Source organism: Punica granatum, chromosome 8 (genome assembly GCF_007655135.1).
Source record: "Punica granatum isolate Tunisia-2019 chromosome 8, ASM765513v2, whole genome shotgun sequence".
Lineage (NCBI taxonomy): Eukaryota > Viridiplantae > Streptophyta > Magnoliopsida > Myrtales > Lythraceae > Punica > Punica granatum.
In genome coordinates, this window is record NC_045134.1 from 13,702,944 (window position 1) to 13,765,879 (window position 62,936).

The following is a 62,936-nucleotide window of genomic DNA, read 5'->3' on the forward strand; positions in this document are numbered from 1 at the left end:
GTGACTGCCGGCCTTCTTTAAAAAAAAAAAATAAAAAAAATTTCGGGCAGGCTGGGCAGGGGCCGGGCAGCGCTCGCCGGCTGCCCGCGATCCCTGCCGGCCCCAATTTCCCCAAATCGCGATATTCGCGATTTCCCCCGAAATCGGTCAAAATCTTAACGGAAAAGGGGATGAAATTGCAATTAAATAAACAGAAATGGAATTCGGCTAGGGAGGAAGGGGACCCATGGAGAGAAATCGAAAAATTTGCTCCCGTTTTAAGGAATTTTGAAATCGGTGGAATTCAGAACTGTCGCCGGAAAATTGCGAAAACTCCCTCGATTCCGACCGTTTCGACCTCGGTGAAGCCCAAATCGGACACCGCATAGCCCAAGCGGCGCCCAGAGCTATCTCCCGCGCCCTCTCGTGCCGTCGTCACAGTGTCCAGAGGCTAGAATCGCTGCCCGCGGCGTTATCGCTGCCACCCCCGGCGATCTCGACCGCCCGCCGGCTAACGGGCTTGGGCCCATTCCCCTTTTTTTTTCGCAGGTCCAGCCCATTCAGGCCCAACACGCTTCAGTCCGACCCAAGCGCTCTTCCGGGCGGTTCCTCTTTCGGGCGGGCTGTCCGATCCGATCCGACCCGATCGCCGGTTATCGGGCCTCGACCCATTTTCCTTTTTTCTCAGGTCCAGCCCATTCAGGCCCAACACGCTTCAGTCCGGCCCAGCGCTCTTCTGGGCGGTTCCTCCTTCGGGCGGGCCGTCCGATCCGACCCGATTGTCCGGCGATTTTTTTTATTTACAGAGAAGCCCCTCAACTTTCCGGATTAGGTAAATCCTCGACTTAGTGGCATGATTAGGACTCATTTCCTGAATATTATTGCTTGCTTGATGGATATAATGTGAATTGAGTGTTCTTGGGTCGCGTGGGTGATCGGATTTGTCCCGAACTCGATTTTACGAACTTTCCATTTTGTTACATTTCTGTCCATAGGACACATTTTATTTTTTTCAGATCTGCTCCGAACCCTAAAATTTATTTTCAACCAAGTCCCGGTCATTTTTCTATTTTCCAATCAGTCCTTGGATTTTTCAGAATTTCTCAAGCGTCCCAAAATACTTTCCAGGTTGTTTCAGTTTAGTCCCTGGGCCATTTTTCACCCTTTTCAGATCTGCCCCGCATTTCAAAATTTCTTTTCAATCAAGTCCCAGTCATTTTACTATTTCCCAATCTGTCCTGGAATTCCTAGAATTTTTCAAGCATCCCAAAGGACTTTCCAAGTTGTTTCAGTTTAGTCCTGGGGCCATTTTTTATTTTCAGAATCAGTCCCGATTTTCAAATCCACTTCAAATAAGTCCTAGAACATTTTCAGTAATTTTTTGCACAGTCCCCTTTTTTTAGAATTTTCAAATCAGTCCCCAATCTTTTAGAATTTTCAGATCACTCCCCAATGTTTTCAGAATTTTCAAATCAGTCCTTGCTCTTTTAAAATCGTTCAATTCAGCCCCTTGGACATTTTCTAAAATATCCGACCCTTTTTTATTTGGATCACCCACCGACAATGCATGTGCCCCATTTAAATATTTCATTTTTGTAATTATGTGAACATGTCGGAAATTAGAGTTTATCGGGCGGTCAATTAATGACTATCTCGACGGCTCGAAATCCGTAGACTAAAGCATTCGGCAAATTTCTAACTAACCTAAAATTCTACATACGGGATAATCGGGACGTTAAATTTGGATAAATTAAATCATTTGACACTTTTAAATGAATTGCACGAACCGATATAATAACCTGTAATCGCATCGACAGTTCAAGAACTGTTAATCATGCCCTTTTCAAAATTCACAATTTCAAATGCACCGAATTACGTACAACGTAATCTTGATTTTCATGCACACACATATTTACCGATTCAAGAGCATGATTACCGGTTCTTGTCCTGCCGTCACTCTAGTGTAGGTTTGTGTTTAGAACGGGTTAAAACATGGGAAAACAGATTAATTTCAAACTCGGCTTAATCAAACATGGTCAAATAGTCAAATAGAGGGTTAGGTTTGGGGTTTTTAGGTGAAAAACACACTTAATTTGTAAAAGCCATATTGTCACGATACAGAATAATTTAAAAACAACCCACACATTCGAGACTTGACTATGGACATCACGTCTGTCGAGTCCGTTAAAATAATGCCGGATGCTACATACCCTATCCATCACCCCTTTTTGCTTGTTTTAAAGTAGGATTTGTATGCCAAGATACCTCGGGTAATAATCAGTTAATTCACGTAAATTCGGCGATAACAAAACCCCATTGATTGTTTATTTGAGTTTGCTTGTTTCATCTTTTGCACTTGATTGTTATGCGGATCGAGCCTGATCCCTTAGGACTCGATTCACACTGGGTCCAACGCCCATAACCGTCAATTACGGGATCCAATACCCCCATACACCGAGTGCGCATTTAATTTAATTTTCGGTCTTTTCCAAACTATACGGTGAGCATGAGTGAAATCATGGCCGAATGCGAACCGACCGGGATTTAGTCATTGTAGTTTGCCTTTTATTTATTTGAGAGAACAATGTAAGGTTTTACATTATACATTTATTCATGTAAAATCCCGGTCGGAGAGTGGACGGTCAGAGCGTTTCTTCGAATTTAACGGTGTCAAAACGCATAAGATGAGCGGAACTTAATAAAGCGGTAATTAAATAAAAATAGCAAGCCTAAACAAGCTAGAGTACCGAAAGGGCGTGTGGGATATAGGCCCACACGTAATAGAACCCCCGAATTTGGAATTTTCGGTTCCGTACAGACCATTGCCTTAGCATCTTAGGTGTACCTCGTACCCCTAGACCAGGGTAACTTGCCGGCCCTCGACTTTCGGGTCGTAAAATGGCAAGTGGCGACTCCTTCTCACGTGCGTCCGTCGCGCGTCCCCGGGAAGGTGGACACTCCCAAGCCGCGTTGCATTTAGGCGCGCGCATGCGTGCCCCGACGAGACGAAATTCGGGTGCGCACAATAATAATATGTAAAACATCGTTGAAATAAATAATAATCAATTTATAAAATGGCTTAATAAGGGGTAGCTTCTTGCAATCAATATTTCTTTTTTCTTTTTTTTAACGATATGTGTGTTAATCTGGGTCCTGAGAAAGAGGAACTTCTTATTTTCTTTAAAAAAATTTAATTAAATTGACTATATATGTGATTTCTAAATTTTTTTTAACAATGAAGCACTTTATTGGTTATTTTATTCAATCTTTTATCATAGTGATGATAGATGTCCAAAAGTGATTTTGAGCAGGATATATTTTATTTAGAATACTAAAGTCAAGTTTATAATGACTAACATTTATTACCTTCAGATTTTATTATACCTAGCTATATATAATGAATTAAATTGGTTTTAGTATGGAGTCATCTTGAGCTACCACATCCTGTCATAATTTTTTTTTTATAATTTTTTAATTTCTTTCCTTCTACTTGTGCTTATGCTTTTGGACACCAATATACTAGACATTTTTCTATTTCATACCTATTCCATTGTTAATATTTTCACCTTCACATTTGTCAGATAATTGTAGAAAATTTTCTCATCTTCATTGTAAAGCCTTTTTTTTTTTTTATAGTTTTTAGATAATGAGTTTTAATTTTTTCTTTGTAAAACACTATTTCTTTTAGGATTAATTTCACAAAATTACACGATATTTTGAAAAATTTCACCACATAGCACATATATATTAATTTCACCAAATTGCATGATATTTTGAAATTTTTTCATGGCATAGCACGGCGTTAATTTTCCGTCAAATTCCTTAACAAAGAGCTAACGTGACCGACGTTGTGGGCCTACCTTGCATAGCTAGACTTTTTGTGAGCCCTTAAATTTTTATAGTATAGCACAAAACTTTAAAAAAATTTACAATGTAGCATATATTGTATTAATTTTTTCACAGTATAGAATGAAAGTTTAAAACTTTCACAATATAGCACATATAGTATTAAGGGTGGGCCCATAACATCGGCCACGTCAGCTCTTCATTAAGGAATTAACAGAAAATTGACGCCGTGCTATACCATGAAAAAATTTCAAAATATCGTACAATTTGGGAAAATTAATACAATATGTCATTTATTGTTCAAATTTTCAAAATATACGGTGAAATTAACCCTAAAAGAAATAGTGTTTTCATATAATTGATTTGGAGGCAGTCATATAATAAGCGTTTAAATCCGTCTTTTTTTCCGTTTTATGTTCTTTTGCAGATGTAAAGCATACCTAATAAACTAAAATTACTTAGATGGATTTTAATCCTCTAATTCTATTTTTTTTAAAAAGATAGCATTCAAAGTTTTCAGTATACTAGTGAATTTACATCGACATTGCACTTGAAAAGTTCCTTAATTAAGTTAAAATACATAATGTTGGAATGACATAATATATGCTTTATTATGTCTTGCACAAGTATACAAAATTTATTGCGCCTACAAAGTGTTGACGATTTCAAAATCAATCAATTTCTTTATTTTAGAAAAGAAATATATAAATTACAATTAAAATAAATTTTCTACTTTTGGATGAATTTGTGATTGTTTCTAACCGGAAATACATCCTTTCTTTAAACTAAAAAAAATAAAAACATTAAAATATTTATAAGGGTTAATGTTCCGAAAGTATGAAATTTGCCCATTTTATCATTTCGAGCACAAACTTTTTTAATTACTAGTGAAAGGGCACATGCGTAGCACCTGCATGGTTTGTAATGAAATGTATATATAGTACTGTGTTAGAAAAACAAAGTTGAATCGGTAAAAATAAAATTAATATAAACTATTTGTAATTGTAGAATGATAACTGCAATACAAGAAGTATATATATATTTTTGTTTTATTGAATTTCAATCAATTGTCTTCAAACACGTCATGAAATATGAGTCGTCCGACAGCTCGATTATCCTCCGTTGCTTTGTCTATCATTGTGTTGAAAATATAAGATGGACCCACAACTCTTGCAATTTGTTTCGGTACCTGGCAACAAAAGAGATGAAATTTATTACATACAACATTAAGCGATTCCAGTTGCATATAATCCTGAAAGCAGATTGTGACTTGAGAGAGGAGTGGGCAGTAGATCAAAATCATTGATTGGCCTCCCCTAAAAGAGATACTTAACCCATCCGACAAATCAGGCTCCCAATTATAACAAATATCTAAAATTTGATCTAATACATTAAAAACATCAATTTGACTAACCTCATTTCGAAATTCCCATAGCCGGATATATGCATTATAATGGACATTATAATGCAAGTTATTACACTCAGTACCCGGACGAAAGCAAGCTAAAGCATACCCCAACGAATGACCGGAGAACCAACTTTCCCGACTGATCCAAAATCACAAATTACAGTAAACAATCTCTCAGCTTGGACAAAGCAGTCCACTGATACTGAGAAAAAATAAAAACGGAGTGGCTGTTAATGCTTGTTTTAGGCTATACCAAGAAAATGATGTGTCAGAGAAATAAACGCCGATTAGATGTAAATCCGGATGCTTGAATTAACGACATACCTTAACCAAGTCTGAGCTGAAAAAACTGTGCAGATTCTTTGTCCCTTGGACAGGCAAAGTCTCCGAGTGACCCTGCCCACAAGAGCAAAGATTGTTCTATGCACTTCAGTTGAGTATGAGCTAAGAACATTAGCCACTTTTCCTAAGAAAATGTTGTAGTGATCAGAGCAGTATGATCAGACTTCAAATGGTTAACAAGAAGAAAGAGCAATTAGTTGGACTTACGGTCTTCTCTCCTTCCCGTACGACATTCAAAGCTTCGCATTCGACTAAGAGCAGAGGAACATCATGCTGAACTTTCACATCCAGGCTTTTGTAGAATCCGTTTATATCTCGGTAAAGCAGTTGGCATTTGTTTGCATCCATTATTGGTGAATCAAGACACCCTAGACACAGCTCTCGACCATCGTTTAGAGCATCCACCGGATCCGGCTTACGAATCATATACGACTGTTGCATCATTGAGGAGTTGCATCGTGCTCATGGGAATGGCAATACTTCTGAGCCCAAATGGAGGTGTGCCCTGTACTCGATTTGTCAATTAGATTTGGTGAAGATCTGTCAATGGCAAATTTTAAGAAACGAACATAAAGTTGAGGCAATTCTTGAGATATTGGGGTGATGCAATCTCACGGCATCGAATGCTCTTGTCGATCAAGAACAAGAAAGAAATACTAGTTTTTTTTATTCCCCTTCCAACGATGTGCTAATCCCCAGTATATACTCGAAGGTTTAGCATGGTAACAGAAGATAACAAAGCACCCAAATCCTTGCGAGATCAAATCTTACCTGCAAGATCAACTGTCAATCCTAAATGATAGGAAATTATTATGAAAATAGAAAATAACTAAAAATACGAATAAAACGGATAAGTGCCTAATTGGCGTATCGCGGGTTCGGACGGGCTCGGCGTTGACTCCTCCTGACCTCTGGTGCTGAGCTGGTTCCATCAACTCCTCCCCCCTCAGGTCGAATCTTGTCCTCAAGGTTCAAGGTTGGAAAGTGCTGCTTCAGGACCTCGACCGGCTCCCATGTTGCGTCCTCGTCTGGTAAGGCATTCCATCGAACCAAAGCTTCCCAGGTGTGCCCCCCGCTATGTGCAACCCATTGGTAGTCCCGAACATCAATAGGTACCAAGTCGGGAAGGCCGTCACTCGCATAAAGAGGGAGTGTGGGCTGTATGGCTTGCCTCTTGCCTACCCGTCTCCTCAGCAGCGAAACATGGAACACGGGGTGAATTTTTGCATAATTCGGTAAGTTAACCAATAGGCTGCTACCCCAACTCGTGTAATAACCTGAAATGACCCGAAGTACCGGCTAGTAAACTTTTTATTAGCTCTCTTGAACACTGAGTGTTGCCGGTATGGTTGGAGCTTCAAATACACCCAATCCCCGACTTCGAACTCCTCATCTCGGCGATATTTATTTGTGGCTGCCTTCATGCGGTTTTGAGCTGCTGCGAGGTTGGACTTTAATTCCCGCAATATCGCATCCCGAGCACGGATCTGCTCCTCTACTTCATTGATAGCCGTGGAATCGGGCTCATACCCCACCAACACCGGCGTCGGTCTTCCATACACCGCCTCAAAAGGCGTCATGGAAATTGATCTTTGATAGGTCGTGTTATACCAAGATTTTGCCCATGCCAAATAGCGCTCCCACAGCCGCAGTTAAAGATAGACAAAACAACGCAAATATTGCTCGAGATATCAATTAACTACCTCCGTCTACCAGTCGGTTTGCAGGTGATAGGCGGAGCTCATTTTCAGCTTTGTGCCATGATGCTTGAACAGCTCCCACCAAAATGAACTCATGAAGATGCGGTCACGGTCTGTGACGATCGACTCTGGAATGCCATGTAGCCACACGATCCCCCGAACGAATGCCTCGGCTACTTCCTTGGCTGAATAGGGGTGCCTGAGTGCAATAAAGTATGCGTACTTCGATAACCGATCTACCACGACTATAATCGAGTCCCTTCCCTGTGACCTCGGTAGCCCCTCAATAAAATCCATAGAAATGTCGGACCATACCTCGTCTGGGATTGGTAGTGACTCGAGTAACTCGGTCGGTCTCCGTGAATCGCTCTTATTCCTTTGGCACGTATCGCATTCTTGCACATAACGAACCACATCCGTCTTCATCCCGGGCCACGAGAAAAGTTGCATGATCTGTTTGTAAGTCCGCAAAATTCCCGAGTGCCCTCCTATGACCAAATCGTAGAACTCATGCAATATTTTTCTCCTCAGTTCGAATGTGTCGGGCACCACCACTCGACCGGCCCTTACAAGGCAGCCTCATCTCAAATTAAATTCCCCCTCTAGTAGCTCCCCCCGACGAATATTCCGTAAAATCGGTCCCAGGTGTGGATCGCCCTCGGTTGCTTGCGAGATCTCAACCCACAGGTTCGAATAGGGGACTATGACAACCATAGTAATCGCCGCCTCCGCTCTTCGGGAAAGGGCATCGGCCGCCTTATTCTCGGTTCCCGGCTTGTACTCGATTCTATAGTCGAATCCGAGTACTTTGGTGATCCACTTTTGCTGTTCGGGCGTGACGATACGCTACTCAATGAGATATCGAAGGCTCCTTTGATCAGTCTGAATAGTAAATCGGCGCCCGAGCAAGTAAGTTCGCCAACAACGTACCGCTTCTAATATTGCCAACATCTCCTTCTCGTAGGTCGACCACGACTTCTTCGATTTATTGAGGCCCTTGCTTAGAAAAGCGAGCAGTCGGCCCTTCTGTGAAAGGACTACGCCAATGCCAGTGCCGGAAGCGTCCGCCTCGATCACGAATTCATCCTCAAAGTCAGGCAGTGCAAGGACGGGTGTCGCGGTCATTGCGGTCTTCAACGCATTAAAGGCTCCTTCAGCTTTGATGCTCCACTCAAAACGACCCTTCTTCAAGAGATTCGTTAGGGGTCGTGCAATCCCGCCATAACCCTTCACGAACTTACGGTAATAGCCCGTTAATCCCAAAAACCCTCGTAATTCCGTGACTAATTTTGGTGGAGGCCATGATCTCATGGCCTCAATTTTATGATCGTCGACCCGCACGCCTCACCGTGAAATAAAGTGGCCAAGATACTCGACCTCTTCCTACCCAAAGAAACATTTCGAAGGCTTAGTTACGAATTGATTTTTACTCAGTACCTCAAGGACTTCCCGTAGGTGCCTCATGTGCTCATCCCACGCCGGACTATAGATTAGCATGTAGTCAAAGAAGACGAGCACGAACTTCCGCAAGTAGGGCCGAAAAATGTTGTTCATGGTAGCTTGAAACGTGGACGGTGCATTGCACAATCCGAATGGCATCACCAAATATTCGTAGTGGCCGTTGTGAGTTCGGAAAGCCGTTTTAATGACGTCATCGGGATGCACCCGAATTTGATGGTACCCAACCCTCAAGTCTAGTTTTGTGAACCACGACGCCCCGTGAAGCTCGTCTAGCATGTCGTCGATAGTGGGAATTGGAAATCGGTCCTTAATGGTAGCTTCATTGAGCGCCCTATAATCCGTGCAAAACCTCCAAGTGCCGTCTTTCTTCTTGACTAGGAAGACCGGAGATGAGAATGGGCTCGTACTCGGCCGGATCAACCCGGTCTTCAACATCTCTTTGACTTGCCTCTCGATCTCGTCCTTTTGAAAATGAGCATAGCGATACGAGGCGACATTCGCCGGCTTCGACTCATTCACCAGTCGAATGCGATGGTCAAATTCACGGGCAGGGGGAAGGCCCTTTGGTTTGGCCACTACCTCAGCAAACTCAATTAGCAACCGAGCCACTTCCTCGGCTATCCGCTTTTCCGCTCCGCCCTCAGCTACTATATTTACCCTTGCTTCGACAGCCATGAATAACTGCGCTCCCAACGTCACCTCTCGCACTACTGATTGGGCATCCACTACCCTCGTCCCCTCCGGAACTGCTCCCTTCAAAATGTGCCTCTTACCCTCCATCCCGAATTCCATCGTCATCGCTTTGTAATCCGTGAGTGTCGGACCCAATTGTTCTAGCCACGGCACCCCGAGAACTACCTCTACTCTGATTACCAGCAAAGCATAAAGAGTCACCTTAAACTCAACCTCCTGGACCCCGAGGATTACTCCTTCGTATCGTTGGTTACACACCGGCCGCTCGCCGTTGGCTACCCGCACCGCAAAGGGCTGCTGCCCTGTTTCGACTAACCTTAATCGCTTTGCCACCAGTGGGCCTATGAAATTCAGGCTTGCACCTCTGTCCACAAGCACCTGGACCTTATGTTGCCCGATTCGCCCACCAAACCGCATATTCTTGTGGTTTACCTGCCCCATTAATGCATGACTCAATATGTGCTTGGTTTCCTTAGTTAGTGGCTCCTCGACCGCCTTCCCCTCATCCTTTTCGACAACCTCAATTAACATCACCTTAATTCCACTGCACCTATGTCCAGGAACGAATTTCTCGTCACAATTAAAACATAAATTCTGCTCCCTATGCTGCTGCATCTCCTCCCATGTTAATCGGCGCGTTGATCCAAGATTAGCTCGTGGTAGGGGCTGGACAGCCTGTGCGCCCGCTCCTCTAGTTGCAGTTCTGAAGCCAGACCGAGCTGAACCGCCCCTTGCTCTCCGTGCACGCTGCAGTTGCTTGTCCTTCCTCTTTGTGAGCTCGATAGCAGTTTGCAAATCCTTCGGCCTCCACATCCGCAGCTCTCCCGCAATCTCCTTATTTAACCAGGCCATGAATGCACCAAGTAGCGCACTCAGGTGCCAATGAGGGAGAGTGTTCATTAAGCGCTCAAACTCCCCCAAGTACTCCCGAAAGGCCCCTTTCTGCCATAGCTTGCTCATAGCCTCATTGTTGTCTTCATATTCCGAAGATCCGAACCTTACCAGCAATCCCTTCTCAAATCGTCTCCACGACATTCTCTTTCGACGGTTCAAATGGTTGAACCATTGCCACCATTGATTTGCCTCTCCCTCCAGGTGGAATGTCGCCAGCCTCACGTGTTCCTCCTTGTCTACATCTTGCGCCGCAAAGTACTGCCTTGCGCGGTCCAACCAAACGCGCGGGTCCTCCCCCGAAAATCGTGGAAACTCCATCCTCGCGTGCCTTAACTTCTCCGTCCCGTGCCTCGACCTATAGCTCCGAATCGAGCCCTTAGCCTCAGAATTTGAGTCTCGGTCCTCAGCCTCCGATCCGTGACTCGTAGCCGTCGTTGATGACGATGAACTGCTCCCTCTACGGCGGTGGCCTCCCGACCTCCCCGACCGACGCCGAGAGCTGAACTGCTATGACGACACGACCGCGACAAGCTGGTTGAGCCGCCCCCTATCTCCTCCACAGATTGTTTGAGCCTTTCGAATCGTTCCCGATTCGTTGCCATCGTCGTTGTTGAGACCTTGATGCAATCTCCGCCTCGCTTTGAGCTAGGTCCCGATACGATCGTGACCTCGCTCTGATACCAATTGTTGCAATCTCACGGTATCGAATGCTCTTGTCGATCAAGAACAAGAAAGAAATACTAGTTTTTTTTATTCCCCTTCCAACAATGTGCTAATCCCCAGTATATACTCGAAGGTTTAGCATGGTAACAGAAGATAACAAAGCACCCAAATCCTTGCGAGATCAAATCTTACCCGCAAGATCAATTGTCAATCCTAAATGATAAGGAAATTATTACGAAAATAGAAAATAACTAAAAATACGAATAAAACGGATAAGTGCCTAATTGGCGCATCGCAGGTTCGGACGGGCTCGGTGTTGACTCCTCCTGACCTCCGGTGCTGAGTTGGTCCCATCACAGGGGGGGTTTAAAGGGGGCTGTGATTTTTGTCTTGTCTATAGATTTTTGGGGAGCATAACGAGTTCTGGCATGTACTTTTCTACTTTTTACATTACACTATGTTACTTGTCAAGAAAATCATATCTCAAATCCCATACTTACCAAATATTTACAGTGTATTGAAGTTGAAATGTCATACTTACAAAATGCTTGCAGATGTCAGATTTAGGATAGTAGTGTTCGTTATAGCAATACTTATGATACGGATAGGTATCGTATATAGAGAACTGGACAGCAATCGATTAATAAGCGCACCATGCTAGATATTTAACTCGGTCTATATATAATCAAAGAGAAATGAACTCATGACAGCGCACAGTGGTATAGAAGTCATACCTCATATTCTGAAATCACAAGATTGAAAGTATGGCACAAATCGCAAGGTTGCTAGCATGGCACATGAAACATTCAAGATGCCAAACATCATTCTTGCTGGTTAGAAACCACCAGTGATCTATCACAGTGTTGAAACCTGCACATATCCTATGGAATAGAAATAGTAATCATTATTATGTGATCTATCTAAACATTAGCTGAACTTTCCAAAGTGGTTTCACATGCTGAACCTTCTTTATTTAATATTTACCTGGAGCTTCTTCAGCTGAGAGGACTGCCTTCAGTAAGCTTTCTGTACCCAAATAAGTGTTGCTCTCTAGGTGTTCTAAAACCAAGTTACACTACGGCAAAATAACACTCCTTCATCCTTCCAATGGAATTATACTTCCACCACAACTTTAAGTTCAGTGCATTTTCATTTACTTGAAGGAGTTTTCTCAATATTTAATCATAAGAACTCAAAATTCCAGAACACCATGCAAAACCATATATAGCTTACTTTTCAAAAAAAATGCGTCGAACATTTTATTGGCAAGAGCAGCATGATAGGTGGTAGCTTAATAAGATACGGCTGGACTTGTGCAGCTGAAATGGTAATAAAATGTTATTTATGGTCGATGAAAGAGTATAAGATGCAGCAAAAGGTTTGCCACAATCTTAAAACTTACGGGATTCTATCAGGAACAATCATGTGTGCTTTAATAAATTTGTTATAGCTACCTAATGCATGAATGGCATTAAAAATATGCGGAGCAATGCAGATCAATGAGAACTAAATGAGCCAATAACAGTAATCATAAACATAAGCGATAATAACAATTAAAAAAACCTTGAGTTTCTTTGTGAAAAGAGTTTCTGCCTTACCTTAGACAATTCAAGAACGCACATCATGAACAGTAATTGATGAGTGCCTAAAAAATTGAACAGTATAGGTGGGAAGATAGTTGGGCTCCAACTTTAACTGATGAGTGCCTACGTACCTCTCCAAGCGAGGATCAGAGCCACGTAGTTCTTTTAAAAAGGGAAGCGAACCAAATTAGCTTGGGCATGAACTTAGTACCAGCTGAGGTTCATCACTTCTTGTAGAAGTACCATGCAAAACATTGACATTATATAAGTAACTATTATGTTTGGTTTTAGAATTAAGTAGAGTTGAGTTTTGATTTTAATTGAGTTGTAACGATTGTATTGTTGAATTATGAGAAAAAGTGTGAAAAAATAATGAATAGGAGAAAAAGTAATGATTGTATTGTTGAATTGTGGAAAAAGTAATAGATAGTTGATAGAATTTAGTATTAAAAATTGAATTGAATTGTTAAAAAAATTGAAAAAAAAAAGAAAAAAGCAATAATTGTATTGTTGACTTTTGTTGTATAACGAGTAGAGTTAAAGTTATAGTTAAAATTTTAAAAATGTAGTTGTAAAACCAAACGGAGCGAGGTTTGAGCAATGAAACAAGATAGGACATGTATATTTGACCCTAAATTTATGCAAAGACATCAAAGGCAATTCAACTTTTAGAATAAAAAATCAAGCTAAAATAAGAGATAAGTAAACAAAATATACTTACAAGGGGAGACTTTTTCCTTTTGTAGAACTTAAATATGTATTCCCAAGAACTCTTTTTTTTTGTGAAAATCACACGAGACTTTGACCAAGCATAGTGCTATTGGCACATTACATAAGAAAGGGCAAAATGCAAATGGTAAATGAATGGAGACCTATTTAAGATATGAAAACACTCACTTAAAGTCAGATATAACATCAGAATACGCATGTGACTTAAAAGATCCGTAAAAGAAAATTTTAGTTAAAGAAGGTTATTTAGGATTCCCAAAAACCGAATCCACCACGCAGCACCTAAATGAGTACAAAATACATAAATATCTTCAGCAGTTACTACCCGAAGTGGTACAACCGCACTTTCTGATTAAGTCTAATGAAACACTCAGGCTCAGTGAAACATAACATACAGAGAAGGAATGTGAAGAAATGGCACATATAGATCAGAAACAGACCCTCCTTAGGTCCATTAGTTACTGTAAGAATAATAGTATTGGTGAAAAAGTGCATTGATAGAAAGGCAACATTAGTATGAAATAATTCTTCTAAACTATTAGAGATCATGAGTAATGGAAACTTACCCTCGATAAATACAGATGAAAAGTTAAGCATCTAAAAATTATTTGATCAAGATGATGAGAAGCATGTACTTGTGCATACAAAAAATCTAGTATTCAAATCCTGTTATGTTAGTTAGAACTGCACGAACTGGTTCTGCATCTTTAATATCTTACATCTTACTCTAACAATCCCCAAACTTGTGGTTTTAGGTAAGTGATTGTTGTCTTGTTGCATCATGAAACTAAACAGATGATACGTGTTAAGGTGGAAAAAATGACATTCAAATCATATTATCTTGGAACTTCATAAATTGATTTATCATAAAAAATACCAGAAGACATGAGTTCACTTACTCTTCCCAAGTAGCACCATAAAATGAAACAGCTTAGAGAACCCAAAACCAGAAAGAATCTCTTCCACACATAACAGTGCTCCCAAAGGCCATGTTTTAAAACTGAAACTGAAACATTAGAAAGAAGAGTATGTTGACTTTTCTGATAAGAGCCGAATTGTTTGATCAAGGAAATGGGATAAAGAAGATTAGGTAGTTTATATTAAAGTACGCACGAGGCTTTTTGTTGTCCCAGTAAGAAGGCATAGTTCAAGAGGAATGGAATATAAATAATGGATAGGGAAATTAAAATAGTAAACACAACATACATAAACAGCAAACAAAGATTATGTAATTTAGAGTGATGATATCGAAGACAAGCTTTATAATGTAGCATCATTTACCATACCTAAAGAGGAATTTCAAAGTGATCGAGATGATCAACTGCCCCATTGGTATGAAGGAAAAAGTAATAACTCCAGAACGTGACAAAGAAAAGGGCAAGACTGGCCAGCTCCCACTATCTTAAGTGCAAGGGATTAAATTTCAAACAAGTAAAAGGGATCTACATAAAGCAGCTACAAGAAAAGAGCAAAACCAACAAACAACGATTCTGATCGAAACTTATGCAGCATGGCCAGACATTCCTTGAATAAGTAAAGATGGAGACAATAAATATTTCTCAAATCGAAAAATAAAACCAGCGCAGGAGGACGAGCAAAATAACACAGAATATATTTCTTGACGGAACCAAGAGGAATCTGGAAACCGTAGAAGCACGCATACTGCCATCTATTTTCCATAATGTAGGTACAGAAATTAGAAGGCACAGGAGGCAAGAGAGAAGCAAACCCAAAAACAAAAAAGTTCCATACAAGCCATTACTGAGCGTGCTTTCAGACTATGGTTGAATTTTTTAATTGTAGAGTGATATGAATATCATAAATTATCAGTTTCATATCACGTCTAGTATGCTATCATTTTTTTGTCAATTTTAAACTGAGTTTTCTAATGTGGCACTGTCAAAGCACATGAAAGTCTTTCAAGTGGACTCGATGAGCATTTAAATAATATCAAACTAAAAAAATAAAACGAAAAAACTGTAAAAACAAATAATAATATTTAAAAAATAATATTTAATTTAATAAAAGAAATAAATGATATTAATTTTAATGAAAATGCATCTATTGATAATAATATCTACTTATACGTAATAGAAGAAAGGTATGCGCAAAATTAGTATTCCAATGATATATGTATGAATAATAGGAAGTTGATAAATACTTTAAAATAATATAAATGATTTTTTAAAAGTAAGACTAATAATATATGAAAGTAATTACCAGGGAAGAAAAGCATGCAATTAAAAATAATTTATTTCAAAAATAATGTTCAATTGATATATTTTTATGAATTAATAATTCTTCATTTAAATAAAATATCCTAAAAAATAGTTAGAAAAATGAATACAAATTTTATTTTCATGAATACTCTTGGAATAGCACCCATACTTATAAAAAAAATTGGAAAAATTGACTCAAATAGATCCAAAATATCAAAATCAATAGCTTTAGGAAATTTTTAAAAAAAATTAAAAGGGAATTTGGAGCAGCGCCTATCACCTAGCGCACTCCAATTGGAGCTTGTCAAATGTCCTTGTCCCCCCACTATGGGGGGACAAAAGTAGGTCAACCCAGTTTGCCTAGTTAACAGCAATTAGGCTGGATGCCCCCCTTGTTGCGGATGCTCTAATGAGATGCTTGTCTGAATCGTGTCTCTATAGATCTAATCTAAGAAGACACAATCATTTCATGTCACCATAGAATATGGCCTAAGAAGCTATGAACCTTGCACTTCACTATAGACCCGAACTTGAGAAGATGCATGTTCATGGCATTTCCTTAGACCCTTGCTTTGGAGACGTCATTAAAAGGGCGTAACATGAGAAAGATCCGTTCCATTCTATTGTGTCACTTGCCTAGCACGTCTCCAAGAAAGCATCACCCTAGCCTAGTTTTGTTGTAGTGGGGGAAGAAGACCATAGGGCGGGGACCCTTGAAAAGTTAAGGGGAAAAAAAGAGAGAGGGGAAACTAGGTGGTGCGAATACAATGTACTTGAAAGGGAAATTAATTTATGGAGATGGATTGATATAATGTTCCGAGCAATTAACCGCAGCCACCACCCTCCATCGGGGTTGCCAGCCATCAAAACGGTGTTCGACGATCCCGATTTGGGGTGGTCTCCGGCAACCAGGCCCCCACCCCTGTCCCTTCTTCTCATTTCCCTTTCCCGAAGCTTTATAAATATATATATATATATATATCTTCCCATTTTCTTTTATTTCCAATGTCTTCTTTTGTTTTAATCATCCGCATGTACTCTTTGCCTAATATGGGCTAAAACTCTGAATAAATCTTCCATGTTGACCATCTATTTATGTTGATATTCTCTTATATCAGATTCTCGTTCTTCAGTACTCTATGATCCCCTAGTCGGTCCTCATATGGGGTAGAATGGTATCAGAGCCAAGTGGGGATATGATGTATATGCTGTTCTTATGATTAATTTCGGCGTCTAGTATAGGTCAATCTTTCCTAGATCCGCCTAAATGGCTGGTAGTATCTCACTCTGTATGATTCTTTAGAGTCTAGATCCATGCTTTACACAATGAACTGAAGCTTGTAAACCTCAGGCAGAACATAGAAGCTCTAGTGTGTGTATCTCTAGTGTCTAGTTCAACAGTAGTCACAATAAATTGAAGTTGGTAAACTAGTAATGTAAGGAGCTCTAATGTCCATCTTGTCGCTCTAATGGTCCCTATACATTCTAATCCTTAAGTGCCTTTTCCTGTCCACTGATCTCGGTTTAGCATAAGTCCCGCTGGTTTAGGGTTGCGTTTTGGGTATCCAAGGGGGTTTGACGGCGTAAGGATACTGTCTAAGTAAATGGTGGTTGTTGGCAAGAGTAGAGTTATCTCCATGCACTATTATTGTTAAATCCAGGTACAACAGTTGGGGTAAGAACTAGATCTGAGGTGTTATACAATTATCTCTGTGCTCTATTGTTGTTAGATCCAGGTACAACATTTGGGTAAGGTACTAGATCTAAGGAAGAAACACAGTGGTGAGGCTGCTTCGCATCCATGTATGTCTAGAACTTGATCTTGAGAGAAGCTGAGATTTGAGAGTAAGTCCATGATAGCATCTCAGAACCACTTAGTAATTGGTCTATGATCGATAGGAGTTTCGGATAGGTATAGATTAGTGTACTGAAAGATGAGGAACTGATATGTTTGAATATCTTGACAAATATTTAAGATACTGGAAGATGTATTGTTTTTAAAATATGGATTTGTTTAGAGTGAATCCTTCGAGTGCATGCTCTTCTGAAAATTCCTTTGAAAATGAATCTGTTCTCAACAAAGAAGAGGTTAATTTGGAATGTTTTGATAAATCTATCGATGATTGGGAAATCCCAAGAATCGCTTCAAAACAGATTTATAAAAACTCAAAATTCCATCAAATACTTTCAAAAACTGATTACACCATAACCACAGAGGAAAGGGACATTCCTTTAAAAAACTCATCACAAACCATAAAACTCTTAAACCAAGAGTCACTGAAAAAACATGAGGGAAAATACAACTTCATCCACATAGGGCTTGTCCAAGTCGGTGTAAAACCCCTAACCAGAGAAGTCTTAGATACATCAGTACTTTTAGTGCTTAGGGATGCTAGGCTCTTAAAATACCATGAATCCATCCTCGGAACGGTTAAGACTAGTCTGTGTGACGGACCAGTCCACTTTAACTGTTTCCCAAATTTCACCATGTCCCTCAAAGACCAAAACATTACACATGGCTTAACATTGCAGATTAAAACACACAATTACAAAATTGCTTTTGGATCAATCCCTTTAGCACTTGTGTATCGAGTCCATTACAAAACAATGGCCTCAGCGTTTGCAACAAAAGCCTTTAAACACAGTCCCAAAGAAGAAACCCTCATTTTCCAAGCGGACATTGCCAGGTCAAACACTGTAGTCCCAAGACCAATTAGGTGGAATGAAGTCACTCTTCCTGATGAATGGGCTTTAGAAGATGTAGTTGCCCCTGAGAAAATTCAAAATGAGGAACCTTGTCGAGTGAGCCAGTTCCAAGATGGTAGAGTTTCCATAAGCTTTCACCATAGGAGATCAGTCGACTTAGAATCAACCTCAAACCCTTCGATAAGATCTTCCTTTAGGTATCCTAAACCTAGTAGGAGATCTTTCAGTGTTGCCCCTTCAGGTGACACCTTCCAAACTGCTGCTGAAACCCCTTATAGGAGCACCAACCTTAGAGGAATTAGTAGCTGTCAGCACCCCATTTTGGTTCATCGGTCCAGGCAATGCCACCCAACAACGATCCAGGCTATGACTTGAGCATCGATACAGAAGAAGGCTCAACAGAGCAGCAAATTACTATTCATTCTCAAGTCAACAGAGATAGGCAGATGATTCAAGCACATGACAGAGGAATATACGGAATCATCCAGTGGCATACGGAGCAAATAGAGAGCCTTAACAGCATCCAAACCGGTATTTTCAGAATAAAACACGTAAAAGTGCTATTTTTTACTGGTTTACTCGATCATCAGAAAATAGTCAATATTAGACTCCAAAAATCCCTCGTGATCCCAAATAGATGAAAAGTGTCTTCAAACGTATTTCGGAGTTCATCTGCTCTATACAGAGCAACTTTCAGAATACAGACAACTTTTCAGTGGGAGTCCAAAAATACCGACTCACCAGAGAAAAGTTAATGCTCGATGTCAGATACAGTCACATCCAACAATTATACAGAGCATAAGCATTGCTTCAGATTGTCTTCCGAAAGTCACACAGACTCCTCAAATGACTTCCTTCTCACGCGTGTCCGTCACGCGTTCCATGGAAGGTGGACACTCCCAAGCCGAGTGATTTCAGGTCACGCGCATGCGGGCCCCAACGAGAGTCCACATTCGGGTCCGTACAGTAGCACTACAAACATTCCTAGGCCAGTATACTCTGTCCAAAACATAGATGAAACTGAGTCTTCGCCGCCATCACCAACATATTCGTCCATAACCAATAGTACCAGAATCAATCCTAATTCTGAGATCTATATGATAGAAAAACCCTTCACATTAGCATCTGCCAGCCTTAGAAAAGATTTCTGCTCAAAAGAAAATGAAAGTAGGAGGAATTGGTTACATGATGTCTTTTTAGAAAAATACGTTAAGACAATAATGCAAAAACAGTGGATAGAATTTATGAAAGAAAATATGATAAACATTCTATTTTGGGATTGGTTTGGCCAGTTCTTCATGGAAGAAAAAGCCATAAAATTCACTGAAAAAACCTTAACTTGGAAACTACCCTTCAACAAAGTCATAGTTTCCTCAAAACCTCCACCAAAACATGTAGAGCCAACCGAGCCTAAGCAAACAAAAAACCTTAGGCTACTCAACATGATGATTAGGAACACCTGTGCCTTAGAGCAAGAAAAAAAAGGGAAAGAGAAAGAAAACAAACTGAGTCGGAACTTTGTCAAAAACTCCATGAGTTACAAAAAGAAGTAAGGACTCTATAAAATGAAGAAAAGATGGTTCAGACTTTGGAAGGTATTGAACCCAAACATGAGAATAAAGGACAGGAATTCACATTCCAAAAATACCTCTTAAAACCTACAATAAGTGTTCAAGACTTCCGGTTGGAAGTAACTGCCATGTTGGATACAAGTGCAGACGCAAATTGTGTGAGGGAGGGATTAATTCCTTTAAAATACTGTGAGAAAACTCAAAAATCATTACGGTCTGCAAGTAGTGATAAACTGCAAATCAAATACAAAATTGAAGAAGCTGAAGTAAAAAATGAAGATTCAACATATAAAACTGGATTCCTAGTCATAAAAGACTTAAAACATGAAGTCATACTAGGAACACCATTTATCTAGCTCATTAAACCCTTCCTTTTTCACCAACTCAGGTATAAAAACGGTGTATTTAGGAAGCAAAACAATATTTCTGTTCATCACAAAGCCCGTAACTAGGAATCTGGACATGATTCAGGCGGTTGAAAGGCAAATTGAATGGATAAAAGATGAGATATCTTTTGAAAAGGTTGAAAATCTGCTCCAAAAACCAGATTTGAAACAAAAAATTCAAAACCTCAACAGCCTGATATAGCAATCAGTCTGTGGAGAAACACCAAATGCTTTCTGGGGTAGAAAGCAACATGTCATTGATTTACCTTACGAAAAGGATTTCAATGAAAAAAAATCCCAACAAAGGCAAGACCCATTCAAATGAATCAGGAGTTAGAAAAACACTGTAAAAAGGAAATACATGAACTCCTAGACAAAAAATTGATTAGACCTAGCAAATCTCCTTGGAGTTGTTCAGCCTTCTATGTGAACAAAAATGCTGAACTTGAAAGAGGAGTCCCTAGGTTAGTAATCAATTATAAACCCTTGAACCAAGCCTTACGGTGGATTAGGTACCCAATACCTAACAAAAAAGATTTGCTTCAAAAACTTCATGGTTCAAAAATATTTTCAAAATTTGACATGAAGTCAGGCTTTTGGCAAATCCAAATCACAGAGAAGGACAAGTACAAAACTGCATTTACAGTTTCGTTTGAATAGTTCGAATGGAACGTAATGCCATTTGGGCTCAAAAACGCCCCATCTGAATTCCAAAATATTATGAATGACATATTTGGTGCATACTCAGACTTCATAATAGTATACATCGATGATATTCTCATATTTTCAAAAAATATTGATTCTCATTTCAAACATGTAAAATATTTCATGAGAATCGCATCAAAAAATGGCCTGACTATGTCTTCGACAAAAGTCAGCATTTTTCAAACAAAAATTCGATGTTTAGGGCATCATATCAGCAAGGGCACCATAATCCCCATCAATAGGTCTATCCAGTTTGCTGATAAATTCCCCGACCAAATCCATGATAAAAAACAGCTACAGAGGTTCTTAGGAAGTTTTAATTATGTTTTAGACTTTTTTCTTGACCTAAGTAGACTCTGTAAACTTCTCCATAACAGGTTGAAAAACTCTCCTCCTCCTTGGACTGAGGAACACTCAAAAATTGTGAAGCAAATCAAGTTTCAAATCAAATCACTGCCTTGTTTACACTTGGCAGACCCAAATGCAAATAAAATTGTTGAAACAGATGCCTCTGAAGAAGGATACGGAGGGATCTTGAAACAATCAAAAGATGGAAAAGAGCAAATAGTCCAGTACACCTCTAAACACTGGAACTAAACCCAAAAGAATTACTCCACCATCAAAAAGGAAATTCTTTCTGTTTGTTTGTGCATATCAAAATTTCAATCTGATATATTAAATCAAATATTTTTACTTTGGATTGATTGCAAATTTGCAAAAGAGGTTTTCCAAAAGGATGTTCAAAACGTTGCATCAAAACAAATTTTTGCTAGATGACAAGCAATCTTAAGCATCTTTGATTTTGATATAGAATTCATAAAAGTAGAGGCTAACAATCTCTCCGATTTCCTGACAAGAGAAATCCTGCAGGTTCCACCATGAATATGAGGACTCGCTCCTCCAAAAAAGAGGCCTCAGCCTCAAAGCAGCTGGCTCCCAGCCAGTCAACCAAAAAAGAGGTTAATTCCTCAAAACAAGTGACTTCTAGCCAACCCTCCTTTGGGCAAATTACTGTTGATAGCCAAATCAAAACCTATCGTCAGACCCTCCAACAGGAAATCGATAAGCAGGGAAACATGCAAACCTCGCCAAGTAAAATCCCTAAACCTCAAAAGAAGGATAAAGCTCTTGCTATAGAGCACATAAGTCCTCAAAAAATCGATAATGCTTTGGTCCAGCAATGGATTATTGCATTAAAAGATAAACCAGAATTAGCACAAGTGCTATCTGGAATATCTTCTCCTAAGCTCGGGATCAGCAAAGGAGAGAGCTTTGAACAAATTGCTCAAAGAGCAAGAAAAGATCTCACAAAAAAGGAAACCAGCTCTTCAAAAACAGCATCATGGTTTCCAAAAACACAATTTCAAAATGTTTTGATAATGGAAGAAGGCTTTTACAATGAAAACCCCTTCTTAGCATCTTCAAAATTATTTCAAAAAAATTGCTATTTCCGGCCAATGGATATTTCAAAAACCCAGGAATATTATGAGAAAATTTTGAATGATACAGGTTCAGTTGAGTTTAAACATCACTTAGTTCTTGATTCACCAAACACCATATCTTATTCCACAGCTAAAATCCTAAGGGTCATCCACCCAAAAGAGTAGAACGAGGGAAACCCAAATCACATCCGAAAATTCCAAGCCAAATTTTCGTCAAACTTACCTTATAATCCTATGTATTCTTACTGGGATTACCAACAGGCCTGGTACAACTCCTTCTTGTACCAAGACCATGAGTTTAGACACACCTAGTTTATATTTTTCCTTTTCAAAACACCCGTAAAATTCCCTTATTGGTTTGCCCATTGGTGGTCGTCATGGGGTCCAATCACAGACATACTACCTCCTCAAATCCACGAGGCATACCTCACTTTTGCCTCTCAATACAAACCGCAGGGAAACCAAACCATTTTCCCCATGCTTCTCCAATTCTACCAAATTTTTGGATTATCATGGGTTCAAAACTAGACATTCTGCTACAAGCCTGATCCTCAAACAGGCCTGCAGACAAGCCAGAACATTCGAAAGTAAATGGTGGATTAAGTTGAAAGTAAATCATCTTGATCACCAATTTGTAATTGATTGGTTTCGAAAAAATGCTTTAGTCTCTGACAGGGCAACGGACGACCATCAAGGTTTTCTCCAGGTTAAGGCAAAGGCTTCCTCCTTCCTCTCAGCTGCAAAAAATGACGAGGATTTCATAGAATGTCTACGCCAAGTGCTCCTGGAATTAAAAGATCTGAATACCACTGCCTCAACCCAGTCAAGCTCTCTCAGGGATGAAGAGGACAGTGACATGCTATCAGATTGACAGAGTGTTGGCCCCACTCCGCGATAATTCCGAGGGAATCCAACCACAGCTCTTGTATGTGGGTAAAAATGGACAAAAACCCTTTCAATTCGCGTGGCCGACATCGTCGATAGGCTAGGCCCACTCAGCGATAATTCCGAAGGAGTCCAACCACTTTTCAGAAGTGCAAAAACGGACAAAAAACCTTTCGGTTTGCTTGGCCAACAGAAAACAGCATGCTGACCCACTATTGTGACAAAACACGCACTGTAACTATAATTCTTCCACCGAGCAAACAGTACCCCGCATGTGAGTGTACAGTATTAAGTTGCACAGTGAAAGGGCGCCTCCAGGCGTCTACAAAAGGGCTCTTCCTTCTCCATTGAAGGGGGGGCTTACCAGAGGACTTAGTCCGATTCTCTCTTCTCTCTTCTTCCTTTCTTCTCATATTATGTAAGCATCCGGCATGTAAAACCCGGATCTCCATCCTTCCTTTCTGTGTGTAAGTTCCCAGTGTAAGCATGGGTTGAGATCTCCGCATCTCTTCCCCTTTTCTTTTATTTCCAATGTCTTCTTTTGTTTTAATCATCCGCATGTACTCTTTGCCCAATATGGGCCAAAACTCTGAATAAATCTTCCATGTTGATCATGGAGGCCACCACCCATGCAATCGAGATCATTGATGACCCCAATTAGGGGTAGGGGAGGGGGTGCTAGCCTCCAGCAAGGCACTCATCGCTAACCCCATCCTCCTTCCTCTTTCACGTTTTTTAGTTTTGTGTTTCTATTTTTTAATTTTTCATGATGATTTTTAATAATAAAATTTTTATGGGACCTACTTAGCCAATATTCATGTACCACGTGTCACCGTCAATACATTTGGTTAGAATTGACAAAAAACCCAATTATATGCTAAACATGATAAAAACCGATAGTTTGTGTATTTCTCTACAAAAGAAAATTGTGCTAAAACGTTAGAAAATGAAAAGTTTGTACTTTTTTATGTAGTTTTCCCATTAGCCAAATACACAAATCTCTTACAAAAAATTAAATTTTGAGTAGTTCAAAGGTCGGTAAATAAAAAGTTTGGGGCTTTAAAAAAGCAAAGTCTTGGCACTTTCACGTATGCACGTCTTGACTTTTCTATCTTAAATACTTATAAAGTTGTCCGATTTCGAGCAATGTGAGAGTATATACGAAAACATTTCATACTCTCGCAATTTGTTTTTTAAATTCTTCATTATTATAATAATTTTATTTATTATATTATATATTTTATTTAATCTTTAATGAATAAAATAAGAAAAAGAAAGCAATTCTGTCTATATTTCTATTTTTGTTTCATTGGGCAATTTAAAATTTTCAAATAAATATATTATATAATTAATTAAAAAGAAAATGAAATAATCAATCTATTATTTTCTCTTATTGTGCTCGATTTCTTTTATTATTTTTCTCATCAAAAATGAAAAATTAATATTAGTACATCATAGAATTGAGATGAGATCAAAAGTTAATATTTTTACGTACTTATTGTTTATTATGAAATGTGAATATCGACTATATTTTATAAATTGTAATACACTTATTTTGAATTACATAAGAAAAATTTACTCAAGCTTAATTACATCAATATTTTCATCTACAAGACATATCTCACGGCATCGAAAACTAAGCGTAGTACATACTTTCACACACACACACACATATATCTAAATAATATATATTAATATCATCTTACATAAATATATATATATATATATGTGTGTGTGTGTATCAATGTTGTCCTATACATAATATTTGTTACCCCCTGCATGCACGGGGAATCGGCCTAGTATATATATGTATATTGATTGATTTGCCTCAATAGCTTTCCAATGAGTCCAAAGTAAAATGTAGCCTTGTAGAATGAGAAATGAGCTGGTTGACTCAACGCAAAGCTGCCCGAGGGTTTTGGGGGGGGGGGGGGGGGGGGGGGGGGGGGGGGGGGGGGGGGGGGGGTGGCGCGCGGGGGGCGGGGGGCGGGTGGGTGTCCGTGGGGGTGCAATTGCTCCCCTCAAGATTGTGTTTTTCTAAATCTTGCCCCAAAAGTTATATTCGTTCAAGATTTTGCCAATATATTTTATGTCAAGTCATAGTTATGCCCCCTAAATGAAAATCCTGGCTCTGTCTTTGCATCTATATGATTTCAAATGCCGGCATGACGGGTCTCATGGTGCCATGTTAGAATTTAATGAAAAATTGTAATATAATGCTATATTATGTATCATTTTTTGAGAAATATGATAACTTTGAGAAAAAGGATTTTATGGGTTTATTTTTGCATTATAATGTTCCGACGCTCTTGGATTAACTTAAAATAACACATAATCAATAACCATTGTTTTTTCTTTTCCACACGCAGCTGGACATCTTGATTGTACTTCTGGATTGTAAGAATTTATATGTATAATACAGAAGATTACGAGTCTTGAATAGCTCTACATCAATAAGTTTAATCCCCGCACACTTTATCAAAACCTTAAGTTATTCACATTCAAATTTGATGTCGTTTAATAATTTTATTGAAGTTGTTAAAAATTATAGTATTGTGAAAATACATTTTTTACAAATTTAATGAGTATATAATTCACCCAAAAATAATCATTATATTGCAGTTATAATTATGTATATTTCTACTAAAAGTACTAGAATATATGCATAACTATATAGTTTCCATTCAATTTAATTCTCGAAAAGAAGAGCGCCTGGCGGAGGAAATTCAGTTCATATTTATATATATGAACTGAACATATCACCTTCTAGTTGTATATGTACAGCACTTGAATAATAAGCTACGGTTGGTCCAATTTGGCCATCCTTTCAGCAAATTTTACTTTTTTATCACCCCATTAGCACCATCTCCGGCAGTTATCGGCAGCTTTTGGCCTTCGCCGTCAGATTTGAGGGCCGTCGACGCCTCTTTTGGGCTGCTGTAGTCGTTGCTTTTACCCCAAACCACCGAGTAGAGTCCAACAGCTATGATAATGCCTCCAATTATACTGAAATAACAATAATGGACAATAAAAGGAAAAGTAAATACTTAAAAAAAGATACTAGTCCTATGTAATGACATATAAAATGCTAACATTGATTAAAAGAAACATTTTTTTTTGGCACCCAGAAAAGAATTCATATATTATATGTTTCCATTGTCTTTTTTTTTTCCTTGGGTTGGAGGATATCAATAATTTATTACGATATATATATAAATTAAAACTCTAACCTATGGGAGGTTGTTTTGGCTAATCCTCGGGCATCTGTAAATTCTTTCTATTTTTTGTTATTTTATTCATAATACTTAATTTTTATATATTAAAAATCACAAAATATATTAAATATTTTTTAAAAACATTAGAAATTTCCTCTGTTCCTAATAAATATTAAATAATTTCTTGAAAATAAAAAAGTAATTAAAGAATTTCTCTATGATGCCTCCGCACATCATTCTGGTTTGTACCTAGTGAACATAAAACCAAAATTTCCGAGAAATTTCATTAATATTCATATTCTCATTTCAGCTCAAAGAGAATGTTATTTCTAATACTGGGGATATACATGCAACAAGCTTTTCACGCATTTTTCCTCTTTATTTCCTCGGAAAATTGAAAGCTGAAAACAATTTTTGTTTTGTGGTTTGCTCGAAGAAAGGGAGAATCATAAGTATACCTTCCAAGATAGAGCTTCTCAGCTAAGATGATGGAGCCCAATGCAGCAACTATGACCATGCATAAAGGGTTGAATGCTGTCACGAACACCGGCCCTCTTGTTTTCATCACTAGACCTTGAACATAGTATGTAATTCCCGAGCTAATTACTCCCTGTAATAAATTATCATATATCCACGATCAGTGTTGTTGTTATCTAATAAAATTCTATTTTCCATACCACATACTTAATAAAAAAGGGGATATATTTTAATTTTCGAGATTAGCTAAAATTAATAACTCTAAAAATTTGTGTAGAAACAGTTAGCAAGATTGGCACATTTTTATGGGTAAAACGAAAAAAAGGTCAGGCCAATGCCCAAGTGCAGTTAGTTATATTAGCTTAGATACGTAATACATACGGTATAGACAGGGGCAAGAAGGCGAGTATCCCAGCCGACAGCCCAAGCGGATGGGTGGCGCTCTGCCACGAGGCCTACTGCCGCACTTTGCACTGCTCCCACCAAACATATCAAGGACGACAACGACATCTCTGCCGGATACTTCTTTACCGTTATTGACTGCGGCACAGGACAACATAAAAAATTAATTATATGTAAAAGAAATTTTTTGGTCTGTCAAATAATAAAGGAAATGCTCTCAAATTATTTGAATTGAATGTCTAAAATGTTCATGTACTCGTTGATCTAAATTATAAATTCCTTTTCAATTTTTCAGTGATATTATGAAGCGTTATCTGTCTATTACTTGATATTAGTACTCCTCGTATATAAATTTTTTAAAAAATAAAAGATATGTTAGTTCTTTTTATTTTTTTCATCAATAAAGGATAATATAATTTACTGAAAAAGTGATAAAGCTTTGGTGTTATTCCCCTATGACTAAAAAGCTTGGGAAGCCTTTACCCTTTAGGAACTCACTTGCAAAATATAGAAAGCCGACCAGGCACAGCAACCAATGAGGATGAAGAGAGTGCCGGTGACCCAGTGCTTGTCGGAGGGATCGTCCGCCGTTCCACTGCTGGCATGATTTCTCGACCGTATTATGTTGATGATCGGCCCTTTGTACAGTGTCATCACAAGTGCCCCAGCGAACGTCACAACTGTCCCCACAATTTTGGCCAGTCCTCGTATCTGTCTGATATTCACTCGCTCTATCCTGTTGTACGAATTATTTCGTTTTTACGCATTTTCATTGTTGCGATGCACGGATGTAAAGTTATGCAAGATAGTAATCTAATTTTTATGAAAATATAAATTGATGAATTTCCAACAAACGGAAAGTGATATTAAATTTTCTTTCTCCATGTTCGGTAAATAATTCCCGTCCTGTTTAATTACCTGTTAATAACTACTTCCCAAAAAAAGAAAAACAAGAAAAAAAGAAAGTTACCTGAAAATAACGGCCATGACAAAAGTGACGGACGGAACGGCATTCATAATTGCAGACGTAAATGATGCCGACGTGTATGTCATTCCCAAGTATGCAAAATTCTGATCCAGGATTGGTCTGCCCCATTGGACATAGTAAAATCATCAATTTATCAGTTACTAATTATTTCAAGATTAAAGTGGTTGTAGTTAGAGAAAAGAATGCAGTGGCACATGCTTTCATTTGGTAAACGAGAGATTTTAGGTTTGATCTTTGTAATGAGACTATCTACATTCCTCTATTAGATTTTCTATTTTCTTGAATGAGGCCTAAAAACTTTTCTTGTAATAGAAAGGAGAGCAATTGGAATGATTACAAACTGCAATATGAACACTTATCTTGGTATAAAAAAAAAGTAGTTAAAAGAAGCAAAGAATTATATCCTGATCTTATTGTTTGCATAACCGATACGACTGGAATGATAAAATTGCCTAGATCTTCGACAAAAGGGTTCACTATCTAATTTAATTAATTGGTTGTAACCGGAAAAAAAAAATTAATTGGTTACCAAATTTATTTTTGCTTTCTAGAAAACGCTGAGATGACTTAATCAATAATTTATTTTCCGTCCACCCATAACACATATTTGGTGCATTAATCAATAGAATTGATGCGCGTTAAAAAATGCTAGGAAGAGGACTTATTGACTTAGTACAAGTCGCTGACTTGAAACCATAAGATCCTAGATTACATCCTTACAAGTAGAACTTGTAAATCTTTTATTAGTTTTCAATATTCTTGTACTATTACCATGAGCCTTCATTATTAAAAAAATATATTAATAATAAAAATAAAATGCAAACTTTTGGGCAGCAAGAGAGCTTACTCAAGAAAGCCAAGAGCCATAATCTGTAAGAATATTGAGAATGTCATCTTTGGCCTTGTCTTCCTGAAATCAATCGACATATGTTAAATATTATTATTGGCATACACATGGAATTCAATTGCAGTCTCAAAGGTAGGTACACACGTATTCCTCGGTGAATATTTCCTAATCAATCGACTCGCTTCAACAACTGAATTGTCATGGTCGGAAATAACCAGTTTAATTATCTTATCATACCAATTTGTGGCTTGCTATCCCGTGATGTGATAATAAGTTCATTTATCTATTTGCTACAATCATATTGGTGTGTTTCCTTAGGTCACTTGATGTGATAGGACCATCATAGATTTTCTTATGATACTGTATTAGTAACCGCTAGGCTACAAATATAGATGACTGTCTTAAACATACTGCAGCCATATGTTGCTGAGTTGAAGGTTATTATGCAACAACGCGCCCAAAATTAAGGTGAAAATGAAAACAGAGGAGATAAATATACCTTTCTAGCAACATCAGTGCAATTATATTACTTTTGCAAGTAAACGCGGGAGCTACTTTATATATATATATATATATATATATTATGTATCCGATTTTATTTTTTTGTTGGATGAAGGATCTGTATCCGATCATGATCATGCATGGGTACATGGTAAAAAATATGCAAGGGATGAGAAGGGGATAAGTAGTATTGTTTAACCTTTCAAAAACAAGGGCAAAGGGAGCAAGAACGAGGGCAGCAACAGCGTTCCGATAGACAATGAGAACATATCGGCTCATCCCGTGGTTGAGTGTCGCCATGCTTATTATGTACATCCCAGCTGATCCAAATTGTAAGCTCACCATCAGCAAGTAGGGCTTCACCTTATCGAACATCCCCGTTGGACATAATTTCGCCATATATCTCTCTTTATCTCCCCTCCAACTTCTCTGTAATGAGAAATTTTGTTGTACTAGTACAAACATCCAGAGAGAAGTGACCCCCCTTATAAAGACGAAAATAGAATCTTTGGTTCTTCATTCAATTAAAAAAAATGATATATCATTGAATACAAAGGTGGTATGCATAAAGTGAATTTCCACTATAAGTCGCTAGTATAGCTTTTTGTTTCGTGATTGTTATTGGTAATCGTGTGAACGCTATTATGCTCTTAATAATAATATATTTTTGGTATGTACAAATGGAAAGAAATGAAATTGAAATCAATCATACAAAAAGGTTGTAGATTATATGGTTGTTTTATCTACATTTCTTTCCATTCAAGCCTACCAGATATAATCGTACCTCATATGATAACGTTTACCGGAGGAGTAAGAGAGGGAGTGCGCGCTGAGTCGAGTCTTAATTGACATGAAATTTTATTTTTATATTGTTTTCTAGGTAATGCTTGCTTCGGTCAGTAACGTATATATGTTGATCGATTCTTCTTTTTCCAACAGTTGGGCGATTCCCTTTTTGAGGGACTTTTGAGCGTTGAGTGTGGAGTTAGAATGAGTATGCCACGTTGCAATTATCATGTGTAATTAGAATTTCACATTGTCATAAAAAAAAGAAGATAAAATTAACTTCCCCACGTGGAAAAGAACAATCGTGAAATACTTATGGGGTTTATAGCACATAATTAAGTTGAGATAACATTAGTTGGCATAAGGGAACTAGGAATAAAACCCACTTCAAGAATAATTAATCTCACTTTTCTAGATGAAGCGACTTATCGAAAATGTAGAAATGAGTGGAGAATCTCATTCACGAGGAATTTCTTTATCATGTTTTCACATATTTTATAAAAACCACAATTTACATTCGATGTGCTCATAATTCATATGGTCTGGTGCTGTCCTCGAACCTTCAGATTTTTCGAGTAATTTGCAAAGTACCGTCCATTGCTTTCCTCCTTGTCTAGTAACTATATATAAAAGCGTAATCAAAACTTGTATATTTTTACGTTAGGAATCATATGATTGTATCTCTTTAATAAGTGTTTCTACTTTTTCCGTGCTCTTTCACTAACTGATCTCAAACATTATCTCTTCCTTATTTTAAATCCTCCCGTTAATTGTATGTATATTAAATTTCCTCTTGTATCTATCATAACAATGGTCTATATTATTACTAATTTTATACTCTGAAATGCCTCAACGAATCTACGTACATATCATTGTCTCCAACTTTTCCTCTTCCAATTATAATTCAAGATTATTCCTCCTCCTATCACCAACAATAGTATTTTCTTCACCGATTTTACTTCCGATTTTTCACTAAGTACTCCAATCTCTCTCTCCATGTGTACAGTTCTATGTATTGTGAATGTGATTATGGCCTAGATGTAACTTATTTAATTTATTATGATAATATGCGTTAGTTATTTAATAACGGTGGTAAAATGAAATATAGTGGTCAAATGGGTTGCTGCAGTGGGAACTTGGAAGTATGGGCGTAAGTAAAACCCAGAAACTCGACCCGGCCCGAACCCAAGAAACCGAAAATCATTTATAATTTTGGGCGGTTTCGCGATGCGACTATATATACATATTTATTATTTATATAAATAAATTCTAATAAAATGCTAGTTTCTTGTGTGGATTTGAGTACTTGTTGCATTGAACTTGATTACTTTGTCTATTTTTCATTGTGTTGAACTGAGTGCCTAATGTTGTAGAGTTGAGTGTACAATTTTGTGAAACTTGAGTGTTTAACATATGAGAGAATATTATTTTTTATTTTTTATTGGAAAAATCGGGTTAACCTGAAAAGCAAAAACCCAGATTATAATGGGCGTTTTTCACATAGTCTATTTAGTTCTTGGTTTCATATCAAGAGCGATACATTTTGTTTTCCTCCTTGAGTTTTAGTTTGTGGCATTTAGTCCTTTCCCAGAAAACAGTATGAGGCTGAGCCCTTATAAATATATCGAAAGTCTTTATCATCTCGCAAGCCATACGGATTTTAATTTTACAACTTTATATGGTCATAGGTTTATATCAAAATTGCACACGTGCATGAAGTAATTCAATCAAGCAACACCAAAATCTTGAAAGTTCTTTGTTGAATGTCCAGTCTTTGGTTTTCACACACCTTACCTCTCATTTATCTTAGGATAAGAAGAAAGGGCAAGGTGCATATTATTTGAATCATATTAGTTTTTTGTATACACAACACAAAGTGAAGGAGTTTAACTATTTTATCGATATGTGCTATCTTATTCTTGTTAGAATAAGATTTTTTACTAATATGGCTTAAAGAATCAATTTATATTATATTAAAGTTGGCTCATCGGGCTTGAGTGATGAGAGGCCTCTATTCACTTAACAATAACTTGCCACGTCAGCTTTTTCTCCCCTTTCTTGGCTCCTCATCGCGTGTCCCTTTAGATGCATTTATATGGAAATATCTCTATTGCAATAAAGACCAATTTATTTTCTCTCTATTTTCCATATGAAAATTAATTACTCTACATTTATACTTTTCTTAAGCTAATTAATATTTTCATAAAAAATTTGTCTACAATGTGTAATAGAAATAGTTAGTCTATATATTCCTTCTCATTTGTGTCATTTCCATTTGTTTTCAAAGGACAAGAAGGGATCAAAATTATGGGGACCGGAGTTGAATTATGGGCAATGTCAATCCCATCGGTGAGCAAACCACTCTCTCCTTACGTATATGATTTTTGCAAGAATATAATGTGCCTTTGTTTTCTTCTTCCAATGTATATTCCCGAAGGCAATCCGTGGGGAGAGTGAGTCTATGTTTTCTTCTTCTTAGGTATATTGCCACCCTGATCGGCCGAAGTTGTGGAGGCTAGAGGAGTGACGACAATTGCGGCCAAAGGCAATATGCACGAGGTTTTTGCATACAAACAAGTGGTACAATTGAGGAGAACGACGATGGTAATTGCTTGGCTATCGAAGGTGGTTGCAGTGATGGAAATGATGAGGCGAAGGAGCTCATGGACTCGACGGAGGCGGTTCAACATGTGACCATCAGTGCTAGAGCCTCAAGCTTCCCCAGACTCTTCCACTTGGGAATCCTTTAGTAGAATCTCTAGAGGTATTAACTCTTTGTTTGATCAAAATAGTTTGCCATAATAAGTTCCTCTATTAACCTCGCCATCGAAGGACGTCGGCGAGGACTTAGCGAGCTTCCGACGATTTTGAGCTGAGAAGTATAATTTTTAGTCAAAATAAAATTGTATTTAAGTGTTTAATTTAATTATATGTTATTATTTTCCATTTATTTCAGGTAGCAAAACTGCGAGTGCACGAGATTTTGAGCGGCAAGAGACGATGGAGGCGATCATGAAGAGGCAGGCAATGATGACGCTGTCACCAGCGATGACGTACTTGAATTCCTAGCATTTTGAGCTGAGAAGTATCTATAATTTTAGTAAATATAAAAATTGTCATTAAATATTAATTTAAATATTTGTTATTATTTTTCATTTAATATAGGTAGCACAGCTTTGAGAGCGTGAGATTTCAAGTGGGACGTTGAACAGTGGAGGGAGACAATAGACCGTGGATATGCTTGGTAGGCCAAAGGCCCAATACTTTTTAGTTATATAAAAATATTTTATAAATATTTTCTTTAAAAATAGAAGACTGTAAATATATTTACATATTACATGCCTGATGCTCTTCATCATTACTATTCTATTCGTAAATGTAATTTATCAAATATAAATTACAAATACTACAAGCCATTATTTTATTATATGTATGTCTAAAGTATATTTACCAAAAATATTAATTAAAATATATGAAAAAAGGCGCGCAAAGAACACCAGTTGTTAATAAGATTCTTAGAGATCTTTGACGTGCAATGCACGTACTCTTTCATGCTTCCATCACGTTGTCCATCTAGCAGTATGAACCAAAGGTGAAGCCCTTCACCAATGTGGGCTGATTCAAGTCATTCAATACTTATTCTGCTTAAATAAAATATCAGGTCCGAGTTCTTATGAATGTAAAAAATCAATGTTGGGAGAAGTTTAACTCTTAATGGATCGACCCGACTCAACTGAATTAATCGGGACCTAATTAAATTTCCAAATTTCAGATTCACACCAAAAGCCAAAAATGTTTGAAGCGCTTCATCGTTATGTAATCGGGCGTGGGAAGTGAGGACAGTAACTTTGTCAGGTATTAGAAGTTTCTCCTCGTTGTAGTATTACCCTGTACAGATATTGGGATTTTTTTTTTTTGTGTGTAACTCGTTCAAAATTAGGCGGATCAAGTCCGTCAGCAAATTTGATCCATCGAAGTTGAGAAATAATTTTATGGGATAGGAGTATGAAAGGCATTTTTTTTTATAAGGGAGATATTTGGGTAAAAAAATTCGAAGTATTTAACAGAATGACGCGGTAATCTCACTAGAGGTATAAGCGAGACGATGTAATTAGAAAATTGTTTGAGCTTGGCTCGGTGAAAATTCTAATTTGGCTCTGTCTTAATGAGCTAGAGCCGAGTCAAACACTCTCTCGAGTTGAGCTCAAGCCTGGATGTGCTCAGCTCGAGTGGCTTGCGAGCCTTATCGAACCTAAGTCCATTTCTCATATAATATTACCAGGCTTAGCCCATATGATAAACCCTAGTCCACAATAATATTATTATTAGATACTTTGTAATTATAAAAAAAAAATTCTCTGTTCTATTCTAGAGAGGAGAGTTGTGTCGCCGCCACATGACGAGTGACGATGCTAGCTCTTCTTATGAAGCTCGTCACCATGATCGCCGTAGCTCATCTTGTGAAGCTCCTCCCCGTGCCGCGAAGCTCGTCCCCGTGCTGAGAAGCTCTTCCTAGTGAAGCTCGGAGCTGTGAAGCTTGTCCCCGTGAACCGTGACAGCAGCGAGCCGAGCTCGAGCTTATCGAGCTCGATAAAAATTGACGAGCCTTGACGAACTGAGCTCGAGCTGCTCGAAATGCTTACGAGCCGAGCTCGAGCTCGTCTCTCCAGGCTCAATTGAACTCAGGCCAAGCTTAAGTTGGGGCTTTTCACTCTCGACCCAAGCTTCGAGCTCCTTGAGTTCGGGTTCGGCTCAACTCGATTACACACGTACATTCCACAACGAGAGTTGAATCCTTCAATCTCTCAGTTAATTTACTAGAGCGCGTTCATTTTCTTAAAGGTTCATTAGATTCATTTAATTTGAATATATATATATATATATAATTTATATATAATATCAAAGTCTTCAAAGCAATAATATCTGGTTTGGTGTTTGATGGACAACAACACAGAGAATTCGAAGTGGAGCAGTCTACTCAGTTTACACTAAGAATATATAATGAACGAAAAGCAGATTTAATCAATAGTGTCGGCTATCTTTACTTTGCAGCTGACATGATCCTGTCCCACGTCCACCTATATCTATATTTTATAACCTTTCCTTCAAAATATAAAATTAGAACCATTAAATATTGATTCAAATGATTCGATATTTATCCCCTTTAAATAAAATTTGAGTATTGTGAATAGATAAAAATTTTTATTTGAAGAATTTTACCCTTTAGTGGGTCACTCGACTCAAACTGAATTAATCCGAATCAATTATGTTTTTGAATACCAAAATATATACGGAAAAAGGATATAAAATTATCTTATGGAGTTAATTAACACTGCTAAAAAAGACGGGATTAGCGAGGGATTTCCCTCGGTAAAATTCCGCCAGTAATCCCTCGATAATATGTCGGTAAAATCAAGTTTGAAGGAATGACATCGAAGAAAGGGTGTGTGGCTATCGTAGCACACGTCCTCGTCTAACAACTTAAAAGTTCCAGGTTTCACTCTAATAGTGGAATTATTTGTACTCCATTGATTAGATTTTCTATTTTTTTTTTATAGTAGGCATATCTTATTACTGAAAAATGCAATGAGACCATCCCCAATCTAGAAGCAAAAGACTTCGAGTTCGATCTTATTATTGGAATTTCGAATCTTCTTCCTTTTAGCTCAATTCGTCTCAACTGATCTCATCAGAGAACGCTCTCTCTCTCTCTCGCCTCTCTTACCCCCCAAAAAACCCCTAACGATCTCCAGTCCCTTGCTTCCGATCTATCTCCACTCCCCTACTCTCCACTCTCTACAATCCGCTGACCCCACCCCAATCCTCCCATCGATCTACCGTCGAGCCACCATCGCACACCAATGCAGCCTACCCAGATCTTTCGCCATCCGATTCCCCCGCAACTGAGTATCGATTCGGTTCACGCCTTGACGTACCAGGCTGACTGGAGGCGCAACTCTTATGGAGCCCTTGATGGTCATCTCTTCCTCTTCCTCACCCCAGGTTAAAGACTTTGTCCTCTCGGACTTTAACCATCGATGATTTACCGACGTAGTCTGATGCTGCAGTCGTGCTTGTTTTAGTTTTCCCCTTGGTGTCCATTTAGAGGAGCTTCTAATTGTTTAGGTTGTGTATGTGTTCGGTTTGTCTTGGAGGATCCTTTATCGAGTTTGATATGCCGGGTATCTGGTGGTTGTGATCGGTTTCTGTATGGTGTTCGGTTTCTTTTTCTTGTTGGTTTCATAATAAGGGGTATGTTGTCACCCAATAGTTCTATGATCGGGATCAACACTGGCAGTGTCATGGTTGGGATAGACTCTAGCAGTGTCGTAGCCGAGATAGTCTTCAGCATCGTTGTGGTTACATTTAGCTGATGGGTTCATCGGAGATCTCATGTATATTATATGTGCTAATTAATAAAATATTTATTTTCCGCCAAAATAAAAGATCTTATTGTTGGCATTTCATGTGCCCTTCCTTTAATAAAATAGTAAATAGAATTTTTTACCTCTATTTTGTTAGGGAAAGTTATTATATCAACATGGTTTCTTGACTTTTTTCACAAAATAGCACATATCAATATTATTTCGTCACATAACGTGAAAATTTTTAACACATAGCATATCATCAACATTCGGTCAAAGATGGGAGCGAAAGCTTATGTGACATGCCGACCCTACGCACGTATAATTTTGGTGGGACCAAAATAATTAGATAAAATTAAAATTTTAAAAATGGTGCTCGGAGAAGAGCTGGGTGCCCCCATCAGCCATCCATCTCTCGATATGAGAGCATTTTACCCGATTGGGATCTTTCAAATTGAGGGTATGGGGGTGCCGCCTCCCGGGAAAACCCAGATTTGAGAGATCCCGGTCGGAGTATTTATGGTAGTTTTCCATCCAATTTTTGTTGAAAGTGTGCTATCAACGATGTTTGAATTTTCGTCTTGTGTGGTGAAATCAAATGGATTTCTACTACCCTTTGAAAAAAGGTCGAAAAAACATGTTATACGGTATAATTGTCTCATATTTTCTATAATTAGTCTATGAATCTCATAACCAAAAGAAAAAAAAGTTAAACAAAATAAAATTGATAAATAAAATAAGAAAGAGAATGTAACCAATGACGTATAATTATATCTAATAATCAAGAGTTTTCAAGTTCAATTTCGTCGTGAAATTACCGGCATTTCTGTGCTAATTAGCTATTAAATTTTTATTTCATTATAATAGATGTACGAGCCCTATTTTAAAAAAATAATAATAAATTGAATTTTTGACCTCTATTTTGTTATGTTATTCCCGGAGGAAGAGAGACACCAGTTGAAGCTAAAAAGTAATGAAAAAGATATATATCAGGATATAAAGGTGGACAAGAAAAGGAAAAAGAAACGAGCTCCTGTTATATAAATATTCTTTTTTTCTGGTTGATATTATTTGTTTCGTGTCAGTATATAATTTATAGTTGTTAAAATAAATAATAAGACAAACTATTGTGAATAATAATGATATTAGATATGTACGGCTGGGAACCAGTGCAATGTCATTTTCTTAAGCACTCATAGAGAGGTGGCTTGTGATATTATTATAGGCAAAAGAGAAATTGATGGTCTCCTATGATTGATCTTTTTGTTTGTTTGGTACAATTGGAGAGCCAATTAATTATGCAAATATTTGAAAATAAAGAGGTCATAAAAAATAATTGAATGCCGTGCCATCTTCATTGATTCATTGGATTAATTGCACCGGTGATTCAAAAATTTCATGAATATTTTAGTTTGATCCAAAATATTTTTTTAGTAACTTGTTGGTACAAAAAGTTTCAAAACCGTTTCAATGTAGTGCATTCCATCAATTGCCCATGACGCGGTTAATATTTTACTGATGTGGCGCGTTCTATATGTCACTTTTGTTATGTAGAACCAATCATAGTATGCCACGTCATTTAAGAAGACATAAAATCTGGAAAAATCCAATAAAAATACAAAAAATAATAGAAACAAAAAAAAGTAAAAATTTAGAAAAAAAAAAAAATTATTTTTAAAACTTTAAAAATTAAAATTTTTTAAAAATAATTAAAAATTTTAAATTTTTAAAACTTTTAAAAATAATTTTAATTTTAAAATAATTTTTATTATTTTAAATTTTAAATGTTAAATTATTTTAAAAAATTAAAATTATTTTTAAAAACTTTTAAAAATAATAAAAAAATTATTTTTAAAATTTTAAAAACTTTTACAAACACTTGATTAACTTAATTAACTTTAAAACACTTATATAATTAAATTTTATCAAACACCACTTGATCGTTCAAAGTATCAACAGAACAACTTACAAGATTTAATATGAACGGGGATTTTCATTGGCAATGTGAGATAAAATGAAAAGAGAAATTATTCATTTAATATATATCCTGAACACTCCAAAGTTTTTGAAGATTATTATCACTACATAGCAACAGCAACATCAATATAACCTTAAGGGATTTGGCCTAATGCTAAATCGGAGAGCAGTGATTACTCCATTTCAAGTTCGAGATCTATTGAGGTCACCATCAGACCATTTGGTCCAATTTACTCGTCTGCGCACTTTAGGAGTTCACCGACCAAGATTAGTTTGGCAAAGTCCGGAATATCCCTCGGCATTAGAAAGAAATCAATATGAACTTCCTTTAGAAAGTACAATTGCTCTATTCCGGATGTAATCGGTAAGCCTTTATATGATCTTCGAGAAATTATATCCATATTACTCCGTATTAAAGTGACATAGCCCATGCTGATGGGGAAAAAAACAATATAGCCAACCAACATGGATTGATTTAAACGGTTCAGCATTTATTCCCCTAAAACAAAATTTCAAGTTCGAGTCATTTGAATGAAGAAAATCAACGCTGAGAGAGTTTTACCCCTTTGTGGGCCAACTCAACTCGAGTAAATTAGTCATGGACCAATTGAGCATTGGGATATCAAAATTCACTCGAATTTTTTTTTTTTAAAGTAACATAGCCCTTGAATATTCTCAGTATCGGTCCACCGTATACTTTGACAAGTAAAGCCTGCTTAGAAAACTTAGCATGTATTTGTATAGGTTTAATTTTAAATGTTGAAAATCTAAGATTTTAATAGAATAAGTGTTTAATTGGTTAAATGAAAAGGGCTTAATAGGGTAAAAATTGTAGGGGTTGTAATTATATTTACATGATCGTCCAATACTTTAACTTCTTTTACTTTTGACATACATTTTAGGGATTTTAATGCCATATATCCCATGGTTTGCCAATTTTCTCGAATCTATCACATGGTTTAAAAATTACCCAAAATGACCCATGATTTGCATATTGTTTCATATCTATCATGGTGTCAAGTTTTCCGTCAATTTTTAACGGTGTTGCTGATGTGGCTTGTTTTAAGTTTAATGGCATCTACGTGGAAAATTGGCAAGTCAGCGACACCATTAAAAATTGGCGAAATTTTTTACTCCTAGATAGACCTAAAATAATATGCAAATTATGGACCCTTTTGAATAATCTTTAAACCATGGAATAGATGGCATTAAAACCCTTAAATTTTATTGCAATCTTTTTACAATTTCAGACTATAAAAAAATAAAACTTGCAAAAAAAAAAGAGGACCGAATGGCCTCAATTGGAGAGGGAGGAGGCGATGGTGGCTCAAATTCCGGCAACCATAGCCCAAGGCGAGGTTGCCGCTGACCTCGATTAGGGGAATAGTTGCCGGCTTCGCAATGATGGCTCCCATCCTGGCCATCACCGCCCTTGGCGAGGTTGCCAGCAACATCGATTGGGGCGACAGTTGCCAGCGTCGGAGGCACCATTGTTCGATTCCTCTCAGCTGTTCTCCACCTCTCTTTCTCCACTCCTGCAGCTGCGAGCTTGGAGACATCGCTGCAAAATGATAAAAAAAAAAAAAGGCTCCAACTGAGGGATTCAATAAAAAATTAGGTTCCCATTTATTTAATTATCAAGTGCTTTTTTACCTTAACTTATTTAGGTAAGTAATTTTTTGTGTTTACCAAACATGTTGAATCTAATAAGTGCTGAAAATTTAATCTCATCACTTATTTTGAATAATAAAACATATGCTTAATCTCACAAAATTAAAATTCTTCTGAAATCACATAGTATCCGCAAGTATAGTTTTTATCCTTTGCATAGAGTGCCTTAGTTTTAGACTTCTATGCTATGTTTAGATTAGAGGGGGAGGGGAGAGCGGGCGGGTTTCCAAACCTTTTTGTTTGGCATTGAAAAATTTTAAAAGGGGAGGAGGGATTCCAAACCCCTCGTTTGGCACTGTAAAATCTAAAGAGGAAAAGGGAAATGGATAGATTCATTTCCTTTTATTTTTTTGGACTCTTCAATTCTTAATTCCTCTAAATTGGGAGCAGTCGGAGGGAAAGGGGACAATTAAAAATAAACTTGAAAAATATTATTTCGTACCTATTTAATATACACGACTAAATTATAAAATGGTAATATATTAATCAATTGATTCAAGTAAATTTTCCTTCCTTTTTTTTTTCCCCTCATTTACTAATCTCTAAGTAAACAATGAAAACTGAATCTGTGTATTCAGCTCACCTCCCTTTCCTTCCCCTTGCAAAATGAACCAAACAGAGAGTTAGTGTCCGTATCATGTGGGTAAACTATATTTGTAGGGTAGGAGCTTGAAAGTCATTAAAAGCACCCCGTGCTTAGGTCCATGCCGATGCTTGCTTAGGGCCATGCCGACACTCAAGCAGGTTTTTTTTTTAAAAAAAATATTTTTTTAACCAATAAGTCAAGATGTCATGGTGTTACCAAAACACAAAGTCCCTTGCACGTATCAAGCCATATGAAGCAAACGAGTACCTTGGAATGTGTGTCCACTGAATTATATGTGCGTATCCAAATGCACCTTGGAAAGCACTGATACAGTTAGCAGAAAGAGGACCGACCAATGGCCCGCCATGATCATGTGAAAAATTAAGGTCGCATTAACAGTGCGTTTTAATTCGGTTTAATATTGAAGAGGATTTGGCTCGTTTTCAAACGAGAACGATCGTCAATGAGAAGATGCATGGCCAAAAATATCGATAGATAAACTATTTGGGTGAATTTTATACTAAAAAAATACATGAAGTGTATGACACTATCTGTAATGACACTATCTATAACACGGACGGCAAGGCACATGTCACCCTTTGTATATCAATATGGAGCATATCTTAGCATGCTAAAATATCTGGGGTAAACTTTGAATATATTCATGACATGTTTCGATCGACAAAGAATTTGTATTGGAATATACTCTACGACATGGATCAAAATCAAATTGATTAAACTTAAAAAACACGCTAAGCTCAGTACTTTGGAGAATTTTCACACTTTTTTCTAAAGTCTTTGGCTGATTAATGTATCTTTCATCATCGGTACATTATCTTCACAACTCAGAGAATCTAACTTCACTTCTTGTATCGGTAAGAGAATCAAATGACCCTTGCCGACACGAATAGAAAATAATCGCGTTGAAATACCATCAAGGCCAATGTAAAACATGTCAACTTTTTATAATCGGAAATTAAGCTCAGGCGCTATTCTTTTTACGGCTCAGTTATAAGAAAATGACGAATATGCAAATAAAACTGCAGAATACAGACATCTAATATGCAAATTATCGGCCTGAAGCCCAAGACGGAAAAGGTATCCATTACGTCCGTTGTATCATTACTTGCGGCGCATAACATACCGATATAGGAATACATAATGGACATGTCTAATCACACGAGTAGTAGTAATCGCAAATTATGTGACATTTTCTTTATCGGTTTTTTTGTATCACGTGACATATGAATATATAAAATACTTTTTAATGGTTAAATTAATCACAGCCTTTTTGCTCTTTTTTACCTCTCTTCTCCTTAACAAATCAGTCTTTTTTTCCCCCTTTTCCTCCTCTCGTCTTTTCTCCCTTTTTATTACTTTCAATATCGTGATATGTTCTTACTTAGGCATTTCGGCAGAGAAAAGATTTGGAAAGTGAAACTTCAGGCGTAATATCTTTCCATCATGCGCAAGATGTGGCCAAAAGAAAGAAAGATATTGCATAATACGAGCATTAATTTGGAAGAACACAACATTTACAACCCGTTTGATTTTAGGATCGGTTTTTTGAAATTTTAACTTTAACTTTAACTCTACTCATTACATAATAAAAGTCAACAATACAATTATTACTTTTTCTTCAATTTTTTTAACCATTCAATTCAATTTTTAATACTAAATTTTCTCAACTATTCATTACATTTTCATACTTTTTCTCATAATTCAACAACATGATTATTACAACTCAATTAAAATCAAAACTCAACTCTATTTAACTCTAAAACCAAACATACCATAATTAAATTTTGCCTGCAAATCGGAAATTGAATACTTAAGGATGTCTTGAGATGATCCGTTCTATATAATTATTATATGTAACATTAAACTAATGGAATTGGAGAATAAACATATAGTTTCTCTTCATGGTTGAACTATATAGTCCTGAAGGTAATTTTCTTTTTCCCTTAAAGGCTTTAGGAGAAACACAAGTTGTTAATTTTTACCTTACAAATGATCCAAAATATTTTTTGATAAAGCATCTATGACTGAACTGATCGTGTTTCGGAGTGGGCACGATGTTTTTAGGCAACAAACGAAGTAACACTAACATGGGATAGTACATACCTGACGATGTCCATTTCGAGCAAAAACTAAAGCAAGCTAACAATATTCTTAACGCTCCTTTTTTCGAGCCTCTTAGTCGGACAGACATGATAAGATCGAGGATGCCGAGTGGATCCATATTGTGATGCACATTAAGAGTGACAAATTGGAGTGCCCTCTGAATCTACTTTTGTAAAATATATACGGGGCAATATCATAAGTGGAAGTACGAGTGGTCATCCTCATCTTTTTCGGATATTCTCTTTCCCATATGCCCTGACGTTTCGTTATGGGTGTTTGGTGTTTTCTAGCTTATAGAAAAGAAGTGCATGTTAGAAAATTAGAGACCTTCGACCGGTCAAGTACGAAACATCGGACGCTGAAGCTTTTGGAGGAGCTATCTATCCCTCCTCGACTTTTCTAAACTTCTGATAAAGTTTATGTACAGGTCATGTGGTTAGTTTTTCATATTCTTTTTTGTTATTAGAGATCAGTCATGAGCCTACTAATAAGCTAGAATTGAATTTTGGAACCGCTTGATTCCATGTAAAAGTATGTGCCACTACACTGTACAAATTTTGTCAATTTCGTAGATTTTTAATTGGTTTCTTCTTAATTGCATCTTTCTTGAATTCTTGTTTGTCCTCTATTCCCCGCCCCCTTTTTCCTTCTTTTAAGTTCTTGCTTCGGAGCAGAAAGATAATCTTGCTGTTGCTGACGATCCATCCTCGATGAGTGCAAAGTTGTCGTAGGCACGTATCGCATCACTATCTTCTTAGGACAGGCCCATCACGTTACGTAAGTGTATGATCTGCTCTGCTTCAGTTCTTTCAAGGGATCACCAAGTTTCTAATCGTAGTATGAAGTGGATAGAGCAAGAGATTCTAGCGGAGGAATTGACAGAAGTTAGATACCGTTATAGACACAGCAATAAAACTTAACATATGTTGTAGTTTTTTCGAATTTTTTAAGATACATATTAGAACCTGAAGAAAACGTGAAACCATCTTGATTTCTATGGATTATTAACCGTATTTGCTATTTCATTTTTTTTCCCCGATGAGGATAATGTTTTTGGTTGCTTCCCATTCAGCATGCACTATGCTGACATGTAGGTCTGTAGCTATCCAAATCGACCAATCTCACTGTATGTATGTATATATTGTGTGGATGAGAATGTTATGGCGACAATACGATGAACCGCAGCCAACAATTGGTTTATTAGTTCGTACATCAATATATTAAGAGAAGAAGATGCAAGTTCTAATGATTGTAATTCACGAGGAAACATAACAGTGCCACTGTGTTGGTCGAACAACGCGATCTCTTGGTAAAAGAATTCGAATTTTTACGAAGTCATGTAAGAGATTGCTCTCTATTTAGAATCTTAGATCACTTACGCAGGAGCTACATATGTGACCTGATACACTTGACATCCTTTGTCCTAAGTCCTTGTTTTCCTTCTTCTTACTTCATCTCCCTAATTTTGGACAATTGAATGTCACCACAAGAAAAGTAGACGGGGCTTATAAGCGTGGGGAAAACGTTCACGACACCTCTCTTGACCTTTTCTTTTCCATCGGAAGTGTTCCCATCGGGAGAAATTATGTGACGCTCATAAGAATGCTGAGGCTAAAATCGGTGGCTATAAACATCACCGCTAAAATGGGTCGGCGGCATTAGGTCATTATTCCCAATCCATCTTATCGTTGGCTTAGGCCTGGTCGTCCCGACGCTTTGTTGCGTGGTGGTGGCAGCCCACAAGAGCTGGCAAAATTATGCGTAAGGTCTTGGTGAGTTTAAGTCGATGCAAATACCGTGGACATACTATTTGCGTTTGGCCCTTTCTTTTCTAGGCCGATGCAATTTGGCGTCAGCCTATTCTTTTTTCGGGGTGATGGCAATTAGTGTCCACACTGTTTGTTTTGTGCCCATTCTAATTCGTGATGGCTTTGTCTTTGTTCGGCCGACCGTAATTAGCATAGGCCTTATCTTGAGCCAACATAATTAGTGTCAGCGTACCTAATTAGCATTGCCACTATCTTTGCTGGGGCAACGTTAATTTGTATCGGCGTTTTCATTGGATGAACCTGAAAATCTGGTCATTTACCATTAGAATTTTCTAATTCCTGTAAGCAAAGTATATAATTTAGAAATTTAACAATAATGTGTAAAAACCATCATATTTTTCTGAATAATTTACCCACTCAATGTACATATAAAAAAAACATTTCATTTCTAATTAATGAAACCCACAACTATTGTATATCCTAAAAGGTTAAATCTTGTACATCTATAAATGCAAATCTTACATGTGAGAGCTATATTCTAATAACACTCAATTTTATAAACAATTTCAAAGTTTGGTCTATTTTAATCTTTTTTTTCTTCTGCCACTATTTAATTCCAGTTTACTTATTATTACTATTTATTATGATTTTTTGGAGAACTGAAAATAGTTTTTTGTTTTATGAGGAAAGATGTACATAATATAAATGAGATCCATTTAATATTAGTATAACAAGAAATATAATAATGTGTCGCATTAGTGCTCACGCTAAATTGAAGTATAAGAGACCTATAATTCCACAAAGTCTCTTGAATATAGAGCTATAAATTCCTCTTCTTTATTTATATATATATAACGAGGAGGGTCCGGGTTTTGCCCGAATAATGTCAACTGTTCATATGAATACCCTACAAGCCTTAAACTCTCTTGAATTTATAGCTATTTATTCCTTTTCTTTAGTTTTTTTATGAAGGTTTACTTAAAAATTTCAAAATATTTTTGGTAAATTACATGTTTGGGCCTTTACTTTTGGTGCAATATTTTAGTTTCATCCTTTTTGTTTTTCTGGGGAAGATACATGGCATGGCACAATCTTTAATGATTGTACCAATTTTGATACAAACTTTCAAAATTGAACGACATGGCACCAACTATAAGGTTCATATCAAATGTGACACGACATTATCTTTTTGTGAAAAACTAACAGGCTGCATATGTGTCCCAATTATTGCTAAATATATTTTATGTCTGCTAACCTGCATGGCCCAAACCACCTCCCTACCCGAATTTACAGTCACAGTTACAAAAGCCCTTGCTACAAAGCCAGGAAGGGGCCGAATTCCGATCAGGAGGAGCTTCGATCCGTGGGTTAATGGGCATAAATATATTAGGCAATAATTGAGGCCCACAAACATTTCACGTGTGCGTGTATGTATCCCCTTAGTTTTTTGAGTAAAAAGATAACATTGTGCCATGTGATCACGAATCTCATAGTTGGTATCATATCACGCAATTTTGAAAGTTTATGCCACAGCTGACATTACCCTTAAAGGTTATGTCGTGCCATGCATTTTGTCCTTTTTTTAAATTAAATTTCATCTTTTTCAGTTAAGATAAAATCCTATGAATTTTTCTTTTATTGTAATTTTGGCAGCGGTGCCTTATCTCTCTAAATTCTATAATTGTTGTTTATTTTAATTTCGACAAAAATCATATCACTTATCGTTCTATTATAAATTGCAAATAAGATTAAAGATTTCTTAAAAATAAAAGATCACAATAAGTGCCATATGAATTTCAATTTAATTAATTCCTTAAGCACCTGCACAACCACAAAATCTTGAATTTTTTTCCGGCGTGCACCTAATTTATTATCAATGTGAGGATTGCACACGATTTTAAAATACCTAAAAACTCTTTTACATTTTTTTTTTTGGGAAAGCAATTATATGCTTGTAAAACTAAAACTTCTATTAGAATATTAAATAATATTATTAGATATTAAATATGCATGATTAATTAATGTTAAGGCATTTGAAGAGTCGGAGAATGAAGAGCTGAGCTGAGCTACGCTAAGGGGTTAAGTTTTTTATGCAAATGATGAAATATGACGAAGTACGAACAAACACTAATCTCAAATGGCAAGAAAAATTGAAAATGGACATTAAATATGGACTCGACATAACTATATATCGGATCGGATTTGACTGGAAATTTTACTCTAGACTAGATGAGTAACAACCATCTAATGTTTTCTCAATATCTTCCATCCACCAAAATAAATAAAGTTCCGCTGTAGCCATAAACATTTTCTCACCTTTCTGGATTTTCACCACTAATAGCAAATAATTGAGCATGACCATATAATTTATCAGTACAGAGCAAGTGCCTACGATCTCAAACAACCGATATGGTACAAGAACAACTTTTGATATGGTACAAGAACTATTCTATGGCGTCCCCTGAAAAAATGGAGGGAAATAACGCCTCAGCAAGTGTAGATATTCCCATCATTTTCCTTACCGTGTAGATAAATCTCAACCTGTATGAAACACTGAAAAGTCTCTCATCTAAATGAGCTTCTTCTTTTGGAAGTAGCGCCTCAAGTACCAGAGCTGGAAAACCGATACGATAATGGACACACCGAGTGACATTATACTGAACCACGCCACCCTTGCATTAGTTATCTCACTGATTTCTCTCATATCCGCTTCCCTGTTGTCGTAGTACCACAAAAAGGGCTATGTTAAATAAGTAGAACTTCATTTGCTCGAACAATTACAGATAAAAAATTTAGCAAAACTTCTCTTCTTTATCATGAATTTGATTTCATTTGCATCGCATGTTTTTTAATTCTGCATAACAATGATCAGAACAGAGTACAAAAATCAATGACTCTGGTAGGCAGTTCACATCACTTCCTAACCTCAAGAGCTATAATCAGAATTCGACCATACTGTTAATACTTATCAGATGCATGATCATGTACTTGAATGAAAGAACGAAGGTAGAAAGAACTAACAGTAAACCTGTTCTTGAGGTAGATCAGATTGTTGTGTATGGCTTCAACTGCACCTTCGAGTTTCCTCAGCTCAAGTTCGACACCCTGGACAGCAGACAGAATATTTGCTCAGAAAGAGGTCTGAAGCAGATAGATACTTGAAAGTGGAAAGCTAAAGACCTATAAGAAGAGATGGAAAGGGGAAGGATTTGCCTCGATCTTTTCTCTCTTTGCCACAGAATCCCAATACTTAGCAGCAATTCCAATTTTCCAGTCGAGACCAATCGTTAATCCTGCACCTTCTTGGTGTTGTCCATTGATCCAGAAACAAGCCACGTAGTTCCCAGACACAGTGGTAGTGAATGCAAATTGATCATGCGTAACATTCTCATTGTGGTGAAGATTGTCGCCATATGGGGATGTAACCTGAAAAGCATGAAATGCATAATTTATAATCTTAAGAACAATACTTGTTCCAGCCAGAAAAAATTCACGAGTGTAATTGTTTGGGAGGCTTGTTTGCTTATTCACGACAATGAAAGTTGGACATACAGGTATCATATGATGAAGAACAGGAATTTTTACAGGGACAACATTTTGGAGATAGCAAATTCTCATTTCCAGGTATGTTTTGGAAAGCAGGACAGATCTCCTCATAAGTTTTCTGAAAGACTAGCTTTTACATTCTTCCCAGTATATTCACAACTCTCTCTCCAGAAAACTATACTGAAGATCATCACGTCCTCATTCTCGAGACCTAATCCATCCCCATTCAGTGGATCACAGCTAAACTAACAAGATCCGTGAAAGAAATATGCAACCTCATAACCCTGAGGGAGGTTCACAGCATAACTATTGACTTCTTTGATCATGGAAGCATATCCGTCAAAAGCATAGTACTAGATATTCGAAGCGATCGCTACTCTGTCTCTCTGAATTCTCTCTTCAACAACCTTGATACCAAATGTACATTCTTGAACTCAAAACACTAGTGCATTTAAGGTTCCGAACAACATAATCTGGCCATCGTTAAGATATTTATGAGAAACCTTAATATCTGTTTAGATATTCCACGGAATACACTCCCCCTGCCACTATTCTGCCTGACAATAATCGAGTAAGAAACTGACCTGTCCTAAATCTCGCTAGTGCACACGTTTACCCCAATTCAATTAATTTCACAAGTTGAGCCTTGAAACTAATCCAGCCCATGTGCGAGGGAGAGTATTGAGTTGTAGACAACTAAATCACACCACATTTTTACAAGCGTAATCAATAACCACGGCTCTGGCATCCCAAGATTTCTCGGCACACCCTCAACCACAAAACACTAGTGCAACTAAGGCTCCGCGACGCCGCTATTCTACTGCAAAGTCCAGCAAAAAAACGATCCTTGCTAAATCTCTTTCCCAGAAATGGAACATCTAATCCTACAGACAACAAGCTTCATTTTATCAAGAAACATTGGCCGGTCCAATTTCAGCATAATTCTGCCTGAATGTTCCGACATGAGACGGACCGAACTGCCTAAGTATGGCCTCAGATCACTGATTCTCTCAACTCGAATGCACCAGCAGCGAAGTAACCAAGTCGGATAAAGGGTGAAATCGGGGACGCTTACCCGGCTGGAGATGGTGGAGCTGCGGAGGTGGGCGTGATCGTCGTCGACGATGTAGTAATCGGCCAGAACGACGACGTTGCTTTGGATCTCCTCCGACACGCACTTGGTCCCTGAGCTCGGTATCGTCAACCATATGGCTTCTCCGATATGCGCGCGACCAGTCAAGCATAGAAGGGCCAGGAGCGCCACTGCTTTCTTCAGCTCGTTCGGTCCTCCCGCCATTGCTGTACGGAAGTTGAAAAGCTCGAGAAGTTGCTTCCGGAAGCAGCAGATCTAAACAAGAGACCGTTTTGTTTGCTGGTTCTCTCTCTCTCTCTCTCTCTCTCTCTCTCTCCACATCATGGCCTTTGGTCAACAGTTAATTACACGCGCCGCCACCGAAAGGCGGGGTGGCTCCTCGAAAGACGGCGCGCGATTATTGCACGCGCTAGATGATGATGGAACCCGGCCGGTTCTGGGCAGGCTTAGGCAGTTACTTGATAACGGAATAGTAGAACGATATAGAAATTCTATAGCTAGGGGTAGGAGTAGGTCGAGAGTTTGATTATCAGATAAAAGCGTGCGCATGGCATTGTACAGTCTTTCGATACAATTAAGTGTAACAATGAAGTGATGAAATGAAAATTTCTTTTTCGTGTATTTTTTAGTGTCCAATAAATTTTGATTAATTCGGAACGGCCAATTAAAAAGTAAAGATATTTCGACGTGAATTTCTTCCGTTCACTAGACTTGAACTTAAAACTTTGATTTAGGTAAATAGGTATCGAATCGCTTGAATCACCTTGCATTGTTGATGAAATTAAGTTTTTAATTTAATTTGGTTGATAACAAATGATGATTAAATCAAGAACAAAACGCATTTAATGAAGTAATTGAAAAGTTAGTTATTTGAATTAGCATAAATTTGTTTAGACTCATTACTAAGTGCAGCAAATTAAATCTTAAATTTCAATCCATTTTTAACAAATAATTATTTTCTAGTAAAAAGAAAATTGAATCAGAAAGGGGGGAGGATTTGGAGCACTGGAGCCTTCTTGGCATCCAACACTGCCCGGGCAAAATTGTTGGCGATCATTGAGGCCGCTGGCAACTGCGTTCTGTTGGTGATGGCAACAGCCGAGGCTCCCCATGGCTCCTCTCTCTCTCTTGATTTTTCATATATATTAGTGTGTTTGGATTGAGAGTTAAGTTGAGTTGAGTTGAGTTTTGGTTTTAATTGGTTTGTAATGATTGTATTGTTGAATTATGAGAAAAAGTGTGAAAAAGTAATAAATAATTGAGAGAAAATAATGATTAAGTAATGATTGTGTTGTTGAATTGTGAAAGAGTAATGAATAGTTGAGAGAATTTAATATAAAAAATTGAATTGAATGGTTAAAATATTTAAGTAATGATTGTGATGTTGAAAAATAAGTGGAGTTGAGTTGAGTTGAGTTGAACATTGTTTCGCGATATCAATGCAATGTGAGATTGCAAGGGACTACTGAGGCTGCCGACAACCTTACATTAAAGAGGTGGTGGCGCCGATAGGGTCCCACCCATCATTGGCGGGCATCCACCCTTGATTTTTGATCCCACAAAGCCGATTATGGAATCTCGAAAATCAAGGGGAGGGGCTCACTAGCTACCACCTACTCCTTGCTCGAGGTTGCCGATGACCTAAGGCGTGCATGGGTATTGTGATTGCCGACGAGGCCAGTCACCCCCGCCCTCTTATCGACGGGTAATCAGTTTACTGTTGGGATGATAAAACAATGGCCACTACATGGCGATGACAATTTGATCCCCAAATTCTACGGATGTTTTACCTATTAGTCCTATCTTGGACTTCCTATAAAAGGTGACTGAGCATCGCGAGAAATCATTAACCCTATTTTCCAGTATCGCCAGAAAAGAAAATTATTATGGAAAGCATTACTAGTAGTTAAATTTGATGCATTTAATCATCAAAATATTTGTTAAATAAATCTTAGTCGAAGTGCCTTTGGAATATGAGTAGGCATTAGAAGATTACAGCATCCACGACCTCGCAAAGGACTATTACCTCTATCGCCTAGAAGTGATGATATAGTCCAATATATGTGCATATCCATGCATAATTATTCAAAGTTGAAAATATAAATAGTATGACTCGTTATCTAGCTAGATCGATGATAAATCAACTTATTAGATACTACAGATAATAGTTTTGTGATCCAAATATTTTATAGCCGATTTGAGTCTCTCGAACACAGAATTTATTCAGGTAAAAAGAAGAGAAAAAGCAGCCTTAATATGAGATAAAAAGAGGACCCAAAGAACTTGTTTATAGATTAGGCGCTGTTGGTCACGAAGTAGTCATGAACAACTATTAATCAAATGTTAAGAAAAACTGAAAATAGAAAAATCATATGAACTCCACCTAATAATATGTCAGATTTGATTGAAAGCTATACACTAAACTAGATGAATGACAACCATCTAATATGTTGGGATAGGATTTTGGGCTTCGACCTGGTACGGCTCATCACGCCCAGCGACCCAAGCGAGCCTTACAAGGCCCAATCTGCATATGCATGAGACGGGCTTGGTCCCTTCAGCGAAGCCCTCTAGCGAGGCCCACAGGCGAAAGCCTGTCAGGAAGAATTATTATAAGGAATTCCCCACGACGGTAAGATACACTTCCTAATTTATTGAGATATAAGACATGAAAATATACCGAATATCCCACTATGGTGACAATGTAATCTATCTTAAAGCCCTTTATAAATACATGTACTTTACATGTTTTTCGGATGGAGAGACAATTCACTACTTTCCCCCATATTGATAACTCGTACTAACTTGAGTGTCGAAGAGGGAAATCGGGCACCGCCCCCCATCTCCCCTTGTGTAGGTGTTCGAGGCCGAACGTGAGTCTTGGATTTGGTTTCTCTATCAGCAAAACGCACGTGAATTGCTCATGGTTTCGGCTTGAATTTTGTGGTCACAACATTGGCGCTATATGTAGGAAATGAACATAAAACTAGTGCTTTTCCCGATTTTAGATCCAAGAGTTTGGCAGGATGGTTCTCACTCAGAGTCAGGCTCAATCCACACACAACTATCTCAGTATTGGGGGCTCTGCCATAACCCTGATGCACAGTTATCCCTGTAACGGCGTTCAACTACCTCCTGCTAATCACCAGGCCCTAGGTAACAATGGTCCGCCCTGCCAACAGCCAGCGGACAACTCTCATCGCGCTAGTCTCTACCTCACTTGATGGGGAGGCTCAAGTTGAAAAGGAGCTACTATAAGCCCTTCCACTGGAGAATAGGGATCAGGTTCGAGCCACCCTTTTCCAATACATGTAGATGGCTCTGAAGAATGCCTCAGTCCCCTACTAGGCTCCCAAAGTGGACTTGCTGAGAGTGAAGGTCCCCAGGCCCAATTAGAGTGTAGGGAATCGCCCAAGAAGCTCCAAAAAGATAAGAAAAATAAGGAAGGTCCGCGCCAGGAAGGACCTTTACTCCACATGGAAGACTCTGTTGTTCTCTTAAAGGTGGAGATGATAGTTGACGAACTCAACAAGCTTATAGAGAACCGAATCGTGGAGAATGAGAAGAAGAAACAAGGCATTATGCTCTTTGATGTGGATGACAAAAGCCCCTTGGCGAAGGAAATCCTTTCTACCACTGTACTGTGAAGTTTCGCTTTTCCCCAGATCACCCCTACGACGGCAAGTTTGACCGAGATGACCACATTGGCAGACATGTTACCACGCTGTTGAAAAGGGCTTCCGATGAGATGGTGAAATGTTTGCTCTTCCAGGGGACTTTGACTGGATTAGCAGTAGAGTGGTTCTATTCACTCCCCGTGGGGTCCATTTCTAGCTGCAATCAACTACGGGAGTTGTTTGTACAGAGGTTTGCGGGAAACCAAAGGATATATAAGGACGTGAATTACTTGTTCAGCATAAAGCAGTGAGAGATGGAGACACTTCGCACTTCTTTGGAGTGGTTGCAGAGGTACTTAAGGTCTTGATGCATGAAACCAGAACTGCATTCTAGAGAGGATCCATGCTAGGAGACTTCAAGAGGGACCTTATCGTACACCCTGCCCAAGACTTGGGTGACCTCTCTGCGAGGGCCAAGAGATATGTGACCCTCGAGAAGTCATTGGCTGCAAAAAAGAAAGGTAGGGAATGATCAGGAGAAAGGTGAAAAGATCCCCCTAGAGATGAAAGACGCCAAAGGAAACGTTCGGAACAGTTCATTCCTCTCACTGCCCCTCGTTCACTCATTCTTCACGAGGTAGCGAAGCTTAGCCTAATTAAGCCACCTCACTCACCCAAGAAGGGAGCAAATTCAGGCAATGATTTGTCCAGTTACTGTGAATATCACAGGGCATATGGCCACGACACTGGTATATACAAGCAGCTGAGGTTCGAAATTGAAAAGTTAATCTAACAATGGCACTTGAAGAAGTTTGTACGAGGCGGAGGCTACGACAAGAGCCCTACGCGGGTATCACTTCCTAAGAAGCGGGTTGACTATGAGTCCAGGAGGGAGTCTCGCGAAGGGGACAGACTGCGCGAGTGTCAACGTTATGACTGTGATGACGCTAAAGAAGACCATTGCGAGCCAAGACGAAGCACGAGGAGGGAGCCGACCCCCCAAGGGGTCATTAACGTGATATTTGAGGGAGAAGCTTCCAGCGGAACGTCCAGTAATGCACGAAGAGCTTATCCCACCACTTGAAAGTCCGTAGATATGTCTTCGATGCGAAAGCGAGTCAAGGACAAGGGAGTAGAGGACTCCATTTTAAGTTTCTTCGAGAAGGATTCAGAGTATGTGCTCCACCCTCACGACGATAAACTAGTGATATCAACTCAGGTAGGGGCTTACACGGTGAGGTGAATTCTGGTGGACACGTAAAGCCTAAAGATGTCATGTAGGGTATTTTTACTCTCTTCTTCTTTTTTTCTTTTCTTCTGAAAAATCAAAATTGGAGTTAAATTAAAGAAATGCCTCTATTTCAAAAGCAGTAAATGCATCGAGGGAATCTAGTTGGGTCCTCGTTGATGGTCCTCAAGTGCCGGTGGACCAAAACGGGATGCTGACAGGTTCATACATGACATCATCAACTGGCGATACGGATGTGGACTCTCTAGTTCGTACACAAGGCAGAGATGCAACTAAGAGAAAAGTTGGAAATGGAAAATCATCAAAAGGCAAGAAGCCTATTGCTGCTGATCTTGATGAGGCAGTACACGTTGTCCAGTCTCTAGTTACTGGTAGAGGCACTAAATTTGACAGATTGAAGGAATTTAAGGAAAAAGAGTTTGAGATCAGGTAGGAAGAAGTTTCAGCAAAGAATAGAGAAGTCGCTTTGAGACTCATTAGTACTGACACGAGTGGATGTTCTCCGAAAACCTTGTCATCCATAAGATATGTTAGACTATTCTCTTTCAAAGATTTTTAAAAAGTAGTTATGCACTCGCAATTTATGTTTGTAATGTTTACCTATGTAATGAAATTTAAATTTCACCGTGATATTTCCATTTGCAAATTGTTAATTAATCTACATTTTAAAAGCATTGGAAAGCAATTTAAAAGTAGCCGTTGGAATACTCTCTAAAAAATTATTTCACTTTCATGTGCACTCACTCACGTCCTCTCGTCTCCAATTCACATCATCTCGTCTCCAATTCGTGTCCTCCAAAACATGGTTGAAAATCCTAATGAACCCAACAACTTCTCCATGGATCCATTGGACTGGAAAGAGTTGTCGTTCGATGATACAGAGGAGCGCTGCCTTGCCTCCTTCTAAAGATGCAGTAGGCCATCTCTAGTGGAAGCTCTTCCTCCACACCGAAAAAGAAGACAAAAATAGGGATTGTAGGGCAGGTCATAAGCAGCTTATGTAGGACTACTTCATTTACGAGCCGGTGTATTTTGCGAGGCATTCTGACAATGGTTTAGAATGAGGAAACACTTGTTCTTTCAAATTGTCGAGGGCCTCTCAAGTGTTGATCCATATTTCCAACTTAGGGTTGATGCTATAGGTAGAGCAAGCCTATCCCTACTACAAAAATGCACGGCGACCAAGCGTATCTTGGCTTACGGAGTAGGTTCTGACGTCATTGACGAATATCTCCGACTAACATAGAGCATCGCGAACAAATGCCTTTACAAGTTCGTTGAAGGCATTGTCTCGGTTTTCGGGCCTTAGTACTTACGCCAGCCTAATGTAGAAGATGTCTAATGCCTATTATAGATTGGAGAGTCACGAGGTTTCTCGAGCATGATGGGCAGCATTGACTACATGCACTGAGAGTGGAAAAACTGCCCAAGGCATAGCACAATATGTATAGGGGTCACCATGGTCTTCAACTTTAATACTTGAAGCAGTGGCAGGACCTGACCTCTAGATATGACATTCATGTTTTGGCGTGGCTAGGTCCAACAACAACATCAACGTTTTAGACTGGTTACTGGCCTTTGATGATGTGTTAGAAGATCGTGCTCCCAAGGTAAATTATACCATCAATGACACCAATTATGCCTTGGGATATTATTTGACGTATGGTATATATCCTGAGTAGGTAACGTTCATGAAATCAATCCCTTGACCACAAAGGGAGAAGAGATAGTTATTTGCCAGATATCAAGGAAAGGTACCGAAGGACGTGGAGCGTGCTCTCGGATTTTTGCAGGCTTGATTCACCATTATATGTGGCCCTGCTCGATCGTGGTCCCCGGAGAAGCTTGAAATGATCATGAGAGCTTGCATTGTATTGCATAATATGATTGTTAAGGATGATAGGGACACCTATAATGTCAACTTCGATCCATGCTCGGATTACAATTATCCCCGTACTAGCGGCTTACCACCAATTCAACGAGGGGAGCAAAGATTTGCTCCATATGATGAATATATATGGAATCATATCTGGATTTGGGATAGAGAATACCATCAATAACTATAGGCGGACTTGGTAGAACATATCTGGCACTATGAAAATACCTGCAATATCGGCTAAATTTATTTTCCCGTTGCTCGTGTATTTTTGCCGTTGCTCTTATAATTTTCTTTCCGTTGCTCGTGTAATTTTCTTTCTGTTGCTCGTATAATTTTCAAATTTATCTTATGAATTTTATCAATTATTCATAGTTAATTATTTAATTAATATTATGATTTATTAATTAATAATTAATATTTTCACGTATTAATTATTTTTAATTAATATTTTAAGTTATATAAAATATGTATGTGGGTCCAATCAGAGACGATGACTGGAGCAGTAGTTTCTCTTTTGTTGAGTTTGTATCTATCTGATGAGGCGCCTATATGATAGTGTGAGGTCCAGAATAGAGACTTACATTGGAGGTAGTATTAGTAGTTAGACGGGTATCCTTTTTCAAATAATTAAAACATGGCCTCTTTATTATTTGGTGAAAACAATTTTACTTCCAATGTCTACAATGCTAAAGTTCCCTATTCTCACAAATCAAACATGCATTTTTTTTTTCTAGAAGTTCAATTCTGTTCTCCATCAATTCTTGTTCCCTATTTATTACATATTTCATGCAAACCAAACGCACCGCAATAGTTAAGATATGGATCGTCTCACATTATTGGGATAACTAAACAACGGCCCTACATTATTTGGTGTAACAATTTGATCCCCAAATTCGACGATGTTTTACCTCATAATTAGTCCTGTCTTCAACAATCATAAAAGTTGATTTGAGCAAACCGAGAAATCATATCTTCCAGTATCACAATCTTATTATGGTAGTATTTACTATTAGTAGTTAAAAAATCGAGGCATTTAAACATTGAAATTGCAATTTCATATAACTAAAATATCGGAACTTTTGTTCAATAAATCCTAGGTCGATGCACCTTTTGAATATGAGTAGGCATTAAGAGGAATAAAGGCTCCACGACCTCGCAAAGCACTACTATCCATCGCCCTAAAGTGACGACTTAGTTCAATATGTTTGCATACCCATGTATGATTCTTCATTGTCGAAATTCGAAAATATACATAATATGACTCGGTATCCAAAGTACATAAACTTATGCCGATATTACAAGTAATAAATTTCAGATCCCAATATTTTAAAGCCAATTAGAATTTCGGACACCAAATTAATTAATTCAGGTAAAAACAAAAAAACGGCATCCTTGAAATAAAGACGACGCAATGAACCTGCTGCTAAAATAATAGGCTTTGTCATTTGCCAAGAAGGCATGAACCAATGTATCTATTCATAGACCATCTTCTCACGTTCGTGAATTTTCTTAAGCAAATGAAAGAGAACGACCACATAATTTTCCAGCACATAGCAAGTATTATCGATCTCTCAAACTGTTGATATGGTACAAGAACAACTTTCGATATGGTACATGAACTACTCTCTATGCCGTCCCATAAAAAAACGGAGGGAAATAAGGCCTGAGGCAAAAGTAGATATTCCCGTCATTTGGAAACAGCTAGGCAACGAAAGTTTCTAGCCTAAATGAGCTTCTTCTTTTGGAAGTAGCGCCTCAAGTACCAGAGCTGGAAAACCGATACGACAATGCACACACCGAGGGTCATTATACTGAACCACGCCACTCTTCCATAGGTTATTTCACTGATTTCTGTCATCTGTGCTTCCCTGTTGTGGTAGTTGCAAACACAAAATGGGCTATGTTAAATAAGTGATACGTGCTTTGTCCGAACCGAACCCCTAAGGAAGAAAACGGTAAAACGTGTCCTGGCCACTCAATATTAGGCAGAAAGAACTAATGGTAAACCTCATCTTGAGGGGGATCAGACTGTTATGTATGGCCTCAACTTGACCTTCGAGTTTCCCCAGTTCAATTTCGATAAGCTGAACATCAGAGAGAACGTTGAGTTAGAGGTCTAAAGCGAAAAACAGTTAATCAAAACCAGAAGCTAAAGACCTATATAAAAAGCAAGAGAGGGATTAGGATTAATTTGCGAACCTTTTCCTTCTTTGCAGTAGCAACAACATGATCCCAGTCTTCAGCGGCAATTCTGATTTCAGCAGCAACTCCGACTTTCCAATCGAGAGCAATCATTAATCCTTCACCATCCATGTGCTGTCCATTGATCCAGAAACAAGCCACATAGTTCCCAGCCTCAGTGGTAGTAAAGGCAAATCGACCATGGGTCACATTCTCATTCTTGTGAAGATTGTTGCCCTTTGGGGATGTAACCTGAAAAAGATAGATTCAATTTCAGCATAAAATTGTTCCAAATGCTTGCTGGCTCATTCAAGTCAATGAAAGTTTGACGTGCAGGTACCATATCTCTAATAAGTTATTTCTCACAAGACTGATCTTTTACATTCCTCCCAATATAATCACAACCACTTCTCCAAAGAGCTTCATGGAGAAGGTCAGAGCCCAATTCTACGGACCTGATCGATTCCCCTTCAAATGATCAGAAATAAACTACCAGATTCATTAAATAAATATGCGACATTCCATCCCCACGGGAAGTTCAGAGCGTAACTACCTACTCGTGTCCATCTGATCATGGCAGCACATCATCAACAAAAGGCGAAACAGGGTTGGATATTCAAATGAGTCGCTAATCAAACTCCTTGATGCTAAATCAACGTTCTCGAACTCAAAACAGTAGGGCATATCTACTTAGGTCCCACAGAACATATGTTAAACGGACTTGGTTTAGTTATAACCTCAATATCAGCCTAGACATTCCAAGAAATACATTCGCTCTGCCACTATTCTGCCTGCCTGATAATCGAGCGAAAAATGTTCTCCGCCACGGTACCCAGAATATGGAGTATCCAAATGATACAGACAGTAAGCTTCAGTTTCTCTCTATCAAGAAACAATGGCTGGTTAGGAAGAACACTACTAGGTCCGATTCCAGTACAGTTCTGCTGCAATATTCCGATACGGGATGGACCGAACTCTCTTAGTATGCATTGATCAGATCCCTCACATATTCTCGCGAGTTCAAAGCATCAGCACTGAAATCACCAAGTCCAATCAAGGGTGATAGAAATTAGAATAGATACGTACCTGGGCGGAGATGGTGGAGTTGTGGAAGTAGGCATAGTCGTCATCGAAAATGCAGTAATGGCAAAGAGGACACCGTTGCTTTGGATCACCTCCGATACACACTTTGTCCCCGAGCTTGGTATCGTCAACAATATAGCTTCTCCTACTTGCACAAAAGCAATCAGTGCCAGAAGAACCAGAAGCGCAACTGCTCCCCAGTGGCCACGTACAATCACTCTCTCCGCCATTGCTGAATGGAAGTACACAGGATTCGAAGAACTTGAGTAGTTTCTCCCAGAAGGGAAGCAGAGCCAATCTTTAACAGAAAAAACTGTTTTCTGCTTACTGGTGGGCTCGGTTATAGTTATTAGTAATTAGACGAGGTACCTTTTTTCTAATAGTTAAAACATGGCCCTCTGTTATTTGGTGATAACAATTTAACCCCTAAAGTCTACGATGCTAATTTTACCTTTCAGTCCACCGGTCTTGGACTTCCTAGTAAGTAGATTCAGGAATGCATCATTGAAAATTTGATGTTTGTATCGAGAGAGGGTATAGCGTAATGGCGCATTTCTTGCCTAGTGATCAAGATGTCCCAGATTCGATACCCAGTGAGGTTATCTGTGTCCTTTTATTAAATATTTAGAATTTTTATTTCAATGTACTTAGTTCATGGGTCTCCAAAAAAAATTGATGTTTGTGATCTGTGTTCTCTTATATATTTTGTGTATATATATATATATATATATATATATGTTACATACTAAAAATTTGTGTTTCAATATGATTTTTTTCCTACATGATTTTAAACATCATTATTATTGGGATTCGTCTGCATTTCATTGAGAGAAATTAGAGAATTATTCTAGTTGTAGTACAATTAGATTAATATGAAAAGTTCATTAATAATTATAATAGAGCTTTGCATCCATGTTACGTGCGGTTGGTAAACTAGTTAAAATTATTTTATTAAAATTTTTTTTAAAAAAATTATGTTAAAATGAAATAAGGAAAAAAAAAAGAAAACTAAAAGCAATGGAAAGTGAAGGTAGAAGAACGGGCAGAAGGTGGGGAGTAAAAGGCGGAAGTAGGGCATGTGACAAAAGAGGAGAAGAGATAGAAAGTCATGGGAAATTACAATTTTATCCCTACATTTGATTATTTTTGGTTTTCAATTTAGTTAGAGTTATTGAGGGCAGTTTAGTAAAATCACTATTAAAATAATTACAAGGGGACATAAAAATATATATATATATATACACCGTATACAAAGGGTAAAATGAGGGGTTATATAAATGCAATTACTATTTTAACCTTGACTACGGTATGCACTCGTGCGATGCAGCAACGGAACAACAACGATGTCCGTCTCTTCTGCCACAAGGATCAGATTAATGTAATCGGGAATCGATGCCAAACTCAGGGACTTGTGTTGCACTAGTCAGGAACTATATTGACGTAACGCATGGACTAAATTGATGTAACGGGAACTAAATTGATGTAACGAATGATTAAATTGATGTAACGCAAAGACTAAATTGATGCAACATGGACCAAATTGATGTAACGAGTGACTGAATTGATATATCGAGAGACTGAATTGATATAGCGAGGGACTGAATTGATGTAAGGAGGGATTAAATTGATACAACAGTGCGAAAGTCGAGAACCAAATTGATATAACTGAAAAGTTATGGACGAAATTGATGCAACTTGTGAAAGTTAAAGACGAAATTGTCTATTTACTCATAATTATGTGGCTATCATTAAGTACCAGAGGAGGAACTACTCTCCATGCAGATTCAAACTCAATTCTCTTTTTTTTCCCCTCAATTACACTCGTGTTCTGTGTGGTACCTTTTAAAAAAATATTTTTACAGGCTTTTTTTATATCTCAAAAAGTGGTATATAGTATATATACACATTCTATATTTTATAGCATTAGTAGTTTCTTTTAAATAGATTAATTTTTTTTTCAATTAAGAAAATCAAAATAATGCATGTGCTATGCGCGTAATTTATTAAATTAATAAAAAATCACTTCCTAATTAAAATCGAAATATTTTGAGAGATTATCATGTTCTTTTATTTTATCGTCTCCGAACTCCAATAAATTTCTTGGGCTCTTTCATGACAATGTTTATCAAAATATTCTAGCCAAAAATAATTTGTCAAAAGTTATACAAATTTTGGGAATTATAATAAAGAAAATTATCAATATGATCCTTCAAATATTATATTGCCATCAATTTGATTCTTCAAAGATTTTTGCTATTAGTCTTTCAAATATCTCATTGCCATCAATTTGGTCCTTCAAAATTTTTTGCCATCAATATGGGTCTTTGAAGATTATATTGCCATCAATTTGGTCCTTCAAAGATTTTTGCTATCAATACGGTCCTTTAAATATCATTTCGTCCATCAAATTAATCATTTGTTAAAAATACTGTTAGTATTGCTTAATTCCGTCTAATAATTTCTATAAAAAATAAAAAATATATCCATTGAAAGAAAAAATCAGCAATATTTCTCACTCCAACACATGGGCTATGATTCTGTCAATCGCCTAATAGTCACAATCTCCACCTCCATCTCCATTCATCTTTGAAGGACCAAATTGATGGCAATATGATCTTTCCAAGACCAAAATGATAGTTTTCTCTAATAATAATCGAATATCTTCTATACTTACAAGCTAAAGGAAAATTATAAAAGTGAACCCTCATTTACTTGACACATGTCCATCAATTATTGGATAATTCATTTTTTCTTCTTTTTTCTTCAAAAGCTTCCCCATATTATTTTTTCAATTTCATATGAGTCCTTCCAACTTTCCTAGAAATATTTTTTTTCCTTTGAAAAGTTCCCCAAATATCTATTAAGATGAAAAATAAACTTGAATGTTATCTATTTCCTTGTTTTCTTTAGCTTTCTATGTATATTTTTAGAAAATTCTTTTAATTCATTCAATGTTTTTAACCCTCAAATACTACAATATAGTTGGCAATATCTAAATTATGAAGGAATATTAGTGGAGTTCATATTAGAAATAATCAAATATAGCATATTCAAGAAAGTTAAAGTAATTTTAAATTTAAGATAATTTAACAAGTTTGGGATATTATTTTATCATGAAATTAACCTGTGGCAACGCACGGAAATTATTTCTAGTTTTGGATAAAAAGGGAATACGTGGGCTTATTTTGGTGAGGGAGAGTGAGAAAGTGAGAAAAAGGGGAGGGGAGGAGAAAAAGAAGGTTAATGATGCACAATTTTTTTTTAATTCAACGACTTTACTTTTTTAAATTATTCACAATAGGTATTATCGGAAATAAAATGTAAGTATTGCTTTAACTAATTTTTAAGCGCTGAATGTAATAAGTGCT

General features: G+C 37.7%; 2 protein-coding genes and 1 pseudogene across 3 annotated transcripts; all 3 read right to left on the bottom strand.

The window, feature by feature from the left end:
• Positions 1–25,872: 25,872 nt before the first annotated feature.
• LOC116187081 (WAT1-related protein At4g08290-like) lies at positions 25,873–30,103 on the bottom strand. Its single transcript, XM_031515670.1, has 7 exons — positions 29,842–30,103; positions 29,142–29,204; positions 28,277–28,393; positions 27,805–28,042; positions 27,286–27,444; positions 26,886–27,037; positions 25,873–26,218 (listed from the first exon to the last, which is right to left on the bottom strand). The coding sequence occupies exons 1-7, from the start codon at positions 30,039–30,041 to the stop codon at positions 26,050–26,052; spliced, it is 1,098 nt and encodes a 365-aa protein (XP_031371530.1). The 5' UTR covers positions 30,042–30,103; the 3' UTR covers positions 25,873–26,049.
• A 17,047-nt stretch (positions 30,104–47,150) lies between these two features.
• Positions 47,151–50,008, bottom strand: LOC116215848 (transmembrane emp24 domain-containing protein p24delta5-like). 2 transcript variants are annotated; one of them, XM_031551634.1, is made up of 4 exons: positions 49,542–50,008; positions 48,134–48,346; positions 47,942–48,025; positions 47,151–47,634 (listed from the first exon to the last, which is right to left on the bottom strand). In XM_031551634.1, exons 1-4 carry the CDS (start codon positions 49,761–49,763, stop codon positions 47,608–47,610), a joined length of 546 nt encoding a protein of 181 aa, XP_031407494.1. In that variant the 5' UTR covers positions 49,764–50,008; the 3' UTR covers positions 47,151–47,607. The 2 variants fall into 2 exon arrangements, with proteins under 2 accessions (XP_031407494.1, XP_031407493.1); XM_031551633.1 differs by having other exon boundaries at positions 47,949–48,025; positions 49,542–50,004.
• Positions 50,009–57,961: 7,953 nt separating this feature from the next.
• LOC116188759 lies at positions 57,962–59,798 on the bottom strand (annotated as a pseudogene).
• Positions 59,799–62,936: the final 3,138 nt, after the last annotated feature.

What these genes read in the sequence shown, in the direction of transcription:
- LOC116187081 (XM_031515670.1), bottom strand. Translation starts at nt 30,041, where the DNA reads ATGGCGAAATTATGTCCAACGGGGATGTTCGATAAGGTGAAGCCCTAC. An exon ending in ATGGCTCTTGGCTTTCTTGA is followed by an intron (nt 28,394 to 29,141) that starts GTAAGCTCTCTT and finishes CCAATGGGGCAG; the next exon opens with ACCAATCCTGGATCAGAATT. An exon ending in CGGCTTTCTATATTTTGCAA is followed by an intron (nt 27,445 to 27,804) that starts GTGAGTTCCTAA and finishes CCTGTGCCGCAG; the next exon opens with TCAATAACGGTAAAGAAGTA.
- LOC116215848 (XM_031551633.1), bottom strand. Translation starts at nt 49,763, where the DNA reads ATGGCGGGAGGACCGAACGAGCTGAAGAAAGCAGTGGCGCTCCTGGCC. An exon ending in GCTCCACCATCTCCAGCCGG is followed by an intron (nt 48,347 to 49,541) that starts GTAAGCGTCCCC and finishes CATGCTTTTCAG; the next exon opens with GTTACATCCCCATATGGCGA. An exon ending in CTGATCTACCTCAAGAACAG is followed by an intron (nt 47,635 to 47,948) that starts GTTTACTGTTAG and finishes CTACGACAACAG; the next exon opens with GGAAGCGGATATGAGAGAAA.